This window comes from Astyanax mexicanus, chromosome 15 (assembly GCF_023375975.1).
Source record: "Astyanax mexicanus isolate ESR-SI-001 chromosome 15, AstMex3_surface, whole genome shotgun sequence".
In the NCBI taxonomy this organism is placed as follows: domain Eukaryota; kingdom Metazoa; phylum Chordata; class Actinopteri; order Characiformes; family Acestrorhamphidae; genus Astyanax; species Astyanax mexicanus.
In genome coordinates this window covers 40,064,164-40,136,252 of record NC_064422.1, presented here as the reverse complement: position 1 = coordinate 40,136,252, position 72,089 = coordinate 40,064,164, and the positions used below count along the sequence as shown (strand labels likewise).

The 72,089-nt window shown below is 36.1% G+C and overlaps 1 protein-coding gene and 1 long non-coding RNA gene across 3 annotated transcripts; both read right to left on the bottom strand.

Moving 5' to 3' along the window:
- Positions 1–1,546: 1,546 nt before the first annotated feature.
- Positions 1,547–7,175, bottom strand: LOC125781197 (uncharacterized). The gene is made up of 2 exons (XR_007424411.1): positions 3,281–7,175; positions 1,547–3,203 (listed from the first exon to the last, which is right to left on the bottom strand). It is a non-coding gene; the product is annotated as an uncharacterized LOC125781197 (long non-coding RNA).
- A 4,552-nt stretch (positions 7,176–11,727) lies between these two features.
- ppm1bb (protein phosphatase, Mg2+/Mn2+ dependent, 1Bb) lies at positions 11,728–59,050 on the bottom strand. 2 transcript variants are annotated; one of them, XM_007235649.4, is made up of 6 exons: positions 58,659–59,050; positions 30,572–31,417; positions 26,273–26,390; positions 24,013–24,124; positions 23,792–23,849; positions 11,728–14,118 (listed from the first exon to the last, which is right to left on the bottom strand). In XM_007235649.4, exons 2-6 carry the CDS (start codon positions 31,400–31,402, stop codon positions 14,089–14,091), a joined length of 1,149 nt encoding a protein of 382 aa, XP_007235711.2. In that variant the 5' UTR covers positions 31,403–31,417; positions 58,659–59,050; the 3' UTR covers positions 11,728–14,088. The 2 variants fall into 2 exon arrangements, with proteins under 2 accessions (XP_007235711.2, XP_007235710.3); XM_007235648.4 differs by lacking the exon at positions 11,728–14,118 and adding an exon at positions 15,829–21,373.
- Between the last annotated feature and the right edge of the window lie 13,039 nt (positions 59,051–72,089).

The following is a 72,089-nucleotide window of genomic DNA, read 5'->3' as shown; positions in this document are numbered from 1 at the left end:
AGTTCAAAATGTGAAACTCATATGTTATATAGTTGTATTACTCACACATAGTGACTCTATTTTAAGCGTTTATTTCTTTATTATTGATGATTATGGCTTACAGCCAATGAAAACCCAAAAATCAGCGTCTCAGAAAATTAGAATATTATATAAGACCAATTGGTACTTTTGGCAGTGTGCCAAGTCCTGCTGGAAAATGAAATCCACATCTCTATAAAAGTTGTCAGCAGAGGGAAACAGTTACATATTTCAGCAACTTATTCTCACCACACACCAGACTTACCAGAGTGTACAGTCCTGCACAGTCCTGTCTTTTGAATTGTTTCATGTCTGTTGTATTTATTGTATTGTTCTAGTTCTATATTGCAAATTCGTTGCACTGTGTACCTGTACTCCGATGCAATGACAATTAAACTTGACTAATGAAATGATGTTGACCACTACAATAAAAAAAAAAATCAAAATTAATATAACAGCATTTTCCATTCTATCTCAACTTTTTTCCGGATTTGTGGTTACATTCATAAAAAATACCAAAAATTTATTAATTTAACAACTGTGTGAATTAAGTAAATAAGTTATCCTTATTTCACTTATATAGCGCTTTCTAGACACCCAAGGATGCTTTACAGTCACATTTTACACACAATCATTCTAAACTCAGCACACAATCGAAACTCATCCACACACATACCGGTCAGAAGTGGCAGCCAATCACGCTCAGCGTACTCTCAACCGGAAACAACTGCCCACCTGGAGGACCGCATGGGGCACTACAGACAGGGTGCCAATCCATCTCTCATATCTGGACATTCAGTTATGCAAACACACACACACACACTCGCACACATATACAGCCCCGGAAAAAATTAACACACCACTTCAGTTTCTGAATCAGTTTCTCTGATTTTGCTATTTATAGATATATGTTTGAGTAGGAACATTGTTTTATTCTATAAACTACAGACAACATTTCTCCCAAATAAAAATATTGTCATTTAGAGCATTTATTTTCAGAAAATGAGAAATGGCTGAAATAACAAAAAAGATGCAGAGCTTTAAGACCTCAAATAATGCAAAGAAAACAAGTTCATATTCATAAAGTTTTAAGAGTTCATAAATCAATATTTGGTGGAATAACCCTGGTTTTTAATCACAGTTTTCATGCATCTTGGCATCATGTTCTCCTCCACCAGTCCTACACACTGCTTTTGGATAACTTTATATGTTTTAACACTCCTGGGGCAAAAATTCAAGCAGTTCAGTTTGGTTTGATGGCTTGTGATCATCCATCTTCCTCTTGATTATATTCCAGAGGTTTTCAAATTTGGTAAAATCAAAGAAACTCATAATTTTTAAGTGGTCTCATTTTTTTCCAGAGCTGTATATACACACTCGGCAATTTAGAGTATCCAATGTAGGATTCCCTGGGAGGGACCTTAACCCAAGTGTGCCACCCTTAAAGTTGCATTTGCTTGTGGATCCGGCCAAAACGTCCATTTCGGAACATTTTGCAAAAGAATGACGTCTACAAAAAAGCCAGTAGTGGTATTAACATCAACCTTTAGCAATCCTTTATTGATAACAGATCAGGTTCATCACTGTATGCTAATGAAACATCACAACATCATACTGGGGGCTATCGTTACAAGGATTTAATTAGAGAGAGAAGATCTGAGAGAGAGGAAATAGAGAGATAAAAAAAAGAATAAAAGAGAAAGATTTTGGAAAGTAGGGAGATCATAAAAAGGAAAAGAGAGAGACTGAAAGAGGGAGAGAGAAAGAACGAAGAGGTCAAGAGAGATTCATCTAAAACAGATTGGGCCAGCAGTGTCCCTCCCTCCCTCCCTCCCAGCTCCCGTCACAAGCCCCTCCCCCTCTCACATAGCACATCTCATAAAGCCAAATCTTCTGAATAAATAAAATATCTGTCACAAGAATCATTCTATTCATCAATAATTGTAGATGTACAAAAAACGCAGGTGCTTGCCCTTTGGCACCCACAGCACAAAATATATAATCTTTAAACATTTCAATTGCAAATCATTTAGTAAATTGAACTCCTATCCATAATAAAATTAAGCTTTTCCAGCATATGGCTACAGGTTTGTGTGTGTGTGTGTGTGTGTGTACCAGTGGGATAAACAACAAGAACAAAAAAGAAAAATAAAATAATACAACTGCAAAAATATATATACATACATAAACAAATAAACAATCAATCAATCAATCAATTAATCAATCATCTAATTCAATATTTCAATTCAATATTTAGTTAACAGGCATTTTTAAAGCTACACACCAAATCAGGTGAGGTCAATGAATAATCAGTAAGCGCCAAAAAACTAAATAAAATAAAATGAAATCAAATAAAAATAAAAATAAAATAAAAACTTGGCCTCCACAGCACTAGAGTTTCTGTAGAGAAAAAGGGGGGATGGGTTTTGTTAAAAAAAAAATCTATATTTAAAAAAAAAAGAAAAGAAAAAAAGTACACCTGAATGATGCATAAAACTAGAAGAGAGTGTGTTCGTCTCGTGAGTATGAAGAATAAAAAGAGAGCGAGAAAAGGAAGAATAAAAGAAATGCAGTACATGAGGGTGTGAGCGACACTCGTGTGTGTGTGTGTGTGTGTATATACAGATGTGTGTGCATGTATGAGCGAGTGTGTCTGAGCGAGTGTATGCGTAAACAAGGGTTACATTCATTCATCCGTAGCCATTCTCCTGCCTGCAATCAAACCCTTACTGCAATGGAGCGCCCGTTCATTCTCACAGGCACAGTTTAAAATCTGAAATCTGAAAACACTACTGTAAATACATACAAATCCCCCCCCCAAAAAAAAAAAATAAAACCCAACAAAGAAAAAAATAATAATAATAATAATTAATATATATATATATATATATATATATATATATATAAAAAACAGGATCACCAAATATTTCAAGTACCTATCGAACAAAACACACTTTTTTTTTTTTTTTCTGGCTGAACATATAAAATCATATACACATACACACAATATATACCAATCAAAAATAACATTGACCACCTCCTTATTAAAGCATATATGAGGAGCACCACTTTGTAGTTCTATAATAATAATAATAATAATAATAATAAATAATGATAATAATTACAGACCACAGAGAGCAGCTTCTGTATTACGTATTATTTAGATTATTTAGGTTGTAGTCATTCTCAGTAACACTGGCATGGTGGTGGTGTATGAGGTGTTCGTGTGTGTTTTGCTGGTATGAGTAAATAAATCAGTGACAGCAGTGCTGCTGGACAATAATGGAAAATAGTCCACCAACAGGGTCCTGTCGACAGCATCATCAGAGGAGCTGGGAAAAAGATTTAAAATAATATGGGTGTAGAAGCAAGAAGGTGGTCATAATGTTATGTTTGATTGGTGTATATCTTAGGCATGCACAGATTGGGGCACCCCTGGTCAAAAGTACAAAAGTATAAAAAAAAAGTGAGCTGATTTCCCTAAAAGTTAACATTCAAATTAAAGACGACACTTTTTTTTCCCCCTTCCAAACGTATTAAGCAAGATCATTGTATATACAGCTCTGGAAAAAAAAAAGAGATCACTTAAAAACGATGAGTTTCTTTATTGATTTTACCAAATTAAAAAACCTCTGGAATATAATCAAGAGGAAGATGGATGATCACAAGCCATCAAACCAAACTGAACTGCTTTAATTTTTGCACCAGGAGTAAAGGCTTAAAGTTATCCAAAAGCAGTGTGTAAGACTGGTGGAGGAGAACATGATGCCAAGATGCATGATGAAAACTGTGATTAAAAAACAGGGTTATTCCACCAAATATTGATTTCTGAACTCTTAAAACTTTGAATTTTAACTTGTTTTCTTTGCATTATTTGAGGTCTGAAAGCTCTGCATCTTTTTCAGACATTTTTTCAGCCATTTCTCATTTTCTGCAAATAATTGCTCTAAATGACAATATTTTTAATTAGTAATTTGGGACAATCAGATAATCTGATTCAGAAAATGAAATGATTGTTTCATTTTGTCCAGAGCTGTATATTCTTAATATATCATTGCCGTCCGATGAAAAACAAGTAATCTCCCTTTTTGTCGATTTTAGATTTACTACATAATTTGAACCGACAAACTGTCCCTTACACTGTGGCAAAATGTCTTTATGAATAGAGCAATAGAAATACTTAAAAATGACCTGAAATAAACTCTTTTTACATTGAGTTTCATTGAAAGTTTAGAAGGTTTTTCCTCTCTCCTGTAAAGTTGCTTTTTTGGAGATGGACAACTAAGTGCAATCCAAGTGATTTGAGCTTTCATGAATTCATTTTTGTAACAAATTAATAGGATTGTTCAAAATCATAGTTTAGATGATGCAAATTCTTTACAATACTTTACAATATAAGCGATGGGCTCCTCTAAGCACCTGCCTAGCACAGCTTTCTAAAAATCTAACTTCTAATTGATTTCTGCTACACGATATAAATGACATTGACATTTTTTCACTTTGAAATGTATTCAAGAAATGCTACTTTACAGGAATAGTTGAGGTCTATACATTAAAAATACAGATTTACAGCAGACTGTTTCATAGTGATGCACAGGCACTATTCTACTGTGCAGCAACACAATCCTCAGACTCAAATTCAGCCTCTGGAATCAGGTCCTGTGGACCGATGAAGTTGCAATAGAGGAGTTTTTTGGCCACAATGAGCCAAAGGTATGCTTGTGTGGAATTTGCTGAAAAGAACACCTCAAATTTAAGCATGTGGCTGAATCAATCAGACGCTGGCCTTGGAGTACAGTCAGCGGTAAATGGAAGAAAATATTTAATTAAGCACCAGCAAATTCTAGAGCATACATCACATCATTGAAAAAGAGCCAACGATATAAAAAGAGGATGACTCCCATTTGCAGGATATTTATCAATCCTAAACACACCTGCAAAAGATGAAAGTACTCTTAAATCCTAAAATATTTTAAAAACAGGTCATCATTTATTTACGCCTTTAAGAGAAGAGAAATCAGGTAATGGTCTTTAACCAATTTAGCTGTTACCTAAATACTTTAACACATCTTAACCAGAGGTGCCCAAACTTTACATGCATAAGTGTGTATTTGTGTGTGTAGTATTTTTTTATTTTTATATTACACATATATATGCAGTGTATGCCTTTGAATATTTGATTTACAGTTCATTCGACTTTTCTGTAATCAACTGTTACTGCAAACACCAGCAATTACTACACTATTAGATTGTTAAAAAAAACCCTTTGATTAAAAAAAGCTCTTAAAACATAAAAAATTAAGTTAAAATTTTAATGTTTTAAATTGTATATTTTCATTAAAAGAAAAACAAAAACAAACTCAAAAGGCAAAAGGCAATTTGATGGAGCAACCACAGTAATGGAGGAGCAGTAATGAAAAGAGAGCAAAGAGAAAACTGCAGGAGGAAGAGGAGGAACGGGATAAAAGCAAGAACGGGAGGAGCAGAAAGAAATGGATGCAGAGATTTTAAATGTAAAAGTAGATATTTTTAATCCAGTTCTTCAGTTCAAACTTTGTCTTTCTAAAAAAACTAAAAAAAGATTGATTAATCGAATGGTGTCAAGTTGTAAATTTCCTAAATGGAATTGAGGAAAAATGTAAATGCAAATATAAATAAAATAAATCTGTTTTAGAGACTGTTTACACCTGGTATTAAAATACGTTTTAAAGACCGGATCATTTTCAGATGATTTTACTTGCATTAATAAGAATAAATATAAAACGTATCTTGGGTTTTCTCCCTCTAGCCTCCTCACAGTGTGGGGGGTGTGTGTGTGTGTGTATGTATGTATGTATATGGGTGTGTGTGTGGTGTAAATGAGTGCTTATCAACAGATGAAAGCAGTAGAGAAAGTTCTCTTGTGATTTAAATACCAAGTCATAGAACCATAATAGAACCCCCACCGGTTCACACAGCAGGTGAAAAGGCTCTAAATCTGGTGAGATTTTCTTACCAAACCCAATGTTTCAGGCTGTTCACACTGTATAACTGGTGCTCAGCAGCGCTTCATGTGAAGTTTCGGTTTCATCCTTTAGCCTGAATCACTAAACAGCGTTCACACTATATGTAAAAGCCAATTTTTAGGGCCCGAGCACCGAAGGCGCAGGCGAAGCCTGCACCGGAGGTGCAAAGCCCTATTGTTTTTGGTCCGTTTATTATTATTAGGGCCCGAGCACCGAAGGCGCAGGCGAAGCCTGCACCGGAGGTGCAAAGCCCTATTGTTTTTGGTCCGTTTATTATTATTATTATTATTATTATTATTATTATTCTGCCTCTTTGCGTCCATTTTTGAGGCATTTCCGATACTCGAAAACTCACGCATTTTGGCACAGGCCTCAAACTCGGCGAAAATTGTAAAGTTCCATAGAGGCTGGACTTTGGCGTGGTTCAGGAGCTCTATAGCGCCACCAAACATCGGCATTGGCCGAGATGAAGTTTGTCCAACGTGCACCAACTTTGGTACGCTCATTGACCTCCTCATAAACAACAAGAATCACTTGGTTTTATTTGACTCCGCCCAACAGGAAGTCGGCCATTTTGACAGGAAGTTGCGAAATAAAAAGTTTCCCGCTGAGTTTCGGAGGGGTTAAGATGTTTGAAATCTCCTAAAATTTTACAGAGCTATTTGGCTTAGGCCAAACTTTGACCTTAAGTTGGAATTTCGTAAATTCGTGTTTCATCAGCTCTCTAGCGCCACCTATTTTATATCACATTTATAAAAAGCTCTCAGCCTCTTGATAATTGGCAGATTCAATAAGTCTTTGAAATGATTTAGAAATATTTTGTCGTTTTTCTCATGTGTAGCTAGATGACTCTACAGCGCCCCCTATTTTATTTAGGCCATTAAATTAGCTGTAGCTGTCTCAAAATTTCTCCAATATTCTCGATTTTTGGCAACAACATAGAAAGTATCATCCCGCACATATTACCCATTGACTGGTATTAGCTCCGCCCAACAGGAAGTCGGCCATTTTGAAATTTGTGGAATTTTTACACATTTTTCACGAACTCATTCAAACTCCTCCTAGAGTCTTTGTCAGATTATCTCTAAATTGGGCGTGGGTAGGCTCCAGACATACATGGTGATAAATTGCGAAGGAATAGTCGATAGCTGAAACGATGATGTAATGGCAGGCAATTAATTTAATGGAGACGCAACACTAAACAAAAGTGAAACCATGACACGGTCATAACACAGATGATTGAAAATTCATGAAACTTGGCAAAAACACAAGAGACATCATAAGACACGTTTTTAGTATTCGTAAGACTGAATCCGCCCAACAGGAAGTCGGCCATTTTGAAATAAGTGCATTTTACACACATTTTTTGCATACTTTGTCGAACTCCTCCTAGGGAATTTGTTGAATACTCTTGATATTTTTCAGTAATAAACTACTAACACACCTGATGATAAATTGCGAAGGAATAGTCGATATCTTAAACGGCGACGAAATGGCGGACAGTTGAGTTGCTGGAGATACCTCATTAAAACAGGAAGTGAATACATTCTGGTGTTGGTAGGTGTTTGAGGAGGTTAAAAAGGTTGAAAACTCTCGAAACTTTACAGGCCTGCTTGATTTAAGTGGTACTTGGATCAAAAATTAAAATTTCATATATACGTATTTCATTGGCTCTATAGCGCCACCTAGGTTTCAATGCATATTTGACATTACGGGAATGCTCAAAAACTCTTGAAAATTGTCAGATTCTATAAGACCTTAAAACAATTTACAAATATTGTGATAATTTTTTCATGTGTAGCTAGCAGACTCTACAGCGCCCCCTAATTCGTTTGTTTAATAAATTAGCTGTGGATGTGTCAAAATTTGTCTAATCTTCTCAAATTTTGGTAGGATCGTAGATAGTATGACCCTGCACATATTTGCAATTGGCTTGTATTAGCTCCGCCCAACAGGAAGTCGGCCATATTGGAATTTGTAATATTTTTACAAATTTTTCACAAACTAATTTAAACTGCTCCTAAAGTCTTTGTCAGATTACCTCTTATTTCGCTGTAAATGAACAACAGACATATTTGATGATAATTGCCAAAGGATTAGTTGATCGTTAAAACGGTGACCCAATGGCGAGCAATTGAGTCACTAGAGACGCAACACTAAACCAAAGTGAAACCATGACATGGTCAGAAAACAGATTATTGAAAATTCATGAAACTTGGCAAAAACACAAAAGACATCATTACACACATTTTCAGCATTGGTAGGACTGACTCCGCCCAACAGGAAGTCGGCCATTTTGAAATATCTGCATTTTACACACATTTTTTGTGTACATTGTCAAACTACTCCTAGCAAATTTGATGAATTCTCTTGGTATTTGGTAAAAATAAACATTTAACATATCTGATGATAAATTGTAAAGGAATAGTCGATATCTCAAACCAGGACGAAATGGCAGATGGTTGAATTTTTGAGATGCCACCTCGAAACAGGAAGTTGACACCTAGGTAATGCTAGTCGTTTTGAGGAGGTTATAACAGAGAAAAGCTAAGAAAATTTGACCGTCCTGCTTATCTGAGGCTGTTGTTTGATCTAGAATTAAAATTCCGAACACATGTGTTTTCACAACTCTATAGCGCCACCTATATTTTAAATGAATATTTTACATGTTTGGCAGGATAGAAAACTCTTAAAAATTGTCACACTCAATAAGCCCTCTAAATTATTTTCACCGGTTTCTCGGTTTGGCCCGGTACGATTTGCACTGGTGTGCGAGGGCCCTACGTCCCCCTGTGACAGGGGGACAACTCGTTATTATTATTATTATTCTGCCTCTTTGCGTCCGTTTTTGAGGCAGTTCCGATACTCGAAAACTCACGCATTTTGGCACAGACCTCAAGCTCGGCGAAAATTTTAAAGTTCCATAGAGGCTGGACTTTGCCGTTGTTCAGGAGCTCTATAGCGCCCCCAAACGTCGGCAGTGGCCGGGATGAAGTTTGTCCAACGTGCACCAACTTTGGTACGCTTATTGACCTCCTCATAAACAACAAGAATCACTAGGTTTTATTTGACTCCGCCAAACAGGAAGTCGGCCATTTTGACAGGAAGTTGCAAAATAAAAAGTTTCCCGCTGGGTTTCGGAGGGGTTAGGATGTTTGAAAACTCCTAAAATTTTACAGAGCTATATGGCTTAGGCCATACTTTGACCGTAAGTTGGAATTTCGTAAATTCGTCTTTCATCAGCTCTCTAGCGCCACCTATTTTATATCATATTTATGAAAAGCTCTCAGCCTCTTGATAATTGGCAGATTCAATAAGTCTTTGAAATGATTTAGGAATATTTTGTCGTTTTTCTCATGTGTAGCTAGAGGACTCTACAGCGCCCCCTATTTTGTTTAGGCCATTAAATTAGCTGTAGCTGTCTCAAAATTTCTCCAATATTCTCGATTTTTGGCGACAACATAGAAACTATCATTCCGCACATATTACCCATTGGCTTGTACTAGCTCTGCCCAACAGGAAGTCGGCCATTTTGAAATTTGTGGAATTTTTACACATTTTTCACGAACTCATTCAAACTCCTCCTAGAGTCTTTGTCATATTACCTCTAAATTTGGTGTGGATAGGCTCCAGACATACATGGTGATAAATTGCGAAGGAATAGTCGATAGCTGAAACGATGACGTAATGGCGGACAATTAATTTAATGGAGACGCAACACTAGACCAAAGTGAAACCATGACACGGTCATAAAACAGATGATTGAAAAATCATGAAACTTGGTAAAACCACAAGAGACATCATAAGACACGTTTTTAGTATTGGAATGATTGACTCCGCCCAACAGGAAGTCGGCCATTTTGAAATATGTGCATTTTACACACATTTTTTGCATACTTTGTCGAACTCCTCCTAGGGAATTTGTTGAATACTCTTGATATTTGTCAGCAAAAAACTACTACCATCCGTGATGATAAATTGCGAAGGAATAGTCGATATCTTAAAAGAGGACGAAATGGCGGACAGTTGAACTGCTTGAGATGCCCCATTAAAACAGGAAGTGAATACATTCTGGTGTTAGTAGGTGTTTGAGGAGGTTAAAAAGGTTGAAAACTCTCGAAAATTTACAGGCCTGCTTGAATTAAGCAGTACTTTCATCTGAAATTAAAATTTCTTGTATACGTATTTCATTGGCTCTATAGCGCCACCTAGGTTTCAATGCATATTTGACATTACGGGAATGCTCAAAAACTCTTGAAAATTGACAGATTGCATAAGACCTAAAAACACTTTACAAATATTGTGAAATATTTTTCATATGTAGCTAGTGGACTCTACAGCGCCCCCTAATTTGTTCAGTTAATAAATTAGCTCTGGATGTGTCAAAATTGATCTAATCTTCTCCAATTTTGGTAGGTGTGTAGATACTGTAACACTGCTCATATTTGCAATTGGCTTGTATTAGCTCCGCCCAACAGGAAGTCGGCCATATTGGATTATGTAATATTTTTACAAATTTTTCACAAACTAATTTAAACTGCTCCTAAAGTCTTTGTCAGATTACCTCTTATTTCGCTGTAAATGAACAACAGACATATTTGATGATAATTGCCAAAGGATTAGTTGATCGGTAAAACGGTGACCCAATGGCGAGCAATTGAGTCACTAGAGACGCAACACTAAACCAAAGTGAAACCATGACATGGTCAGAAAACAGATTATTGAAAATTCATGAAACTTGGCAAAAACACAAAAGACATCATTACACACATTTTCAGCATTGGTAGGACTGACTCCGCCCAACAGGAAGTCGGCCATTTTTAAATATCTGCATTTTACACACATTTTTTGTGTACATTGTCAAACTTCTCCTAGCAAATTTGATGAATTCTCTTGGTATTTGGTAAAAATAAACATTGAACATATCTGATGATAAATTGTGAAGGAATAGTCGATATCTCAAACGAGGACGAAATGGCAGATGGTTGAATTTTTGAGATCCCACATCAAAACAGGAGGTGAAAACTTAGGTAATGCCAGGTGTTTTGAGGAGGTTATAACGGAGAAAAACTCACAAAATTTGACCAGCCTGCTTATCTAAGGCTGTTGTTTGATGTAGAATTAGAATTTCAAATACATGTATTTTAACAGCGCCATAGCGCCACCTGTATTTTAAATGGATATTTCACATGTTTAACAGGATAGAAAACTCTTGAAAATTGGCACACTCAATAAGACCTCAAAATTACTTTTACCGGTTTCTCGGTTTGGCCCGGTACGATTTGCGCTGTTGTGCGAGGGCCCTACGTCCCCCTGTGACAGGGGGACAACTCGTTATTTTTGCATTTAATCTACACCATAGTCTACATTTACAAATACCCTGACACATCCTGACTCGCAGCTCTAAAGATGTAAATGTAACTACGTGACGCAGACAGCAGCAGCTGTGATTGGTCCACCAAGCCTTGTGTTCCCACCTACACATTCCCACCTTCATGGTTTAACTACACAGTATAAACACTAACAGTAGCGTAGGCCTTTTGTACAGCCTACGCTGTGTACAGACTCTGCTTTTGACTTGACGCAGAAGTATAAAACAGCTTTGAATTCTTCGAATTGTCTGATAGAGCTTGTGCAAGAACTTGTAAACTAGGGCTGCACGATATTGGACAATTTTGACATTGCAAATGATCTTTTGTCCCAAAAAAAAAAAAAAAAGGCTTTTTAAAAGGTAAATAAGATAAGTGTTTTTCTGGGATTTAAAGCGTGAATTCAGCTGTAACTGGAAATATCTGCACTGCAAAAAATCTGTTTTTCTCACCCAACCTAATGTTTGTTTTAGGCTGTTCACACCATTTTTTTTTTTTATGTGACGTGTGACATTTGCCTGACATTTACACGCCGTGTAACTAATGCTCATATGAACAGCAGCAGCGCTTCACGTGAAGTTTCGGTTTCATCCTTTAGCTCGAATCACTAAACAGCGTTTCCGCTCTGCGTAAAGGCCAATTTTTATTCCAGCATTAAATCTACCATAGACTTCACTTAGATGCATACCCTACATACCTAGCTTGTGCAGGAACTCGTAAACTAGGGCTGCTGAATGATATTGGAACATTTTTACATTGCAAATGTTCTTTTTTCCCCAAAAAAAGGCATTTAAATGGCTTTTTAATAGGTAAATAAGAGCGTTTGTTTTTCTGTAATTGGAAATATCTGCGCTGCAAAACTGTGCTGGACTGAGGTGCACAGCTTTCAACACGTGCTCACATTTACAAGCACGTGCCCAACCATGTGGATGGAGTTTCTCGTTGGAACAAAAGGAAAATTCACACCGTTTTCATTTCCGATGAAATATCTACGAGAGACAGATTATATCAGACAATTATAATTTCTTTTACTTTAATCTTTGATATAATAGTCATAATCTTGTATGCCAACAAGTTGGATCATTGACTTCTGTTAAAATCTGGTGAAATATCCTGTGATTTTAGATACATAATGCAATATTCTTTATACAACAGACCAAAAAACTACAGCAATGCTTTTTTTTTTTGGCCGTTATCGTCCAGACACAAAAAACGTATATTAAGGCCAGGTGTGTGAACAGACCCTGAGAGTCCTGAAGAACTGGAAACTTTACATTAAACTGTACTGTACTGTATTATATTGTACTGTATTATATTGTATTGTAGTGAATGCCTTAATAAGAAGTGAACAAGTGGGCGTCAGCACACAATGCCATCATCATCATCATCATCAGCTAACCCAAAAACCCAAAAGCTCACCATTATTATAATTATTATTATTATTATAATAAAAATAACAACAATCATAGAACACATCATTATTATTGTCATCATCATTTATCATTACCTTTTGTCCCCCCTGCCCCCCGCCCCCCCAAAATCTCCCTTCAGTAGTTGTCGTCTTTCATCTTTTTTCGATGAAAGCTGCTAAAGCTGCTTGGTGAGACATGTCCATATCCATGTCCATATCTATCGGACTCAATCAATGTCTTATTATATATACATGTTTTAATATGAGTGCTCTATTTTTATTTATATTTATTATATATTTGTTATTAGTTTGTTTGTTTGTTTGTTTGTTTTACTGAAAGCAAGCACCAAAAACAAAAAAAAAACAAAAAAAAAGAATTAGAAGAAGTAGCATGACACGGCTTTTAGCATTTTAACCCCAAACAGAACATAGCAAAACTCATAGCAAAAGGATACATAAGAGAACTCACAAGCAGCAGGACTGAGAACATGAGCGGATCTGAGAAAAGAGAGGAAATGTGGAGATTCGAGAGTCGAGTCAGGGTGTTCGGTGGTTCGTGTGGTTTATCTGGTCTGGTCTCTCAGAAGCTGCTGCTGCTGCTGCACATGCTTTGGGCTGGGGAGGAGAGCAGTGTCTGCTGAGATACAGGTGATTAATATACAGGCGGTGCAGAAGAATCTCCGTATCTCCGTTAGAGCTTTTCCTGCAACAGAACAGAACAAAGGTTCTAACTCCATTTCCCCCTCCATACGTCCACCTGCTTAGTTCCATCTCTCTTTCTCTCTCTCTCTTCTGCAGAGTCCCACAGCTCCTACAGCTTTTATATCTCTTACAGTGTCACGCCACCAATCCTCAAACAGACAGACATCATCACTCTCTCCGGGGAGGGGAAATAAATCTTCAGTCTTCTTGTCACTCTCAGTTAGTGGATAAGGAAATGATCGGGGGGGAAGAAAAATTTGAAAATCATCTCTCTTTCTACACCAAACAACGCAGCAGTCCTAAAAATCTCGCTGTCTCTGCAGATTCCTCCTCTTCCAAAGAAGTGTGTATTTGTGTGTGCAAGTGTGTGTTTTTCTGTATGTGTATGTGTGTGTGTGTGTGTGTGTCTGTGTTGGTTCGTGTTTGCTCTCCAGAATCTTTAAAACAGTTCCTATGAATCTCTTGGAATCAAAACCAAAAATACAAACAAAAAAAAAAGAAGTGTTAGTAAAGGATTTTCTTCTGTGTGAACTGCGGACATTCTCAGGTGAAGACCGGCGGAGTCGCGGGCGCTGGCTGGGGGTTACCAGGGGTCGTCCAGGTCGCCTCCGTTCTGCGACAGGGAGAAAAAACAAAGAGAGAGGGATAGAAATGAACGATCTAGGAGGAAAAAATAAAAAATAAAACAAAGAGGGGAAAAAAATGGATCAGAGAGAAAAAAAAAAAATTAAATAAATAAAACATAACCGAAGAGGCAGCAGCAAGGAAATATGCATGCCTACCCCTGCATTTAAAAAATAAATGAATAAATATATAAAATAAATATATAAATAAAATCTAATAAATAAATAAATAAATAAATAAATAAAAACACTACTAACGAACATCTTTGATTTAAAAGAAGTAAAATAAGAAGCAATAATTTGAAAGGCAGCAGCAAGGAAATATGCATGCCCACCCCTGCATAAAAAAATAAATATATTAATAAAATCAAATAAATAAAGAAATAAATAAAAACACTACTAAAATATTTGATTTAAACAAAAGTAAAAAAAAAAAAAAGTACAAAAAACTTATGAAAAAGGGGCAATAATTCCATAGGCAGCTGAAAGGAATTATGCATGCCCACCCCTGCAGTAAAAAAAATAAATAAATATATTAATAAAATTAAATAAGTAAAATAAGTAAATAAGTAAATAAATAAATAAATTAAAACACTACTAACATATTTGATTTTAAATAAGTTAAAACAGTCAAAAACAGTATATATATATAAAAAATAAAAGTAGCAATACTTCTAGAGGCGGCAGCAAGGAAATATGCATACCCACCCCTGCAGTAAAAAAAAAAATAATAATATATATATATATATATATATATATATATATATATATATATATATATATATATATATATATATATATATTTCTTTATTTTTTTATTTTATTTATATATATATATATATATATATAAAATAAAAAAATAAAGAATTACAAACACTACTATCTTACATCTTTGTTTTAAAAAAGTCAAAAAAAAAAAAAAAGCAACTACTTGAGGAGCAGCTGCAGAAAATAACGACTTAAAATCCTTTTGTCCTTTACTATGATGAAATTCACTCTGCTAACATCCGAAAACATTTCCTCCACAAAAAAAAAGAAGATTAAATTACAAAAAAAGTTAAAAATGTAAAAAAATATCTATGAAAAGAATAAAAGAAAAGAGGACCGGGGTATAAAAAAAAATATATATATATATATATCAGCTGCAACACAAAGAAATGCAAAGTGCCTGCAATATATATTGCAACCCTAATAAAAATTTAAATATTGCAGATAAAAGCAAATTTCCCACTTTCCAAAGCCACTGTAATTTTTCTGCATTATCTAATCTCAACACTGTTCAAAATGCACCTTACCTATACTTACCTGAACACATTAAACAAACAGTGATATCCTACAGCTATTCATGGATAAAAGCCACAATTATAAATTATAAACTATTATAATTATAACTATTATAAAATAAATAGTATGAAAATAGGCAGTCATTATTTTCATGGCCACCTACAAAATCTGAAGACATACAAAACACTTAAGGCCTAAAATGTTATATAATTACTACCAATGGTGCATGCAAGCAGATGTGGTGTCTACCAAGTGCATCAAAACCCAGGAACCCTTTAAAATACATATTTTAACAAGAGTCTGTGAGCTTTTAGCAGAAGGAAAATAATGTTTACGCTGATAAAGGAAACTATGCAATCAAAAAAAAAAACTTTTATGCAATAATTTCACAAAAGTAACAGCATACACAACTCATGAACTGTTCAATAAGATTTATTATTATTTTTTTATATCATCAAAACAAAAACAAATAAACCCATTAAAGAAGAATCAAAAACTGAACACACACAAACACTGTTCAGGATGGACATCAGAAGTCTGGCTAAGGCTCCAACCCAAACCATGAAATCATAAAAATAATAATGTATGGATTACTGAACTCTGTCTGACTTATGAATAACAGAACAAAATTAAGAAAGAAAATCGCAAAAAATATTTAAAGCAATACTAAGAGCTCAAAATCCCCCAAAACTCATTAAATCAATGGGGTTCTAAACAACCAAACATTAGCAAGCATTTTTTTAAACTCTCAAAACATGTGCACAAGCAGTTTAATGCTCAATTAATGCAAAATCGAATGTCAAAATCAGTTTTGCACAAACAATTTGCACAAAAATTTGCACTCTCTTCGTATGCTGATTAACATTTTAAATCAAACAAAAAAACAAAACAAAAGAAGAACAAGAACAAAAAGAAACATCAAAAACGAGAAGCTTCATTATCTTATCTTTGGGCATGACACTTTACCACTGTGGTCAGGACTACATACCATCCTGCATCCTGTTCACAAGCTGAGTGTTTCTGTGCAAAATCTGCAGAATACAGACATCCAAAGAGCCACCATATACCTAGAGCTGGGCAATAGGACCTTATTTTATTGTATCACGATGTGTAATTAGAGCTGTTTATTTGGATGATATGCTGTACACTATGCACGAGAGAGTATTTAAATTGTCTTTTTTTTTTTTTAAGAATCTGCCACTACTGATGCATTTTGTTCTGTGTTAAAACTAAGGCTGGATGATATTAGAATAAACTGACATTGCAATATTCTTTTTCTGCGATATATATTGTGATTTTTGGAATTTTGAATAGAAAAAAGTCCAATATTGGAATAAAATAAACAATTTCATTTAATTTTGTATTAAAACAGCAAAAAAATTATATCACGACCAGACGTTGAAAACTCTGTGATTTGACTATTTGAGCATTTTCACAAATTGCAATGGAGATTCTGGAACAGTATACAGATTGAATATCGTTAAAAAGTTACTTTATTTCAGTAATTCAGTTCAAAATGTGACACTCATTATATAGATGTATTACACACAGATTGACAAATTTTAAGAGTTTTTTTTATTTAATTGTTGATGATTATGGATTACAGCCAATGAAAACCCAAAAATCAGTATCTCAGAAAATGTTAATATTATATAAGACCAATGGGTACTTTGCGCAGTGTGCCAAATACTGCAGGAAAATGAAATCCACATCTCCAAAATGTGTTAGCAGAGGGAAGAATGAAGTGCTGTGGAAAAAAAAAACAGCACTGACTTTGGACTTAGTTTCAGTTTTAGATTCAGTTCAAGACGTGAAATTCATATATTATATAGATGTAAACACAGAGTGATCTATTTTAAGTGTCTCAGAAAATTTGAATATTATATAAGACCAATGGGTACTTTTTACCCAGTGTGAGCAGTGTGCCAAGTCCTGCTGGAAAATGAAATCCGCAAGATTTTCCAGGAAAACACAGTGGACCAACACCAGCAGATGACATGTCTCTCCAAACCATCATTGATCATCAGTAAATTTTTCATTTCATTTGTAAATCGAGGGAGCAGAGTCTGGAGGAAGAGTGGAGAGACGCACAGTCCAAACTGCTCGAGGTCTAGTGTGAAGTTTCCACCAATCAGTGATGGTTTGGAGAGACAGGACTTCTGCTGGTATTGATCCACTGTGTTTTCCCGGAAAATCTAGCAGATTTCATTTTCCAGCAGGACTTTGCATATTGCCCACACTGCAAAAAGAACCAATCGTTCATATATAATATTGTAATTTTCTGAGACACCTAAAATAGATCACTCTGTGTGTATACATCTATATAACATATATATAATTTCACATTTTGAACTGAAATAGTGGAATAAACTAACTTTTCAATGACATTCTACTTTTTGAGATGCACTATTGTATATTGCGTGTCATGAAAATATCTATAAAAATAAATACACATTCATTTTTAACATATCGCCCAGCCCTACATATATACTGGTGGTCCGTTAGCTAAACCTGAGGGTGGCAATTACAAAAAAAAAAAAGACATACACTCTGAGCTAAAGATCCATAAAGACCCACTATTATGAAATTTGGGCAGGAGAAACACACAGGAACAGGTCGACATTTCATTTTATATGAACATTGGAAGGACATTGGAAATAACAGGGAAATTACATAGTAAAATGTTACGCACTGTGTGGTGACATTTTTGTGCTTTCTCTTTTAGTGGCGCGTCTACCTTTAGCCATTTATATCGTTGATTAATCAGATTCTGACAGAGACACTGTTCAAAAACACGGTCTCATATTTGTGTCTTTATACATGAACACAGACACAGAGATACATACATAGTTCTAGCATCATTAAAGTGCCATACAATTCCAACCACACACACACACCCTCACATACACCCCAAAGACAACCCAAAACGCAAGGTACACATGCACTGCGTGACAAACAGCATGTGCTAGTGTTAATGCTAGTGCTAGCGTGTGCAGAACAAGAGCAAGAGCAAGATCAGTGATGTCTCTGGCAACCCCCAGATTGTCTATTTCAATAACATTGTTATAGCAGTGGTATATAATAGTGGTAATAGTATTTTTGTATTATATTTTTAAGCATTTTAGCTTTTTTTTAACGTTTTATTTAAGTAGATACTGATAAACCGGATTGAAACACTGTTTTTGAAACAATATTTTTGCACACTTATCAGGAAACCGCTGCTTCCAGGTTACCAATGAAATAAATCTATTTTTAAACAATATCCTCACCAGAAATCGAGCAGACTCCACGACTCCACAAGGTCTAGGTAGGTCAATACTAAGTGCTGTGCATCAGAAAAGCGCTGACTGCTGCAGACAGTGCTGGGATATGCCAAGGTTGACATCATTTACAGTTACAGGGCAGGTTTTCAGTTACAAGAGGTCTTGTTTTTTTTACTCTTTTTTTTATATTTGATATAATCGGCTGTGTTTAACAGTGTTTCACAGGAGTTTACCTGCAAAACAAGAGGTTTTGTGGACACTTTGTAGTTCTATATTAATTCCAGACTGTAGTCCTGTATCTGCTTCTATGCAAACTTTCTTTTTTTGCCTGTTCTTCAATACTCAGAACCTCACAGAACAGAGAAAACCACCACAGAGCAGCTATTAATAATATTATTTGGGTGGTGGGTCATTATTATTCTCAGCACTGAAGTAATTAATTAGCATTGATTAGCATGGTTGTGGTGGTGTATGAGGTGTTAGTGTATGTTGTGCTGCTGTTACAGTGAGTGGATCAGATATTGCAGCCGTGCTGCTGGAGTTTTTAAACACTGTGTTTAATCTCTTACTCACTGCTCCTCCACTTTATTTATTACACACTCCTACCTACAGCTGAAAAACCTTGTATTTAAAGTACAACACAGTCAGAGACAGAAGCTCTGAATCTGTTGCTGCACAGTTTACAGTGTTGCTCATCCTCTAGTAGGGCTGCACCGATTAGTCGATATAATCGACGATGTTTACTGTCGATTAATCGTTAATTTGCAGCACAACAATGGGAGTAAGTTAACACTTACCTCGGCCTGCATCTCCAAAAGTGCCCGAACCATAGGGCTGCGACTAACGATTATTTTGGTAGTCGACTAATCCGCTAAATATTTTTTCGGTTAGTTGATTAGTCAGCGATTATTTCGGCTATATTCTCCATCTTTAAAAACAAGAAACAACAAGTTTAGAAACAGCTGGACATAAAGGTTTAAAATGCATTTAAATGTCTTAATGTAGATGTGGTTTAAACGTGAAAAGTTCTGATATTTAGTGAGTAAATATGTAATCTGTTGTGTTGTTTGTGTACTTTTGGAGACTCACAGACTAAGTTAAGTGTACTTACTGTGTGAGTGAACCATTTACCTCCCATCTCCCAGTAGTTTCTGTCCCCAGTAGTTTGCTCAAAGCAGTATGGTTACAAATTAACGAGTAGTCGAGAATGAAAATTTTAATCAACGATTAGTCGATTATATCGACTAATCGTTGCAGCCCTTCTGAACACAACAGATCACACACTTACTTACTAAATATTAGCACTAGGGCTGCAATGATTAGTCGATATAATCAACAATGTCGATTAAATAAATTTGTCGATTATAAATTTAGTTGTCGACTAATCGTTAATTTGTAAGAGTCCTGCATTACACAAAGTGCTGGGAACAGAAGAGCAATGGAAGATGGCTCATTCACACAGTTTACACTCAACTCAACCGTAGTCTGTGTTTTCAAAAGTGCCTTTTAAATCTCATGTTCAGCTGTTTCTATTGTTTTTAGAGATGGAGGACATGGCAGAAATAATCGCTGACTAATCGACTAATCGAAAAAATAATCACCAGATCAGTCAATTACTAAAATAAGCATTAGTTGCAGCCCTAATCAGCACTTGTTCTGCACATTTGAAGGGATTTAAAACCTCATGTTCAGCTCTTTCTATTGTTTTTAGAGATGGAGGACACGGCAGAAATAATCGCTGACTAATCGACTTACTGATTAAATAATCTTCTGATTAGTCAATTAGTAAAATAATCATTAGTTGCAGCCCTAATCAGCACTTGTTCTGCACATTTAAATGGCATTTAAATCTCATGTTCAGCTGTTTATATTGTTGCAGTTGCAGTACCCATAGCAAGCAGAGGCAAAAGACATGACAGAGATAATCGTTGACTAATCGCAAAAATAATCACCAGATTAGTTGACTACCAGAACAATCAATCATTAGTTGCAGCCCTATACTCTAGTCTTTTATCCCACAGGATGCTGTTGGTAGACTATTCTCAGTACAGCAGCGACACTGAGGTGTTTAAAAAACTCCAGCAGCACTGCTGTATCAGATCCACTCTGATACACGACTACAGTCTGTAATTATAGATCTACAAAGAGTCCTATATGCTCAGTGCAGCAAAAAAAAAAAAAAAAGGACAATAAATGTAGAAACAAGAAAGTGGTCATATATAATATTTAATATAAACCTGCACCGTAACTGTTAACTGTGTTGGGAGGGAGCCGTGCCACATTCAGGGAGCTGACTAGTGCTGTGAGCGAGGGAGGGGGGGAAAAGAGAGGAAAGCTGGTGAGCTGGATATATAGAAGGGTTTAAAGGTATGGCGGTTACTAAAGAGGGCAAAGGTCATGCAACAGGGGGATCAGAGAGCTCGTCGATTGGCGGCGTGGCTGCCTCGTTGGCGCCCTCCTCAGAGTTGAGGGGCTCGGTGGCAGGGGACGGCGGGGGCGAGGCGGGTTCCTCTTGAGGGTTCGGTCGCGGGGCGCCGCCTGGCTCACAGGACAGCCGGTAGCCGGACAGCGCTTGCTCCAGCACGTGGCGATACTCGCCCCGGTTGCTGAGGCGGAATTGGCGCAGCGCCTCCAGCAGATGGGCGGCGGCACTGCCTTCTTCTTCTTCGCCCGCGGCGGCCGCGCCTCCCTGGTCGTCCTGGTGCAAGACGCCAGTGTCAGTGGACAGAGCAGGTTAAGAAACTGGACCTGATTAGCACAGGCCGCCTGCCCAAGATCTCACACTGCCCTCATCCTGGCTCATTAAGATCCTGGCACCATTAAAAAAGACTCACAACTCAATACAATGTAGGATGTAGACAAAGATGTCTGCCCCATATTATAGTAGCTGACAGCTGATAAATGTGTGATTTGTGAAGAACCTTAGCAAACGAAGGTAAAGGTGGTGGCATCTGCTCAACAACAAAAAGACATACTTTCCAATTCAAAATTTCTTGTATTTAGAGCTTAATAAAACAAATAACATCTGATTTAGTGCTGGGCGGTATGACCAAAAACATGCATATCAATGTATTTTTATTTTTTCAAGATTCTGACAGTATATCACGGTATATATATATATTTTTTTATATAGGTTTGTGACTTACTCAACTGCTAGGAGTACTTTCTCCAGTTAACAAATTAATTCAGCTCAGTGTATACTAAAATTATTTAAACATATTTAAAAGGGCAACTGTTAGTGCTCTTGAACTTTATTTGCACCTCGTATCCAGAGTTTTTTGAAGTTTTATCACTTGGACTAAAATGCTAAACAAATGATTCTGTGCCCAAGACCAGTTCTGGGCTCGTCTAAGGGATGAGAGGAACTTTTTTATTTATTTATTTATTTTTTTATTATTATTATTTTTTTTTTTTTACTGAGCTGAGGATTGATTGTGCATACGGTAAGGAACAGCAGCAGGAGCTCCTCAGATAAAGTGCTGTTCTCATTTCCCTCCATGCAGGGCATAACTTTTGACTTCACAGACCTCCTGTGTATTGTCATGCTTGTCATGCAAACTGGCTAATGTTAGCTAGCATGCTATATCTGCGGTTTTAATATTTCTCCTTTATACCTGATGAACCGGTATACCGCCCAGCACTAATCTGACTGAAACCTCACTCAACCCTCTTGAGTAAATGTCTGTGAAATAAATGTATGTATTTATGGAGGACCTCTCGTCCTGCACAAATACTAATAAATGTTTCCAGGCAACACAAAAACACAAGACTGAAACAAACAAGCCACACATAAAACGAACCAATCAATCAATAAATCAATCAATCAATCTCTATCATCCCCACGAAGCAATGATAATGAATTCAAGACAGCATTTTGAATTCAGGTGCTAGTAGTACCGGGTTTCAAGAGGACATGCACTCAATCAGTTTCCTCACATCACATCCTCAAGCACCACCCCAAACCTTAAGCTGCACAAGAAAAAGATCACATAACCAAAATATAATCATAATTAAAGAGATTGTAACGAAAACAGAACCTGCCTAACTGCCTAAAAAGTGTTCTGGCAAATTATCTCTAACCTTCCTCAGAATCCATCACATCTGCATTAGGTCATTACCTGACAGTGACATCTGAATTAGTTCAAACAGAAAGCAATATATGTTTAAGCAACAATACTTGAGCCCTTTCAATAAATAAACATATTAAATCAACCATATCTCCCTTTCGGGAAGAATCAGTTATTTTCTTTAATAATAATAATAATAATAATGATAATAATAATAATAATAATAATAATAATAATAATAATAATAATACATATATGTCTCACCTTTTATACATTAAAATTCAGCTAAAAGTTTTTACATACAAACAAAAAAAGCAGCAACATTTTTAATAAAATTAAAAGAAACAAGTAAATTAAAAGAATTAAAATTATGTAAATTAAGTGATTGACAACTAGGATACGACAATACAGACTAAAATAACAAAAAATAAAAAATAATAAATTATATAGAAATGTAATAAAAAAAATGCAAAAAGGGTAAAATAATATTATTAAAGGTTTTAGCTATAAAACATTAAAATAAACCTAAAATTAAAAGAGACAATAGGGCAAAATAAACTAATTAATTTTCAAAACAAAGTTTACAGAATATATATGTCTTCAGTAGCTTTCTAAAACTGTTTACTGATGCTGCTTGTCTAATCTTATTTGAAATTCTGTTCTATTTTGTTGGTGCATAAAAGCAAAAACTTTTTTGTTCTTTCGTAAACTTGAGATACTTTAAGCTTTAAAACCTGTAGGGCTTGATCTTACAGAACAACTTGGAACATATAGAGATAGACAATCTGTAATATATGATAGTTTTAAGCCATTTAATGGATTGGCACCATTGGCTTTAAAATGTCAGAACTAGTGTAAATTGTTTTTTCTTTTGTGAGGCTGTTAACTATAAATCAATACAAAGAAATATATGTCTCAATAAGCACATATTAGCTTTTTAATGTAAAATAACAAAGAATAACTAACTGCTCCTAAAAGGTAGAAATGGTTGATATGGTTTCATTTGTTGGAAGGGCTCATTAATATCAATCATGTGAAGGAAAACTCACCCCATCTTCTTCTCTATGTGGATTAAGCCTGTTGTACACTGCCTCCACAACGCTGCGCCTGAGATACAAGAAACAAGGTCAAAGACTCAGGTTTAACAATAGTAAAGACAATACTTGTAGCTTTTAGCTACACAGTTAATGTGATTACTGTAGTCAGACAACTGCAGCGTTCAGTTCTACAATACTGACTATAACTCTAAGGTGACAGGAAGTTCTCATACTTGCTGGCGAGGCCACCTCCTGGCGGTAAATTTGAGATGCTCTCAGCGGAGAGAGTACGCATGATGTAGGCCAGGTCGGGGATACCTTCCTCCCCGGACTTCTCCATGATCTCTGCAACGGAAGAAAGATAACACAACCATTACACAGAAGCAACAAAACTGACAAGCTGGGTCAGATCGAGACCAGATCATCTTCTCATCACAGGCGAACTGCTCCAGATTTAGTTTTTTTTTTTTTTTTTTTAACACCTGTAGTTTGTTTCTCTGGTCCGAATCAGTTGATGAGTTGGTTTATTTGGAGCGTTTTCTCCCTTTGTTTGGTTTGGTTTCACACAGACGTAAACGTACACGCACCAAAATGAGCACCAATGAACCATGCTAGCAGGCTGTGTCCTCTGATTGGTCAGAGAACAAACGTCTGTCTGGTGTGGGAGTAAATATACATAAATATACATATGAAAAATGTAAAAATAGCGAGATGATTTTGTGTTCCAGCGTGTATATCTGTGCTTTAACACAAAACTGAACGCTGAAACACTGCACTTTCAAACACAGTGTTTAGACACAGTGCAGCACAGATGTGCACATAGTAAACAGAGTCACGCGGCTGTGAGAAGTGAACGCAGCGCAGAACCGCGCCGTGCATGGACACAGCATTTATTCATAGCTGTGGTAATTAGTGTTATCTGGCTAATATATCAGATTAAACTGCATCTTATCAGCAGTTTAGCTCAAATAAATGGACTATATTCAATAGCTGGGTCGGATTAAGAGCGGATCACATTCTCACCACAAGCGAACCGCTCCAGAGTTCGTTTGGGACCGGAACTAAAACATTTCCTCTAGCTGGTCTCGGTCCGGTTCTTTTGATCTGCACCCGAGTGCGGTTCTGTTTTTACACCTGCTTAATCGAACTGCACTAAAGTTACAAACGAACCAGAGTTCGTTTTAACCGGACCAAATAGTGCTGGTGTAAAAACGTCCTTAGTTTGAAACCGGATCGAGACCACCTACTCTCAGGGCATTTTTACACCTGCACTATTTGGTTTGGTTAAAACGGATTTTGATTTGTTTGTATGCTAAGGTAACAGGTGCAAAACACAACAACCAGACTGAGACCACACCCATTAGTCCCAAACAAACTCTGAAACGATTTGTTTGTGGTGAGAATGTGATCTGGTCTTGATCCGACCCAGCTATCAAATATATTTATTTTATTTGAGCTAAACTACTGATATGGAACAGTTTAATTTGATATATTAGCACGATAATGCTAATTACCATAGCTATGAATAAACGCTCTCAAACACGTACGGTCTGTGCTACATTCACTACTCGTAGTCGCACAACTCCGTTTACTACAGGTACATCTGTGTTGCACGTCCAATTGAAAACACTGTGTTTAAAAGCAGAGCGGCAAATTTTCAGCGTTCTGTGTTAAAGCAGCTTCAGACTGTGCATATATATATATATATATATATGTATATATATATATACACGTATATATACATATATATACGTGTATACATATATACATATATATATATATATATATATATATACACATATATATACACATATATATACACATATATATACACGCACTGGAACACAGAATCTTCTCACTATATTTACTTTCTTGCTTACGCACCAGACAGCTCTGACCAATCAGAGGAGACTGTGTGCTTGCATGGTTTATTGGTGAGCATTTTGTTGCGTTTAGGTTTTTTAATGCCTGTGTGAAACCAAACCAAACAGAGGGAGAAACGCTCCAAATACACAAACTCATCAACTGGATCATAAACTGGATCACAGAAACCAACTACAGGTGTGCAAACGCCCACAAGGGTCTTGGTGTGGTTTGTTTTGGTCCGAACCAGAGTGCGATTACTGTTTTCACACCTGCTCAATCGAACCGCACTAAGAGTACAAATTAACCAGAGTCTGTTTTAGACAGACAGACAGACAGACAGACAGAATTGATGCTGAAGGAAATTTAGCAAAGATTTACAGGTCTGCTCCCTTCATTTTAACCATTCAAATGCTTTAATTAAAATTAATGTTTCATAATTTTTTGCTATGAAAATATATATTTTTTTAACATCTGGACTTCAACCTTAAACATTTACAGTTGTGTGCATTCTTATTACAATAAATAAGCTGGTAAATCAATTGAACTGATTCTAATTAGAAGTTTTTATTAACATTCAGAACTGGGTCTGGGCTCTTACGGGTTAAGACAGGGATGAGATTCTCTTACCTTCAACACGAGACTCTATGAACTTGTCCAACTCTGCCTCTTTCTTTACTGCTTCCTCTGATACTTTGGGTGCATTTGGGAAACACACCAACACAACACTCATGTTATCGCGACTGCCCTGGATGGAAAAAGAGAAAATATATTGAAGGAAGAAGGGAAAAAGTACTTGTTTTAGAAAAGACGAGAGGGGAAAAAGCTTCAGTGTTCGCATTTATAGTACCAGTGCTAATGTAAACTGTAATAAATCTGTGCTCCCTGTTCCATTTGCCAGTATTTACTTTGAATGGAAATTGTGACATCTTTTTGTTCTGATACAATAACCAGAACATCTCTAACAGCATGTTTCAAGACGAGGGGGAAACATTCTCTAAAGTATGGCAAGATTATAAATGACCATAAGGGAGTTCTATTTTCCTAACCCTGCAGACTAGCAGTAATGGGCAGGCTATTCCACAGAATTGTATAACTTAATATAGAATACTTAAATAGGATTTAAAAGAAACAAAGAAACAGTCATCTTGTTTAAATAAATTACATGGTTACTGTAAGCACTGGTTTCATTTACTGTATATCTACACATAAATACACTTACAGTACCTGTACACTCACTTATTCACTTAGGCATATACCAAATTAGACAATTATGTTGCACACAGTACAACATATAAAATTATGTATAGGTGCATCTCAAAAATGTAGAATATCATTGAAAAGTTACTTTATTTTTAATAATTCAGCTCAAAATGTGACGCTCATATTATATATTTGTGTTACACACAGTGATCAGTGTCTCAGAAAATTTTAACATTATATAAAACCTATTGGCACTTTTGGCCGTGTGGGCAGTGTGCCAAGTCCTGCTGGAAAATAAAATCCACACCTCCATAAAAGTTGTGGGAAGCATGGAGTGCTGTAAGATTTTGTGGGAAAACACAAACACTGCACTGACTTTAGACTTAATAATAAAACACAGTGGATCAACACCAGCAGATGACATGTCTCTCCAAACCATCACTGATCATCAGTACATTTTACATTTCATTTGTAAATCAAGGGAGCAGAGTCTGGAGGAAGAGTGGAGAGACACACAGTCCAAACTGCTCGAGGTCTAGTGTGAAGTTTCCACCAATCAGTGATGATTTGGAGAAAAATATGGTAAAAAGTTTTACAGAAATGCATTGTAAAACTGCAAGAAGGGCAAATAAAATAAACTTTAAAATAATATACGTCTTCAACTGCTTTTTTACTGATACTGCTTGTCTATTCTCAACTCTTTATTTTTTCTATCTGACAACACATCAGGTTTGTCCCAATTCTTATCAGGATGACACTCGAAAACAAGGGGTAGGGCTACATATACACCTCTGAAAAAAACATTAAGAGACCTTAATGTTTCTCTGATTTTGTTATGTATAGGTTTATGTTTAAGTAAAATGACCATTGTTGTTTTATTCTATAAACTACGGATAACATAAAATGACAAAAAAAAATTGTCATTTAGAGCATTTACTTGCAGAAAATGAGAAATGCCTGGAAAAAAACGCAAAAAAGATGTAGAGCTTTCAGACCTCAAATAATGCAAATGAAGCAAGTTCATATTCATAAAGTTTTAAGAGTTCAGAAATCAATATTTGGTGGAATAACCCTGGTTTTTAATCACAGTTTTCATGAATCTTGGCATCATGTTCTCCTCCACCAGTCTTACACACTGCTTTTGGATAACTTTATGCTGCTTTACTCCTGGTGCAAAAATTCAATCAGTTCAGTTTGGTGGTTTGATGGCTTGTGATCATCCATCTTCCTCTTGATTATATTCCAGAGGTTTTCAATTTATTAAAATCAAAGAAAATCATTTTTAAATGGTCTCTTTATTTTTTTCAAGAGCTGTATATAGGGCTACATATGGGATTGGGCCTTAGTGTGGTGTTCTATACAAGGTGCCCACTGAGTCCATATAAATAGCCTGCATGCTTTTGCACATCGCAAAATTCAAATTTCCAAAATAAATAAATAAATAATTAAATGTTATAGACGACTGCAGAAACACATCCATGCAAGATCTATCAATAAGGTCACTGTAACCAGGTGTATAAAAATGTAATTCTGACTATTTAACTCATTTTAAAATAATTGACTGCAGTAAAATTCCAGAAACAGAATGTTTTAAAATACTATTATCATTAGGGGTTGCGGAAATGTCAAACAAATAATTCTTATTATTGTTGTCCTTGTGTTATTATTAACAATATTATTATTTCAGGGAAAATTATTCAAATCTACTTGCACCTAAATATCATGTAAGCCACTGTGTGAATCCATTCCTGTGTGTATATAAAGCAACAAAAAGCCTATGAAAAATGTGTAACTTTCTACTATATGCTTTATGTGATACTTTTTTACACAAAGATCAAACACAGATCAGCCACAACATAAAAACCAGCTCTGTATATAAACACATTACACTGCTCAGCCATAATATTATAATCACCTCATTGATTCTGCCTTTTTTGTAGCTGGTTTTAATATTGTGGCTAAAACTTGCCTAACCATTACCCTAACAACATTAATCCTAGATTTTTGTATTAATACTTTGTTTCATTGAAATAACTATGGTTTTTTTCATAGAAAATAGCAATATTATCAAAGAGCCTATTACATATTAGGAATGTTTATGGATCATTACAGCTACTTCCCTGTAAAAGAACCACGTAGTCAAGCAATGATATCCTGTGAATCAAGTTGCATCGATAATCGTTTTATAAAAATCACATCACAGAAGATAACTGAATCGTAATCAAATCGTAAAATGCCTAGTAGTGCTGGGCGATTTTCGCTGTTAATTCGATTAATTTGAATTACAGTTTGAATGCGATTTTCAAAATGGTAATCGCAATTTTTTTTATCTTTACATTAGGGGTGGGCGATATGGCTCTAAAATAATATCACGATATTTCAGGGTATTTTTGCGATAACGATATACTTGGCGATATAGGAAAACTAAAATAATTAATTAATTTCAGGAATCGAGTATAATAGTATAAAAGAATAATCATAATGTGGCAAAATAAATAATATAACATAAATTAATAAAATGCAGCAAATAATGTTGCAGAATATTTAGTGCATGCATATAAACTGCAAACTAAAACAATTATACAATAAATACACCTAAAGCTTCACAGTAAATAATGGACCAAGCTCGTACCAAGCTCATAGTGAAAAACAGTGGACACTAGCAGTGTGGAATTCGTAATCCTACCGTTTCTAAGTGTCATCGCTGTATGGTCAGCATTTAAGAAATATTGTTAAACAATAATGCGCGCTGCTGTTTCTTTCACAATAACTTTCTGATCTTTATTTCAGTCAGAAACTCTGGTTCTGAAGTTTAATCCACTGTCTGAGTTTCTTTGCGGCTGAGTGTGAAATCAACGCATGAGCTTGTAAACGATGTTTCGAATCACTGATCACTGACTTATTTGAAGTCACGGGCCACACGGGACTCTGTAATAAAACACATTATGAAATATACCACTTTAAACAATACATTTTCCTGACTTTCATTTACACACCATTTTACTTGACTTACTATCTTTATCTATCTTTGACAGTGTTGTGTAAACTAAGATTTTTCGAATTGATGTTTCATTTCATGATGTCTCTTAATATTAAACTCCTTAATTACAGCAACTTTTAGACTCTTCTGCCCGTTTTTCTGCGCTAGAAATGCACACTCTCTCCGCTTTTAGACTCTTTGGCCCGTTTTTCTGCGCTACAACTGCGCACTCTCTCCGCTTATAGATTTTTTGGCCCGTTTTTCTGCGCTACAACTTCACTCTCTCCGCTTTTAGACTCTTTGCCCCGTTTTTCTGCGCCACAACTGCGCACTCTCTCTGCTTTTAGACTCTTTGGCCCGTTTTTCTGCTCTACAACTTCACTCTTGCCGCGTTTAGACTATTTGGCCCGTTTCTGACACCTAGCGTTCAAACTTTGAATCTCACATTATAAAAACCTGCTTAACAGCGGGCCAACTTTCATTCTATTTCTAAAATACCTCGCGGGCCGCTCCAAAAAAGGAAACGGGCCGCAAAAAGTAAACATAGTTTTGAACCATTTCTTCGTCATCTGTAGTTAGAATTTTAGTAGGAGGTAAAAAAATATATAATAATTTGAAAAATAATCGAGATTTTTTTTGTTGACGATTATAATCGCCCAGCTCTAGTGCCTAGAGATTCCCATCTCTAAATACCATGTATAAGTGAAAGCTATAATAGACATTAAAACTCCACCCTTCACACTGACCTTGTGTAGACACGTGTCCACCACAGAGTTGCAGACTTTCTCTAGGTCCTCCCACACCTCAAGCCGAGAGCGCACGAACTCGCACAGCTCCTCGTTGCTCATCACGTCCCAGATCCCGTCGCAGGCCAGAACCACAAACTCGTCTTCATCTGGAACTCTGGGGATCTCGTATACCTCCGGCTCGGGCGACACCAGCTGCTCTGTGGGTCCCTTTCCATCCACGCACTTGTAGTCGTAGTCGCCCAGGGCGCGCGACACGGCGAGAGATCCGTTTACCCTCTGGATCATTACCGAGCCTCCAGCGTTCTGGATTCGTTCCTTCTCGCGTGGGTTACAGGGCTTGTGGTCCTGCGTGGAGAAGCGCACCTGTGCGGCCCGGCTCAGCACGGCCCGGGAGTCCCCGCAGTTGATGAAGTAGAGGTGTTCCGGCGATAGCAGCACGCCGACTGCCGTGGAGCCACTGCGGTCCATGCCGTTCCGCAGGTCTGAGAAGTTGCGCATGTACTCGTCGATCTTCAGGAAGCCTGAGCGGATGCCACTTTTTACGCCCTCTACGGAGTCGGGACCGGGCTGGAAGTCCTCGCTGTTGGTGATGATGTGCTCTAGCAGGTGTTTAGAACAGTAGTTGGCGACCCGGGAGCCGGCGTGGCCGTCGTACACGGCGAAAAAGGACCAGTCGTCCAGGCCGTGAGGAAGCCCTACCACGGCTGTGTGTGCGTCCTCCATCTCCACCCGCCAACCCTGCATGCTGCTGAGGCCGAAGCGCAGGCCGTTTCCTGCACCGTGGGCATTGTGCTTCTCTGTCTTCGGTTTGTCCAGAAACGCCCCCATGTCTCAGGACACCGTCTACGTGAGAGTTAAGAGAGAGAACAGGAGAGAATGAGAAATTTAAAGCATTGTTTGCGGGTACTTTGTCACTTTTAATATTGATAACTTTTGTTACATTGCGAAGAGAAACACTATACCCAATCTAATACTAGAAAACTGTCCATCTGATAAGCAAGAGCCTATAAGTTGAATAAATAAGGCCCTATGAGCATAGTTTTATTGTTCCCCAAATTCTGTACTAGTCTTTTTTGTATTAATTTTTTTTTTCTTGGGACGATCGGTGGAAACGCAATCAAAAAGCACTGCGTATTCACCACTAAAAAAAATTCCACTACTATAAACACATTTTTTTTATTTCTTACTGTTTGTGTTATACTTTATGTCATAGTCAGATGTGATCTACACAGTTTGCTGGAGTTATGTGAATGTGTTATGTTATGTGAATAGTGAAGTTATCAGCTCCGCTGACAGACGTACTCTTGAGAGGGGTATCCGGATTAGGAATCTCACTGTTAAAAGCTTACCTCACAGGCATACTACAATTACACAGTTTTGCCAATGCATTTTATTTTTTTATTTTTGGACAGTATATGGTTTTAGAAATAGTTGTGATAAACTACATTTTCCATTTAATGCCACTGACACACTGAATATATAATAATAAAATAATATAAATAATAAATAAATAAATAAGTTACACCCAGGATATATAAATGGGATTATAAATGGGAATAAACACTTCTAAAATGTCCCAAATACATTGTTTACATAAGTTAAAAAAATCGAAATTTAAAAATATACATGTCAAAATACCAGCTCATTCAGATTAATGCTAAGAAAATTATAATGGACAATGTCAAAGTCTGCAAAAAAAAACAAAAATATTGTGATCCTGTCCAAATACTGTTCAATAATTCATTATATGTATGTATGTATGTATGTATGTATGTATGTATTATTATAGTTATTATAATTATCTTGACAGGCCTACACACAATCATAATACAGCTCTGGAAAAAAATTATCCACTTCAGTTTCTAAATCAGTTTTTCTGATTTCACTATATATAGGTATACTTTTGAGTAAAAATGAACAATGTTTTTTATTCTTTAAACTACAGACATTTTTTTTCCAAATTCCAAATAAAAATATTGTTATTTAGAGCATTTATTTGCAGAAAATGAGAAATGACTGAAATAACAAAAAAAGATGCAGAGCTTTCAGACCTCAAATAATAATGCAAAGAAAACAAGTTCATATTCATAAAGTTTCAGAGTTCTGAATCACAGTTTTCATGCATCTTGACATGTTCTCCTCCACCAGTCTTACACACTGCTTTTGGATAACTTTATGCTGCTTTACTCCTGGAGCAAAAATACAAGCAGGTCAGTTTGGTGGTTTGATGACATGTGATCATCCATCTTCCTCTTGATTATATTCCAGAGGTTTTCAATTTGGTAAAATCAAAGATTTTACTCATAATTATTAAGTGGTCTCTACAAAAAAAAAAATACATTCTTTTAAGCACCATGCAGCACTTAATACTACATCTCCGCTCTCCACTGTACTCAGCACTCCAAGTGTGGAGCAGCTTTAAGCTGCTTTGAGCAAACCTCAACCCTAAGATCATTACACGCCTCCAGAAATAGCCTCTGAAATGTATTACCACTCTAAATAAACCATTAGACAAATGGGATGCTACAGAAGATATGCTCTATACCCTGGGCTCTAACGGCCAGACAAACAATGGGGCTGGTTTTCCCACCAGCAAAGTTTTATCAACTGATCTAACTAGAGAGGTCACAGGATAGGTCAATCTGCCACCCACCCGGCCCACCTGACTCTCTAGATGCTTCACTATGAGCACTAGCCAGTGTGCGCTCTGTTGTTCCAGCCAGAAAATAACAGCAGTCAGCAGGACCCGGTTCCAGTGGAAGCTCCAGTATACAGGAGATCCTAGATCACATCAACCATCTACTGCCGCGCCTGTAGCCTCCGACAGCGGAGTACCAGCCCAGCCCACGCTGCTGCTGCCACTGCTCTCTACTCCACAAACGACAGGCATGGCAGGCATGTGCCCAAAAAAGGTGGTGGAGTGCCGTCGTCCACGGTGGGGGCAGTTTCTCTGAGTGGGGGGTAGAGGCTGTGGCTGTTATGCACCGTCATGCCTGGGTCTGCCAGCCTGTCTGCTTGACCACTCCACCCACTCTGAGCACCTCACTATTTATAACCCTCCACAAGCCCAGCTTAGGTTACAAACTGCTGCAAGCAGACAGGGAAGATGGCACACGCCTCTAAACCCATTCATGCATAGGAGATAAGCACTTGCACAAGCATTTAAAAAGAGTTTTATCATCAGAACAATGTGCACTTTAACCTTCAAAATCCTTTAAAACAATAATTAACATTTTTATTTATTTAAATTTTTATATCATACAGGATATACACACTAGAGGTGGGCGATATAGCCCTAAAATTATATCACAATATTTTATAGTATTTTTCGTGATAACGATACTCTAGGTGATATGAAAAAACACTAAATTTAAATGACTAAGACACTACTGCAACAAAATGAAAATGAAATATTATTGCATACGATTTGATACGGCACGCCCCTAACGGAGATAAAAAAAATAATAAATAAATAAATAAAAAATTTATCAGATTTGTAACTAAAGTCAATGATCCAGAATGTCATGGTACTAATAATACTAATAATGCACTCCAAACATCTCCATATATCCAGGATTAAAGTAAAATAAATGATACTGGACAGAAATAATTTGTCTTTTGTAGATATATAATGTGAAATGAGAAGAGTATCATCTTTTCCTTTGCTTAAAAGAGCAAAAAAGTAGTACCCTGATGTAGTAGTACCCAATATTTCAGGGTATAAAATTGTTCACCATGCATACGATACGATATGGCACACCCTTAATATAGACTTCAAACCACACAATTTGTTTTCATCTTAAATCTAGTTGTGTTAATCCATTAAAAAATTTAATTTGATTATTCACGACAATATTCTGTGATTAACTGCAATTAATCACACTTGTTCTTTTTAAGATGCAAGATGGTTTTTATAATGGACATTTAAATGTAAAAAGAAGAACGAATATAAGAAATATGAAATGACATTATATTTATAATGGTGGTGTCAATTAAAATACTATTATATACTTTTATGTTTGAGGGGATACGTTGCCCCGCTCTGTTTAACACACAGTCTTTGCTTTAAACACACGGTCAGAAGTTCCATCCGGTGTCCTTCTCTCGGTGCCATAAACAGACATTATAGCCCAGCCAACAGCAAGGAGGAGAGTTCTCAGAAGATAAATAATAATAAAAAAAAAGTTTAGTTTGATTGCGAGTGCGAGACTATTTTACAGTGGAGCACACAAAAAAAAAAAAAAAACATCTACAACTATACAAATATATCACAGAAATGCTCTGTTTTTACCCAGGAACACATGTAAAATTATTATATAAACCAGAATATGTTTTATACTTTAGACATTTATCATTCATCTTTAAGGACAGATCTGCACACTCCTGGTATTTTAATCTTAGGGTCTTCATGAGGGAGAGTCATCTAGTAAGGAGTTCCTGGAGGTGCTGAACAATAGATGCTGCTTTTCCCTCACGCTGTGAAGCTCCAGCTCATCCCAATGAAATCACCTCAAAATCACATTTTTTTTATGTTCATTTCATTAATACAGACTTCAACATTACTCTACAACGTAGGAAATAAATTAAATGTAGTTGATCAATTAATGGTCAGTATTAATCAGAATATCATAATTCCAAATTTGTTACCCAGCAGCAATTGCCATAGAAATAAAAACAAGCACCTGCATAACAAACCAGAAGTTCCATGAGGGATACAGGCTGTGATCAGCACTTCAGTTATTAAAGGGAACGGCATCAGGTATCAAGGCATGCAACTCTACCTGGGAAGGGCCAGCGTCTTTCACATTCACAGCAGTTTAACACACGCGATTCATTTGGAATCAGTATTGCTTTATTTGTTTTTAACTTAACTACTCATGCCACCAAATTAAATCTTAACTTCTGTTTTAATCTGCCCCGCCCCACTTTTTTTTTTTTTCTGGAGTGATTCGATTGTGGTGAGAACGTGATCTGATTTCGATCCGACCCAGCTATCAAATATACTTCTGTTTAATTGAGCTAAACTGCTGATAAGGCTCAGTTTAATTTGATAAATTAGCCAGATAATATACTGCTATGAACAAATGCTGTCTCTGCTGCTGCTCCATGCTGTTTACACACTAAGAGCACGGCCTGTGCTGCATTCACTGCTCGCAGCCGCACGACTCCCTTTATTACATCTGCACTTCATGTCCCATTAAAACACTGTGTTTCAAAGGTGCAGCTGCAAATTTTCAGCATTCAGAATCTTCTCAATCTATTTTCTTCCTTGCTCCCGTGCCAGACAGCGCTGACCAATCAGAGGAGACGATGTGCTCGCGTAGTTTATTGGTGTGTATTTTAGCGCATTCAGGTTTATGCCTGTGTGAAACCAAACCAAACAAATGGAGAAACGCTCCAAATAAACAAACTAATCTGATCTAAACCATTGAAACAAACTACAAGTGTAAAAACATCCTTTTATACTCGTCAAATTAAGTTCTAAATCAGAAATACTTTAACAACCTAAGATGTTTCCAATTAAATTAAAAACATTTCCTCTGTGCAATTTATCATGCATTCTTTATTCCAGCGCCCCACATTGGCTTTATGTCCCCTCAAACATACAAGTATACACTAGTATTTTAATTGACACCACTAATATTAAAATAATTGCATTTTATATATTATTATACTTGTGTCTTAAGAAGAACAAATGGGTAGGCCTGTTACGATAACACAATTTTTAGGACGATATATTGTCCCAAAAATTATTGCGATAAACGATAATATTGTCATTTTAAAGGGGAATTATAAAAAAATGCATTTACCTGCTTCTGGGCTCCCAAAGAAGCTTTTAAGACAGTGTGTTAAAGTAATAAAATACTAACATAATAATACTATTACACTATTTTACAGTTAAACTAACTTTTTATTACTAAGAACAGACACTGGGCTTCCAATATACAAATATTTTAATGTGCAAAATAACTTAAACAAATAAAGTACAAGCACTCTGGACTCTGAGAAAACTGCACTAAATATTAAACAACAAAAAGTAACAACATTTACATTAAATAATAAAAAAAAAAAAAACTCTGGACACAGCACAAAGGCACTTGCAGATTCTTTTTTTTAATTTTATATGTGTTTATAATGAAACACTCTCTGCCTGCCACTACATACATTTCCTAACCGATAGATGTCGCTGTCTGAGAGAGCCGCACAGCGCGACTCGTTCTCATGTAAACAAACTCACGCCCCCAATGGCTACTATCGACGTCAGCAAAACTTATCGTACGGTAAGTCGATAACATAGTTATCGCGACAGGCCTACAAGTGGGCTTAATCGCTGTTTATCATAGAATATTGTTGTAGGTAATCTGATTTATTATTATTTAATTTATATAATTGATTGACACCACTAATTTACACCATTAACCTCAGCGCTGATACAGTATAAAGTTTACACAATGGTTTCGCTATACATAGCAAAGCTGACCTCATGCCTCGGTTCTACTGGACAGAAAGTCCAGCATTCTTCAAGCACCACTGGTCATATATTCACCCCAGAAAAAACCTAAACAAAACATGAAGGGCAAGGCCACAAGGCCACAGAGAAGAACAGTTTGAACTCCACATTCTAGCCTACACAGAAGCTCTGAATGCCTGAGGGTCAAGTGAGCGTGAGAACAAGGGCTGAACATAGATTTAGACATGAAGAATGCAGAAGAGGTCCAGACAGATGACGTACAAAAAGGAACAGAATCACTGCACTACTTCACTGTGTATGACAGAATGCCACTAACAGATCATTTTACATATCTTCAAGGTCCTTTTTAGGCTTTTTTTAAGCTCTTTTTATTTTTACTTTTTAATAAAATCTGGTGTAATGGCTTCTTTTGGTTCTTTTCCCCTGTATGAGACACAGTATAAACCTCATGAACCGTAACCCTCGTCCTGATTAAGCACATTTGTGACTTCTACCCCTATTTTCCTTAATCTGGCTGGCTAGTAAGCCTGCACTCTATTCTAAAAATAAAGTAAACACTGCGGCGTCGCCAAGCAACTTCAAGTGCTACACACTAAACAGGGGACTTAGATTCATTCAGTGATCCAACTACAAGCGTAGTGTTATGGCACTTGTCCACCAGGCATTGCAGTACAGTGCGGTGCTGCTACCAATCTGAATCCACCAAGATGGAACTGTCTGTACCCTCAGCAAGTAACTGTGCCCCTTTTTCCTACTACTAACTCTGATTTAATAAAACACAGCTGTCCTTATTTAATTGAAATGTATCTAATTGATAGAGCTTCTAAAACACTTGGCTCTGCTGACACAGGAGTTTACAACAGATCCTGGATTAAAAGAAGTTCCTCTGTATTTAATCACTGATTTGTTTAAGAAGATACTGATCGAAGAACAGTAACCATACAGAAAAGGTAGCTGAATGACTTGTGTTGAAATATCTTGAGTCTAACCAATTAGCTGTTTAAAGCTCCACCCCTCCACGGCACTGGAGGAAGGTAAGCTTTATAAAGGGCTTTTTCATACCAACCACGATTACTTTGGGCAGTTATAAATATAAATATAGAGTTACAAATGATGGGGTACATAAGCAACAAAGGATATAAAAAATCCAATGCAAACAGTAAAATATTTAAAAGGGCCAAAGGAAGCCAAAATAATGGTAATACTAATATCTAATACTGGGAAAGATAAAGAAGTAGAGGAACAGGAAATCAATTTTAAAAGTAGTTTTAGTTTCTTAGAGGTATTGGAAAAGGAACTGTTCTTTGAAAAGCATCAAATTCTAGACACAATGTGAAAAAAATAAATAAATAAATGCCTTTTGTATTTTTTTATAAACGATGCAAGAGTCAAAATTTCTACTTTCTTTTTCTCTGCTTCCTGTCGGCTTTCTGGCGAAACTGCTTGTTAACAAGAGACATCAAAGGAAAATGTCTAGCAGGTTGGGAAACAATATCGATATGTAAGCAATACAACACTCAAGGGAGTGTGTTATCACGAATAACATCCCGGCTCTGATTTGGCTGTGATTTGGTCGTAGACAGGAGCCAAAGGCAAGTTCCACAACAACTGTATTAGAATTGAAACTTAACTTCAGAACGGCGTATGTTTTATACAGAATAACACCAGGAATGTTAGCTTGAAATCAAAATTGGGAATAAGTGAAGATGGTAAACTTCCTTAACCTAACAGGATATAGCACTGAATCAGAACACAAGTTAAAAATCGGTCTGGACTTTGGCCTGTCGAAATTTTCGCTAATTGGACCATACTGAACTCTAATTAAATACCCCTTAAATAATAAAAATTGATTATAGTAGGCCTGAAATAAATCTAAAAAAATTGCTGACACAATCTTTAATAATAAAATGTGTGCCAGATCCTAAGAGCTCCTTTGTGTAGGGCTAAACTTTTGAATGAACTCTGAGCTTAAAGTATGTGTTAGCTCAAAATAGTTGTATTTTTTCCATCAATAAACTGAAACACAAAGATTTGCAGACCTAATTTCCACGACTTGATTTTTTTCAAAACGTTCTGGGTATTTGTATTTTCCCCTAACTTTCCCTTCCCTATCTTTCAGGTTTTTCACAACAGTACGAACTAGGGGTGTGCCATATTGTATCGTACACGATAATATCGCCAACATTTTGGAATATCGTGAACGATATTATACCCTGAAATATCGTGCCATAACAATCACCCCTAATTATCACATCATGGCTGTTTTGAGCAAAAAAAGAAATTCACACTGTTCTCATTTCCTATTAAATATATACTGGAGACAGATTATTTTATTTTTCCAGTATCATTTATTTTACTTTAATCCTGGATATATGGAGATATATGGAGTGCATTATTATTATTAGTATCATGACATTCTGAATCATTGACTTCTGTTACAAATCTGCTAAAATCTGCTTGTTTTTTTTTTTAAATATCTTAGTTAGAGGTGTGCAATATCATATCGTATACAATTATAAAAAGTAAGTTTTGTTTTGTTGCAGTAGTGTATTTTAATTTTTTTTGTCATATCACCAAGAGTATTGTTATCATGATAATATCATGAAATATCGTGATATTATTTTAGGGCCATATCGCCCACCCCTAGCACGAACACTGAACACACAAGAACGCTGATATAATCTGTCAAATCCTTTAATAACATCTAGCTTGTGGATACCAAAGATCCAATGAACAGTTTCAAGTCAAGCTGAAGAAACTGTGCATCTCTTTTGTATCCACAGTCCAAGATGACCAAGAGGTTTAGTAATGGAGAAAGAAAATGTTTGATTGGCGTGCTTTGAGCTTGTTAATTAAAAGAAGGGTAGATTGTGACTAGAGGTGGAAATCACAGAAATCACATCACAGTATTTGTGTAACTTGGGAGGATAACATACTTCTACATTTAAAAATTGATAGATTTTTGTTGGTGTCAGTTTCACAGAAATTACCAACCAATATTCTTTACTGCAGTCTTACCCTATTCATTTGATTAAAGCGCCACCACATACAATAAATATATTAATATCTAAATATATGATGCCACGTATTAAAGTATTGCAAGAGAAAGCTTGGCAATATATTGCAATATCAGTATTTTGTCCGACCTCTATTTGTGACCTTCCTAGTACTGTGTATTAACATACTTCCAGCATGGTAATGAAACATCACAAAGCAAACTTGTTTAATATGTGTGAATATGACAATAAAGATTAATGTTCTTCAGTGGTCTTTCCGGTCACTGAACCTGCATTTAACAGAACTTCTTTAGGATGTGGAAGAACAGGAGATCCGCAGCATGAGGCTTCATGAAAGTGCTATTGAAAAATCTATGCTATTGAATCCATATTCAAACCACCATTTCATAAAAGGGAAGCTCCACTTTGACAGCTCGACTGGATAAACACCTGTTCACCATACTCTGCACCACTTAAGCCAGAATGTGAAGTTCACTGCCCTTTCTCACTGCTCCAGGACACTCCCTCCATCTAACACAGGACGTGTTGCATCACCTAGGCATCAAAACAAAAGATGAGCAACAAGACCCTTTATGGAGAGAGGCTATATCTGTCCAGCTCCACTCAGCTGAGTAAACACGGCTCTCCGAAAGGCACGGCCCACCTTTTACACTCCTACCAGACGAGCATTAGGACTACACTTCCATTCCACGCTGAAACACAGAGTGCAGGGGAGTTCTCACTTCACTAACGTAACTCCCGCCCCCATTTATCACGGCCGAAACCACAAACTCTCGACCTCTCGCCCCCCGAAACTGTTGTGGCGACATTCCTGTCAGAAACCACAGAGTGAAACCTGAAACACAGGCTTCCCCTGTAAAAATGCTGCCAAGAAATACAACATCAATGAAAAAAGGAACTACAGTTCATCAGGCTTACACAAACACAGCACAAATGAGTGCTTACAGACTGTAGACAAAAACCAGAACCGTTTTTTGGTTAACAATCAATTTAAACCCTTCAATAACTAAAGCAGATACAGATTAGTGTCAAACTCTAGAGCATCTAAAGCAAATCTAGAGCAGCACTGGAAAAGACTTTTATTAAAGATATTTTGTTGTTCAAGTAGCAGCAAAAGAAAAAAGAAAGACATTACACACATTCTAGCATATACAGGTGCATGTACAATTAATACAACCCAAAAATCTCTCTTTCAGAAAATATGAATATTATAGAAGACCAATTGGTGCTTTTGGCAGTGTGGGCAGCGTGACAAGTGCCGCTGGAAAATGAAATCCACATCTCCATAAAAGTTGTTCTCAGCAGAGGGAAGCGCAGTAAGTGAAGTGCTGTAAGATTTTGCAGGAAAAAAAACGCACTGACTTTGGACTTGATAATAAAACACAGTGGATCAACACCAGCAGATGATTAGCACGACTTTCCAAACCATCACTGATTGGTGGAAACTTCACACTGGACCTCAAGCAGCTTGGACTGTGTGTCTCTCCACTCTTCCTCCAGACTCTGTTACCTTGATTTACAAATAAAATGTAAAATTTACTGATGATCAGTGATGGTTTGGAGAGACATGTCATCTGCTGGTGTTGATCCACTGTGTTTTATTATCAAGTCTAAAGTCAGTGCAGTTTTGTTTTCCCACAAAATTTTACAGCACATCATGCTTCCCTCTGCTACTGACAACTTTTATGAAGATGCGGATTCATTTTCCAGCAGGACTTGGCACACTGCCCACACTGCCAAAAGTACCAATTGGTCTTATATAATATTCAAATTTTCTGAGACACTGATTTTTGGGTTTTCATTGGCTGTAAGCCATAATAAATCAACAACAAGAAATAAACGCTTAAAATAGATCACTCTGTTTGTAATACATCTATTTAATAAAGGAGTTTCACATTTTCAGCTGAATTACTAAAATAAAGTAACTTTTCAATAATTGTAATTTTTTTTGGGATTCACCTGTATGTAATCTGTTTTGTTTGAATACATTTGGAGACACATAGACCAGGTTGAGTGTAGACTGTTTTATTGAGCGCACAACCCTTCTCCCATTGTGTTTCTGTCCCCAGTACTTTGTAAATTATTAGCACTACAAAATTAATTGACAATGAACATTTGGAGTACACAAATTTTTATAACTAACATTGTTGAATATATGGAGAAACAATTGCAGCCCCAATACACTTTTAATTACAAAACATGTACCACTGTAATTAAGCTATTAATTTGTGTTTTTTACCAGTAGTTACACTTTATTACATGGATTATTAATGTGTAAGTGCAGTTATTAGTAGGGCTGCCACAAACGATTATTTTTATAGTCGACTAATCACCGATTATTTTTTATGATTAGTCGACTAATCGGATCATACGTTAATTGAATATAAAACACAGTTTATCACAATAGAATGCAGCTGCTATTATACAACCAACATTAGATTTCAGCTATATGCTAACTAAAAATAAAAACAATTAAAATCATAGTTCATTAAACCTTTAATGAAATATGCAGCTTGTTGTAACAGACAATTATTTTACTGTTTAGCATAAAGTGTAAACAACTGTGTAAAATAAGGATAAGGCACTGGCATTTATGAAACATCTCAACCGTGAGGTTGTTTGAACTATTATGAAAAAAAAGTATATTAATAAAAAATGCCTCTCTGTCCAGATATTGTGTACATTACCGTACACAGGGCAGCGGTCTGCACAGATCTGATTGGCAGAGGAGAGCGTTTGGTGATTTTACACCACACATGACTGATCTGTGAGTTTACTGCACCGAAAAGCACTGAAAACAGAAGCCACTGTCAGAATGAAATCCTTCTCTGTAGTTTATCGGTTTGGGACGGCATTTGTGACAACGTCTGGGTCCGGATCCGGATCGTGGTCCGCCTATTAGTGACCTCTGTTTTAAAGCTATCAAGATGAGTAAGTTAAGTACTAAGTTAACGCTCTGTTTACGCTAATTTTAGCAGCTAAATAGCAATTTAGCTTCTTCGTCATTTAATCAGCCACAACATGCCTCCTTTTCAGGTGCTCGTGCATCGCGGTTGTGCTGCCGAGGAAGGCAAGTTCTTCATTGCAGATATTGCATTGCACGCGTTTCACTTTTATTTTCTTGGTGATCCCACACTTTTGAGTTCTGTAGCGGGGTAGCCATGAAACCAGAGCCTGTCTGTATAATGTCCTGAGATGTCGTCCACTACCTACCCCGGTTTCCACTACTGCGCATGTGCGTCCAGGACAGAAAGGCAGTCGCAGCAGTTTGGAGAGAAAAACAAAGAAAAAAAAAAAAACGACTAATCGACTATTAAATTAGTCGTCGACTATTTTAATAGTCGACATAATCGTGACTAGTCGACTAATCGTGGCAGCCCTAGTTATTAGAGATACTTATTATAAAGTTGGATCAAAATATATTGTCAGCAAGGTCTGAACATTCAAGCCTACTACTTATCAAAAGGGTGTAACTATACCATCATATCAGTGACATAACATTATCCCATAATGACATCATAATGATAATATCATTTATCACAATTATTTCTGAGATATGTAGTGTCCAATAAAAAAAAATAGCTATTGGGCAGGCCTACTGACCAGTATACATAACCATACAAAAAATATAAACATATTTGCCCAATTGTTTGTCTATGACTTAAATCGCAATAGAAAATGTTAATTAATATTTAAAATGCAAATATTTTCAATACAAATATTTTCAGATTTTTTAATAAACATAATTTGCAGCAACTGTCACTGACTGATGTTTATTGCAGGGTGCATTCAATGAATTGGGAAATAAATTTTTCAGAACTTTAAGGTGCAGGAATCCATTGTGAGCACTCTATGCTCTAGCTCTTTTGTCTGTAGCTATAGATGTTGAATAGGGGTGTGTCATTTTGTATCGTACACAATAATAACACCAACATTTTTGAATATCGTGAACGATATTATACCCTGAAATATGGTGCCATATCACCCACCTCTAATTATCATATCAGGATACTACTTTTTTGCTGTTTTTAGCAAAAGAAAACTTCACACTGTTCTCATTTCCCGTTATATATTTACTGGAGAGACAGAATATATATGTCCAGTATCATTTAATTTACTTTAATCAATTCTGGAAAAAGGGAGATATTTGGAGTGCATTATTAATTTCAATACATTTTGGCTCATTGACTTCTGTTCATTGACTTCTGTTACAAATCTGATAAAATTCTTGTATTCATTAATATCTCAGTTATTAAAGGGGTATGTCCTATCATATTATATGTAATGATAAAATTACATTTTTAATTTGTTGCAGTAGTGTATTCTTGAAATAAATGTTTAATTCAGTGTTAATTCAGTCAAATCGCCAAGAGTATCGTTATCGCTAAAATACCATGAAATATCGTGATATTATTTTAGGGCCATATCGCCCACCCCTAATGTTGAAATTACACTGTATCAACTGAAATAAAGAAAGATATTGTGATATTAATTTTGACCATAGTATGATATTACAAGCCCTACTAAAGAACTAGCGTGTGTCTTACACATTACCATCTTCATACATTAACACCTCCCTCTCCACACCTCCTTCTGAACGTTTCTCAGTAGCTCTGCTGAAGCGTTCTCTCACACAGTGCTAATCACACGTGGGGAAGTGGAAGCTAAAGAGTTAACCCTGAGTCATGCTGGCCAACACCCAGTCAAGCCCATAAAGCATACAACCACACAGCTTGCATGTACTCATTCTATACAGTGCATATGTTACTGTGCGCATATTTCTACTGTACTCCCTGTTGCTTTTACAGAGCTACGGTGTTTCAGTCACTGCCACTGTTTTCCTACCTGCTCTGCAGAAAGGCTGCAAATGAATCAATGTGATCATTAATCACGTCATTTAAATGTACAATGTGTTAAACAGCTGTCAAGAGCTAAACGTACAATTCTTTTAATCAACTGTGATAAACTTATTAAAAATTTAAATGATTTATTGCACAGATCCGTTTGCCAAAGACTCTAAAATCTATCTCTGAATAATACAAAAAGAGACAAAATTCAAATGAATTTCATTTATAAGCACCTATAAGTATGCCACAGCCTTTCAATTTCTCACAATGATCTTTATTAGAGATGAACTCAAATAAATAAATCTGGATTAAACCAAACATAACAAAAAACAGATAAAAAGTCTGACCAAAGTCTGAACACAGACATATTTTTCATAAAAAGGTTAAGTGCATTTGTCTTGCTGTTTAAAGAAAAAATATGATTACAAAATTCCTATTTAAAAATATTTGTTGAACACTTAAGCTTTTTAATACACCAGCAAACATACCAACATAGCAGCAGTGCTATTTTAATCATGAATTTACCCAAAAAGTGCTTATTTAGTTGTAGATTTTCCGCAGTGGAGCTATTCTAATCATACATTTGCTTCAGTAGTGCTTTTCTCATCATGAAATTACCTTAGCAGTGCTGTTCTAATTATACATTAACTTCAGTAGTGCTATTATAGATCATGACTTTACCTCAGCAGTGCTATTCTAATTATACATTTACTTCAGTAGTGTTATTCTAATCATGGATTTACCCAAAAACTGCTCATTTAGTTGTAGATTTTCCTCAGCAGTGCTATTCTAATCAGACATTTGCTTCAGTAGTGCTTTTCTCATCATGGAATTACCTTAGCAGTGCTGTCCTAATTATACATTAACTTCAGTTGTGCTGTTCTAGATCATGACTTTACCTCAGCAGTGCTATTCTAATATTACATTTACTTCAGTAGTGCTATTCTTTTCATGAATTTACCCAAAAAGTGTTTATTTTGTTGTAGATTTTCCTCACCAGTGCTATTCTAATCAGAAATTTGCTTCAGTAGGGCTTTTCTCATCATGGAATTACTTTAGCAGTGCTGTTCTATTTTTAAAAAAAATCACTCCAGTAGTGCCATTATTTTCATGAATGTACTTCAGTAATCATTGAATCATAGATTTACCTCAAAAATGCTATTTTTCAATCATTAAATTTACCTCAGTAACACTACTAAGATCATAAATTCACTCCAGCAGTGCTATTCTAAATTACAAATTTAAAAAAACAGTGCTATTCTTAGCAAGAATTTACCTCAGAGGTGCACTTAATAGATTTACATCAGTAGTGCTATTCTAATCATGAATTCACTTCAGCAGTGCTTCTCTAGCCACACATTTACATCAGTAGTGCCATTTCAATCAGGTCACTTCAACAATGCTATCCTAATCAAAAATTTACTTCAGTTATCAATAATTTACATCAGCAGTGCAAGTCTAGCCACACACTTATTTCAGAAGTGCTATTCCAACCATAAACTTACTTCAGCAGTGCTATTCTAACCACAAATTTACTTCAGTTGTGCTTTCCTTATCAATAATGTACCTCAGCAGTGCACATTTATAGATTTATCTTATCAGTGCTATTCTAATCATGAGTCTCGTGCAAGTCTGATGCTGCAACTTTTGCATTTTCGGCCAAATAAGTTTCATTGCCTAAAATTCTGTGCATCCCTTGTCTTTTTAATGCTGCACCTTAAATTAGAACGACTTGCAACTTAATTAATTTTACCCTGATTGCTCAGTTTTTTTTTGCTCAAACACAAAGACAGGGCAAAAACACGTGGACTGTCTGGAGGTCCATGAGAACTGGTCAGAGATCCAGAGAGTTAAGGATGGTAGTGCAGGTTGTGCCTTTTTAGCCACACAGTTAAGCGGTTCACTCTTTCCACAGTACAGCAGTGCAGAGCTGGCTCTGGGAAGCACGTACTGTTTCGTAATGTTACGCTCCATTAATGTACTGACGTCAAGCTAGTGCTGCACATGTAATGTAAGTAGATCTGTGCATTCATTGCAGTCCTTAAGGATGTGTCCATCAAGAACAGCCGTGCTGCAATAAAAATATGATTTATTAGCAGACCTAATGGTCAACCACACATGGCTTGGACAAATCCCATAAACACAATGTTTAAATGCACGTACTTAGTACTGCGTTCAGCAGCCCTCGCCCATGGCATCTCCAGCTTACATGAGATCACTGCAGGAATACAGCTCCTCGACAATTCCAGTCTCCTCACTTTCCCAAATAAAACCTCAAGTTAGGGGAAGTGGAGAGAGAACGACATAAGAAAAATAACTAACTATCTGATAATTGAACACTTTTGCAAAAAAAAAAAAAAAAAGGAATTCAGTACACATCAATAGAGCTTCTAGAACCTGTAGTATCCAGGGGCAGTGATTCACTGGAACAGGAGAACTCTTCCTAGGCCTATTTATCAGACATCACACAAGGTGCCAAAAAAGACCAGTAAAACCATCCATAGATACTCTAGTCTTCAGCCAGATCCCTAACCCTTTACAGTAACTACTGACCATCGCTACTATAGTGTTAGCACTCCGACTACGAGTCTGGTCCAACAGCGCTACCACAGTATTAGCACTAGGGCTGCACGATATATTGTTTAAGCATAGTCATCATGATGTGCACATACTCAATAGTCACATACAGTTACCTTACAGTTCTAGTTCTTTTTAAAGCATTTAGTGCCAAACTACATCCTTCCAACCAAGAACCGATCAGCCCAATAATTGTCAAATTAGTTGGAACACAAATGATTCTTTACTCGGTAAAATTAATTGTTGCCTAAACTTAAAGAACAGGAAAAAAAAAATCCACTATTTTGAAAAAAAAAAAAAAAAAAAAAAAAAAAAAAAATAATAATAATAATAATAATAATAATATATATATATATATATATATATATATATATATATATATATATATATATATATATATATATATATATATATATTACTTAAAATACTCAGATCTATAGAAACTTATCAAGTCAGAATTGCTCACACTTGTAGTAACAGGAAACAGATGTCTGAAGATTAACACCTTTCAAAGCAACATCAAAGAAAACGTCATTCTGACTGTTACACTAAACAGTTGGATGGTTTTACAACAGTCTTGTGATGACGCCGTTAAAAAAGGCCATTCATTGAGAAGCACATGAAGGACACTAAATTATTCATATTTTTCTATCAACCAAAATGTAAAAAAAAAAAAAAAACACAAAAAAAAAAAAATAAAACACAAACTCAGGACACCCAAGAACGTTTATGCTACTTCCTCACAATCAAGATCATTGTGTCTCTTAAACGATTGAATTGTCAAAAATGTATGGTGGTATGAGCACATCAGCCAGTTCAAAGCTGCAGTTTTCTATAACTAAAGCCAGAGCAGCCATCGTCATGCTGCCAGGGTTCAGGTCAATTCTAAAAGCCAGTGATTTTAAACAGTAGTTAATAATCGAGTTCAGCTTACAAAGCAGAATATTCTACTTATATATATATATATATATATATATATATAAGTATATATATATAGCTAATTCAGCTAATTCAAACATACAGAAGGTCAACTGCTAAGCGGTCATCTGAATCACAGTGCAGCTAACAAACCTACACTTTGCACAAGATTTGCACACAGACACTACTTAAAAACTTAATTTAATTAAAAGTAAAGCCTTTTAAGAGGTGATTAAATCATAGATAATGCCATTTATCACAGTGATAAGATAAGATTTTACCTCTCCAGCAAAAAAAAAAAAAAAAAAAACAGAACACCAGACTGGAGTGGGGCAGCAGTCCAAGTACTGACCTGATCACTGTTATATTGCAGTTTAACCCAAGAAATTCTAAAGCTAAGTTAAAAGCTCAGTTAAATGTTATTATCCCAGCCCTGTACAGCTCATTTATTTCAGCTGGAAAACAGACAATCTGAAGAGGAAGTGATGTAAATGTGTGGCTAGAGAAGTGAACTGGGTAAACTGATACTAAGCCTGACAAGTGATGCTTAATGCTTTATATAATTAAAATTTATGCAAGTAGAGCATAAAAATGAACTTAAACCTGACATTTATCAGCTGTCTCTCACAGTACTATTGACGATCATCTGCAGGGGAGGACACACTAGAGGTGGGCGATATGGCCCTAAAATAATATCACGATATTTCATGGTATTTTCGCAATAACAATATTCTTGGCGATATGACAAAACACTTTAGCAAAATTTTTTTTTTTAAGAATACACTACTGCAACAAAATAAAAATATGAAAAACGAATTTTATTTTTGCTTACGATATGATATGGCACACCGCTAAATAAGGTATTAAAAAAAAAAAAAAAAAAGATTCAATATTTGTAATAGAAGCCAATGATCCAGAATGTTGTGATACTAATACTACACTTTAAATATCTCCATATATCCAGGATTAAAGTAAAATATATGACAAATATATACTGGACAGATATATTCTGTCTCTAGTAGATATATAATGGGAAATGAGAACAGTGTGAATTATTCTTTTGCTAAAAACAGTAAAAAATGTAGTACCCTGATGTGATAATTAGGGGTGGATGATATGGCACGATATTTCAGGGTATGATATCGTTCACAATATTCAAAAATGTTGGCGATATTATCACGTCTGATATGATATGGCACACCCCTAGGACACACTGCTCCTTAACTTATGTGATGTCCAGAGTTGTAACAAGAACAGAAATTTATCAATTTACACAACAGATTTAAAAACCGAGGCAGTAAAACAAAAACTAAAAGAAAGCCCACCCATTACAGACTCACAAGGAATCCAGTGTGAATTTCCCCTTTTAAAAGTGAAAGATTGTACTTTATGATCTTAAGCAATGATCTTTCTCATTAATAAAAGTTTCCTTTAAATTTCCATTTGAGTACAGACAAATATCCAATCAAAATAGAAAAACCTTTAAGTTTCACAAGCAATTATTTAATTCATCATCATTAACTTTTACTTAAGAGAAACAGGTTGGTCAATTTAACCATAGGTCCAAGAAACTGAAGGTAGCTACATTTATTAAGGTAGTACTTTATAAGGCAGTGTAGAAATGAAATAGGTTGAAACCCAATCAATTGCAAAAAAAAAAAAAAAAAAAAAAAAAAAATCAGGTGTACCATTATAGCCAGGGCTCTTTAAAAAAATTTATATTTTGATATGGTTTAAAAAAATAAAAAAATAAATAAATAAAAAATAAAAAAAAGCACATTGCCAATATGATAAGAAAATCTATATCTACATATGCAGGCCTGTCATGATAATGATGGTTATTTTAATACCAATATATGCCACATATGCAATTTTTTTTTTTTTTAAACAGCAACACAGTCCTTAGAATTTTCAGACTAGGAATTGAAATTGAAACATAATAGGGGTATCCCATATGGTGTAAAATAGGATTATTATGTAATGATTGTGACTAATCTATGTCTTAAAAAGTCGACATACCAGCTCACTCACATTAGCAGCCTCTCCTCAATAAGTGAAATCATGGAGGTTGTATTTGTATATTGTACATACTTTGAAAATGTAAAGTAATTATCATAACAGGCTCAGGGTGCCAAGTTTTATATTATGTGTTGGAGAAAAATGAAGTGTAATATAAAGCAAAAGATAGTTTGATAGGCAGTTTGGTAGTTTAGCCAGCATGATCACCAGTAGGGCTATAAATACACCGCTAGTCAAGTAATCTAACAGTTATTTTTCTGATTAGCAAAGTACTGTATTGTTTGCACTATAAGGCGCACTTATAATCTGGTGCTTCTTATAAATGAACTCTACAAGTCAGGTTGTAAGGAGCAATAAAGCCACTCTGCTTAAGGGCAGCGTTATAAAGGAGTTTCAGTGAAGTTTCTCCAGCACCAAGGCTAGAGCAGTATTAGCATTAGACACTAACTGTGCTAAGCGCTAGCTCTTTCACCTTTCAGAGGTGAGTATTATTGGCCTGTAGCCAAATGACATTCAGCTGCAGTTTATCAAGCTTAAATGCAAACTATTTATTCCACTACAAACGTTTTTTGATCTCATCAGATGTAGGCCAGTGAGTTTTTTTGGCTTTCTCGGTCATCACGTTCAGTATCTCCTCCATTTTCACTGTTGTGTTTTACGTGGATCTCTGGAAACGCACGTCCAGAGCGTAATTACGGTGTGTGGCAGTGGACAAATAGCTATTTTTAATAGCTAGATTAAACTCAGAGATGTTGATCCGGACGGGATTAAAATTACCGGAGGACCACGGAGTTCAGCGAAAACAACAGGTAATTCAGCCTGTAATTTTCTCAGAGGACGTCTGAGAAAAACACATACATGGTCGTTCCGGACAGGAATAAAATCACAGAGGACCCTCAATAAAAGAGAAAATTACCCCAGGACCCCCTGAGAAACTAATGCCGTCCAGATAGGGCTTTATTGTCATTACTGCATCTGTAAACTTCTGTATTTTGCACATTTGCATTTCTCACTGTTGTAGAAACCTGACACTTCAGCAGCCCCCATGCACTGCCCTGCAGCATCAGATGCACATAGGCTGCATGGTCAGCACTCTCTGGAGCATTGCCGCTGCTGCCTGGGTCAAAGTTTCATAGATTAGTCAGTGACAGACATGATAATGACAGTGAGGCTTACACCAAGCCTACGTGCTCATCCACCTGCTGCTTCATCAATCTTCTGAATCAGATCCTTCTTTATGCATGTACACTAACCATTTATACAATCATTACAAGCATGGCTTTTTAGCAGGCTATAAAAAGTGTATAAACTATACAAATTTAGCCCTATTTGGATTGGATTAGTTTATCGGGGAGATATCTAATAAAAACATTTACATGGCTCCTCATGGACAAAACTCCAAAGGGCATCCGGATGATGCTAATATTAGCAAAAGAGAAGCTATCCTCTATAGTCTAATTTTTGTTAAAATGTAGTTCATGTAATCTACTGGTACAGATGCATACAGATTGAGGATTTAATTTTTTTAGAATTATTTTTTTAGAATTAAACTGATCTCTTTTTCTGTGAAAAGATCTAAAAAATCTATTAAAAAAAGTATAAATAAATAAATTAAAAACACACAGGAACCCCTGTGAGAGTAAATTACCTCAGATCCACCCAAGCAGGGAAGACTGTATTAAAAATTGCCTTTACAGATTAATTTACCGTATTTTTGGGCGTACCGGATAATAGGGTGCCTTATCAATAATAATTAAAAAAAAAACGAGCACAGGTTGTTAATCTACACGTATTTCTCTCGAACATTTTCTCCCCATTTATTTGGGTGAGTAAAGCACTTCCTTTTACTTACAGTAAGCTTAGATTTCCAATATGTTGTCTAATGGTGAGTTTTCAATGAAGTTTCCATAGCTCTAAGGCTGGGTGCAGCAGCATTAGCATTAGCCACTAGCTACAGCGCTAGTGGGATGTAAATGAGGCGCGATAGCGTTAAACTGAGGAAACCTCAGTATTTTGGTAAGCCAGGGAGCTATCAGCTAGGTTGTTGTAACACAGTAAACATGCAAGACATTCCAACATACTCACCTCTATATGGCGAAAGAGCTAGCACTTTAGTTAGCGGCTAATGCTAATACTGCTGCACCCAGCCTTGGTGCTGGAGAAACTTCAATTAAAACACTTATAACGCTGTACTTCAGCGGAGTGGTTAAAACCTGACTGGTAGAATTCATACATAATGTGCAGTGGATCATAATTCGCACTGTCGATTTTTGGGAAAATGAAAGGATGAGGATAAGTGTGCATTACAGTCCAAAAAATAAAGTAATAAATTATATATTACATGATTGAGATATTATACAGTTTTGGAGATACCACTTCAGTTTCTCTCATTTTGCTATTTATAGTTTTATGTTTGAGTAAAATGAACATTGTTGTTTTATTCTATAAACTACGGACATTTCTTTCAAATTCCAAATACAAATATTGTTATTTAGAGCATTTATTTGCAGAAAATGAGAAATGGCTGAAATAACAAAAAAAAATGCAGAGCTTTCAGACCTTAAATAATGCAAAGAAAACAAGTTCATATAAAATTATATAAAGTCCATAAAGTTTTAAGAGTTCAGAAATCAATATTTGGTGGAATAACCCTGGTTTTTGATTACAGTTTTCATGCATCTTGGCATCATGTTCTCCTCCACCAGTCTTACACACTGCTTTTGGATAACGTTATGCCTTTACTTCTAGTGCAAAAATCAGTTCAGCTTGGTTTGATGGCTTGTGATCATCCATCTTTCTCTTGATTATATTCTAGAGGTTTTCAATTTGGTAAAATCAAAGAAATTCACAATTTTTAAGTGGTCTTTTATTTTTTTCCCCAGAGCTGTATTATCAACATATTATTAGCACAAAATGTTCTTAAAAATGTATTACACCTGTTTATTGCCATTATTTCTGGGACAGTATCTATGGTATACAAAAGAAACTGTAAATATTCAATAGTTTTTTTTTTTACAATAAAACAGACACAGCTAAACTAAATAAAATCTAACAGCCCATCCACCTTGAGATATTCCAGGCATAAAACTAGAGGTTAGATAATATTGTACCATCACATTATGAACATTACGCTTTTCTGAATATACTTTTGATATTATCAGCGCTTGAATACCACATGAAAACATTATTTGACCTGTTTAACCTATATAACTGAATGCACTGCATTTTAAATAAGATTACGAATAAAAAACATTAAACTAAACGTTTCTGTTAGCAATTTGTAAAACATGGCCCAACAACTGTATTTTATCTGTGCTGATAAACAAAGCGCCCACACAGAAGAAACTTCCAAGCACATTGGTTGGTACCCAGGAGGCCTTCAAAGACCCAGATCTTTGTATGGATTGGAGTATAAACCATCCTTTTGTGTAAACTGATCAAAGCACTAGCTGATTATGTAGTGGCAGACAAACCACCACAATCCTACCTTTCACACCCAGGTATTTATTGTATTTCACATTCATATAATGTGTTTAATTGACCTTCAAAACTTCATACTTCAGTAAGACCTGCAGTAGATGAACCCACATTCTTCCAACTTTGCTAGACACGTTCCAGCCTGAATCCATTCTCAAAACCAGTGAAACAACAAGTCAGGAAGAGGCTCTGTAGAGGTTAAAAGCATGCGTACAATAACATAAATGTATCTAGTATTATTTAAAAAGTTATAATGGCCGCCTATTTAACGCAACTTTAATGCCACTAACAGAACAAGTGTATAGCCTACATTCTGGTCAAACTATAAAAAAAATAACCAAGCTGAAAAAGTGGAGACAAAGGTCACCAACGGACTGACGGCTAAAATCACATCAATTTAAGATAAGAAAACGCTGGGGACGTAAAAACATAGGTCAAACCAAACAGGTAAAGATAGGACTCAGAATAGCAAGGTTATGTCTTAAACCTTAACTCTAAATACAGTAGAACAGATTTAAAAACCTATAAAAGACTCATGTTAAACACAATATAGCTTGCAAGCTTGGCATTATACCAAGTATCCAGTTGCTTATGGCTGGGAGCGTCAAGTATCTAGTTATCTATCTATCTGCATGCAGGCCGCAGACGTCTCCCACCCTGATCAAGCTCTTAGACATACACCCTCCACCGCAACGAGACGTTTTCGAGAAGTTCAGGTCAAAAACCACAAGGACAGCAGAGCACAGCAAAGCAATGCAAAAGTAACCAACTAAACACAAGAAGCTCAAGTAGTGCAAGACAATTTAACCTAAAATAAAACCCTTTTTTGCTTAAAAAAAAAAAAAAAGGATCTCTATTAGGCACTCTAATAATAACTCTCATTTAGATGTAATAACATCAAATCTAAAGACATTCTAACAACTTGTATTGCCATGTTGACATATCCTTGTTGTAATTCTGTCGAGTCACGTTACCATTGATTAACATAGAATTTCACTCTCTCTTATCTATAATCACATTATTTTCTAGTAAAAACTCCAGTTACAGATATCCAAGCCTGTATTGATATTATACTGTTTACTTATTGTGCAATATAACCTCAACATTTTTTTTTGTTTGTTTGCATACACTCTACCATTGTCTAAATATGGTGTCACTGCATTATTATGCCAATATGTTACCCTTATATGAGTGGCATATAATTCTCTTTGATACATGATAATATCATTCTGGGACAATACATTGTCCAAAAAATGTTTATTGTGACAGGCCTGCAGATATCTACAATTGCATAATATAATTATTTTTCACTAGTAGAAATTGTAGTACAAAGTTGTGGTGTTCCATATCATATCGTACCCAGTAATATCGCCATTTTCCTATTATTAGTATGATGACATGTTGGAAGATTGACTTTAACTGTTACAATCTGGTGAAAATCATGATTGAGGGGTTTCATATTACATCATATGCAATAATATTAGCAAATATGCAATAATATTAGCAAAATTTTGATTTTGTTTGCCAAAATCCATATTGTCCAGCCCTATTACAAAAACATCATTATAAATCTGATTAAAAGACCAGTTGTAGAGATCAATAACAGTATTATTTCTAGACAAAACTCTGACTGTAGAGATCTAACATATTATAGACTCCACCACGTGCACATAAATATAAATATCTAAGTTAGACAAGCTGGCTAAAAAGTTTAGCTTGTAAGCTAGCTTTATACACAACTTCTGGTTTTTACCATCACATTATGGACAGTATGCTTTTCTGAACATACGTTTGATATCAGTGCTCACAAACACAAATAAGAATAGTATAACCTATATAACTTGAAAAAAAAGTTATAAAATAAGTTTGACAGCAATTTTTAAAACATGGTACAACAACTGAATAAGCTAAGACCAACATACACACAAACACACAGGTATACACTCACTTAATCAAGGTGTGTGTGCTTGTTTAATATCAGTGATCAAACACTAAGTAGTTTATGCATAAAACATGGTTTAACAAGTGGTACATAGTGCATGTATGGGTTAACATGTCCACACACACACACACACACACACACACACACACACACACACACACACACACACACACACACACACACACACGTATAAACCCACTCATTCAACGTGTGTGTGGGTGATATCAGTGCTCAAACACTAAAACAGTATACACATAAAAAAACATGGTTTAACAACTGGTACATTTATGAGTTACACACACACACTCTCTCTCTCTCACTTAACGTGTTTGGGTGACTGACTAGCTCAGTAGCTAGTTAGCTAACCTTGCTAGCCAGAAGAGAAGCTGATGTGTGTGAGCGTGTGTGTACCACCTGTGTGTGTGCGTGTGTGTATATATAGAGACGTGTTAGCTCATTAGCTAAGCACCTAGCAGGCTAACCTGTTTAGCCAGCTTAGCGTTGTAGCGTTAGATAGGGGTAACACCACCCCCTCCCCTGAAAACCGAACCGAGGCCGTGTTAGCAAGCTAATGCTAATAACGAGCTACATAGCTAGCTGGGTAGCTAACAAGCTACCTGAGAGTATCAATACAGATAGCCAGGCTTTTAGCTGGGTCAGCTAACCATCGAGGTAATGAACAACACATATACAGATAACTATCTTTATTGAGAAAGTAAACGCTTAGACGCATTAGCTCATTAGCTAAGTAGCTAGCAGGCCAACCTGTTTAGCCAGCTTAGCTAGCTTAGCTTGGTAGGCAGGGTAACACCACCCCCTGAAAACAGAGGCCGTGTTAGCTAATGCTAGCTATCCAATGCTAGTGACCTACCTAGCCAACGTGCTAGCTAGCTGACAAGCTAGGTATGTCTATCTGACAGCCCCAGTGCAGATAAGCTAAGGTAAATTAACTTTTTGGAGATTATAATGTGGAACTAAGGGTAATTTTTTTTACTTAGAGAAAGGCATTTTTTCTTGCTAGTTTAACCAGTTTAGTTATAACCTATATCTTATAGCACTTAAAGCAAAATAAACACCACATAAGTTATTGTTAGAATATTTAGCCACCTAACCTACATAGCAAGGGAATTACTGTCCATAGAAATTATTATTATAATTAAAATGAACTTTCTTCTGGTATTTATGTGATGGCAAATGTAATCATCATCATTATTGACACATATAGCCAGATATATATCCAGATCCTACCAAATTTAGCTTGTGTATTAATAGTCCAATTTAACATACATTAAAATATGACTCCCTTTATTTTTTTACATTAACTAAATTAACAAATTAATTCATTAATTATTCATATATATTACCTTTCTTATAATATCTCTGTGACGGTAAATCTAATCAGTCACTATGGGTAAACATCATATCCACATCTGTAACTTTCTTTAAGAATTACATTTTTATTTATTTCACCTTTATTTCACCAGGCTAGTCATTAAGAACAAGTTCTTATTTACAATAACGGCCTGACATGTTGCTACTAACCCATGTTTAATATACGTAAATAAGAATATTTTAAAAAATCCGTAAAGATTCTTAAAATAGCCTGTGTATTAATTCATTCATTTAATGGCAAAACTAATCCGTATTATGGTAAATATCATTATATACACATATGTAAGTTTCTTTCTGTAATTATGATTTTTTTACTCTAAATGTTCTATAGTTTGTAAATTGTACAAAGTTTGTAGATTGTTTAAATAAGATCAAAAAAATTAAATCACTGTTTAAAAATATGTATACATTTTTTAGAAATGTAGCCAGGGTATTGCTAGTTCAATTTAGTGGTAAGCTAAGTAATCATCATTATGGGTAGCTATTAGGGGCGGGCAATATTATACTGTATACAATATATCGTGACACAGAAATATCATGATATTAAAAATCCATATCGTGATAATAGGGCTGTTCTGTCTTAAAAGTAGTCTATTATTATTTACTGTGAAGCTTTAGGTTTATTTATTGTATAAATTGTTTTAGTTTGCAGTTTATATGCATGAAAATATTCTGCAATATTTTTTGCTGCATTATATTATTTTATGCTATATTATTTATTTTGCCACATTATGATTATACGGTTATACTATTATACTATATTCCTGAAATTAATGAATTATTTTTCTGTTTTCCTATATCGCCAAGTATATTGTCATAATATCGTGATGTGATTTCATTTTAGAGCCATATCGCCCACCCCTAGTAGCTATAAATCATAATATCCACATCTGTAAGTTTAAGAGCATCCTTTCTTCTTGTGCTTTCTTTAAGAATGACATGTTGCTAAGATATATTATTTATGACTCATTTAAAAAAAGGAAAATAAGTTGATAATTAGTTTAAAACATCTGCCAAAATTGCTAGAAATGTAACCTGTGTATTAAGTCCAATTTAACTTTTTTTAAAGACATATATTGTCCCCCTTTTCATTGCTTTAATTTTATTTGTATTTTTTTTTTTTTTGGGGGGGGGGGGTAAAATATTTAGTTACATAGCTAATTGCCTTAGTTTCTCGTGTGTGTTGCACTTGTCTAACGTGCTGTGTCTATATTTGTGCTGTTATTTCATAACTACAAAACGTAAAATAAAACAAATAACCCAACAAATGCAGCTAGCCTACCCAGCCTACCTTCTGGACAGCTAACCTAGCTATCAGCTAACTAGCATGCTAACGAGCTAGCTAATGAGTCACACACACACAGACACACACATTATAGCTAGGTTATATAGCTTTAGCGAGCTAGCTAAGCTAGCCACTTACCTTTTTAAGATATACCACGAATGTCAGAGCTGCTCAGTTCTAAATTCTGTGTCTTTTCGCTGTTTATTTTCCCCAGAAGCTGCTTATCTTCTAATGATTTCCCTTCTTAAAAAAACAAACAAACAAAACGGAGAGATAGGACTTCACATCAGAGCCGATAATTCCGATCTCGGGCTTTCACTGCTCAGATAGCGCGAATTCTTGGGCATTTTTAAAGCCGAATCAACCCCCCGAACTCTCTCACCAGCAGCACAATAACGGAGTGACAGCCCACTGTCAAAACAGAACCATAGTCCGAAAAATCCGCTTCTACAGATCCTAAAATACAGATAAATTTCTTCCACACAGAGGCCAAGATCTTCTTCGGGTCAGAGTCTTGATGAAGGGGAGGGCCGCTTCGCTCCAAAGTGCGCTGATTGGCCAAACCCCTCTGAAACGCGCTCGCTAATTGGATTATAACGCTGACAAACACCGCCGCCAACGGCCGACCCTGCGATTCCATTGGTTGTCGGCACGTCACTCAACCCGGTCACTGAAATTAATTCTATTACGTGCACAGTGTAATAATAAATAATGAATAATAATAAATAAAACTTATATACAAACAATTTAATAATTTGAATATCACCATTCAAATTCACACTTTACATAATGCCAGTCATGCCAGTACAAGTAACTGAACTAAACTAAACAAAAAACATACTATAAAATAAATAACAATATATTTTAATAAATAACTGAAGAAAAAAAAATGGGCACCCTATGTGAATTCAAATACACAAAAGTAAAAAATATCAAAGGTTAGGACTATAAAACAAAATCATTTTAAAATAATAAAAAAATTATATTAATACAAGTAATAAGTATAAATTTAAGTAATATCTAAAAGAAGTTCATAGAAATCTGAAAAAATAATTAACTAAACAAAAATAAAAAAAAGTTTTGACAAGATTAAAATAAACTGAATAACTTAACAAATATAAATAAAAAGAAACAATACAACAACTCTAATACAATACAATACAAAAACTATAATATTATTAATACCAGACCAGATAAAAAAAAATCTGTTACTAATAACAATATGAAAAAAACTAAATACAAACTAAAAAAAAACATACCATACCATAAAAAGAAAAATGACCAATACAAATTAGTAATTCAAATAAGACAATAATTAAATATAATAAAAAATATTCTCAGCCACCATCACGACTGCTAAAGCTGAATTTTATCACAATAAATTCAGCTCCCTCACAGACTCCCGGAAAATATTTGCTACTTTCAAATCACTACTGAACCCTCCTCCTCCTCCTCCAGCTACATGCCTTACTGCTGAAACACTTGCATCATTCTTTACTGGAAAAGTGGCAGCTATCAGCAACCAGTTTACTGATGTAACATGTAGCAGTCCTACTACATGCTCTGCAGCCCGGTGTCCCTCCACCGAAGGCGTTGCGCTCTCCTCGTTCACTTCTCTCACTGAGAACGAGACACTGGCTCTCCTAACACGTAGCCGTCCTACTACGTGTCCGCTTGACCCAATTCCCTCAAACTTACTACAAACCATCGCACCTGCAATCATTCCGGCTATCACTCACACCATCAATGCCTCTTTAACTTCTGGTGTTTTCCCAACTGCTTTCAAACAAGCACATGTGACACCACTGCTTAAAAAGCCTTCTCTCAACCCCGCCCAGGTTGATAACTACAGACCGGTCTCACTACTACCCTTTCTCCCTAAAACACTCGAGAGAGCAGTTTTAAATCAGGTCTCTGGCTTCCTCTCCCAGAATGACCTCCTGGACCAGAACCAATCTGGATTCAAAAAAGGACACTCTACCGAGACGGCTCTGTTGTCTGTGACTGAAGCGTTGAAAACTGCTAGAGCTGCAGGCCAGTCCTCAGTGCTCATTCTGCTGGACCTCTCGGCCGCCTTCGACACGGTCAACCACGACTTCCTCCTAACTATACTTTCAAACATGGGGATCTCAGACAATGTGCTGTCATGGTTTAGATCATACCTCACTGGGCGCTCGTTCAAGGTGTCGTGGCAAGGACAGCTGTCCTCAGCCCACTCCTTATCCACTGGGGTTCCCCAGGGTTCGGTACTGGGGCCCCTTCTCTTCTCCATATACACCACCTCTCTTGGTCAGGTTATCCGCTCACACGGATTTTCCTACCATTGCTTTGCTGATGACACCCAGCTATACCTGTCATTCTCACCTGAAAGATAACTCAATCTCTGCACGGATATCGTCGTGTCTCTCTGACATATCCTCATGGATGAAGGAACATCACCTCCAACTAAACCTCTCAAAGACTGAACTTCTGGTCATACCAGCAAAACCATCTTTTCAACACAACCTCTCTATAAGCATCGACTCTCTCTCTCTCTCTCACCGACAAAGGTTGCTAGGAACCTGGGTGTTATGGTTGATGACCAGCTCTCCTTGTGGCCTCAGTTGCTCGATCCTGCCGCTTCGCGCTTTATAACATCAGGAAAATTAGACAGTTTCTGACGCAACAGGCCACCCAACTCCTGGTACAAGCAGTCGTCATCTCACGCCTCGACTACTGCAATGCCCTGCTAACTGGCCTCCCGGCCTGCGTAGTAAAACCACTCCAAATGATCCAGAATGCAGCAGCACGTCTGGTCTTCAACCAACCAAAACGGGCACATGTCACCCCGCTGCTCATTGAGCTCCACTGGCTACCAGTTGATGCTCGCATCAAATTCAAAGCTCTTACTATCGCCTACAAGGTGATGACAGAACAGGCTCCTTCCTACCTGCACTCACTCCTGAAGGCTAACGCTACCTCCCGGCCTCTGCGCTCCTCCAATGAACGTCGCCTCGCTTTGCCAAACACTCACACAAAGCAATCCAGACTGTTCTCATACAGAGTTCCCCAATGGTGGAACAAACTACCTTCCACTACCAGATCAGGAGAATCTCTCACTATCTTTAATAAACTCCTGAAGACAGAGCTCTTCAAAGAGCACTTACTCTCCTAACACCTCTAACACACTAACTACTTCTAACCTCATTTCCTTCTTCCCCTCCTTCACTTCTCTATCCCTTTATTTCCCTTCGACCTCCTTTAAGCCCTATCTAAAAATGGGTTATCTAAATTCCTATTACTTTGTACTTCATTATTGTAAGTCGCTTTGGACAAAAGCGTCTGCCAAATGAAATGTAATGTAATGTAATGTAATGATGATTAAAACAAAGTAAAAAAAAACAACAACATTTTTTTAGCAAGATATGAACACTAAATAAACTATAAAATAAATATAACAAAATATAGATGTGAAATACTAACATAATTTATTCAATAGTAATAAAAAAATAAAGTAACATATAAGTAAGTCCTCAAATACTTTGCCTCTTTCCCGAGTCTTAACGAGCTTCGCTCTCAAGTGCGCTGATTGGTCAAGCCCCTCTGAATCACGCTCGCTGATTGGATTATAGTGCTGACAAGCACCGTCGTCAACGGCCAAAACGCCGATTCTATTGGTTGTCGGCACGTCACTCATTTCGGTCACTGAAACGATTTCTATTACGTGCACATTGTAATAATAAACAATAAACAAAACTTCTATACAAATAATCTTCATTTGAATGTCACATTCCTCACATAAATGCAGCTAAACAAAAAAATTACTATACAAAACATTATAACAATAAAATAACAAAATAATAGTTATCCAAATAAGTAAGCCCAGTATGTCTCTCTCCAAAGTGCACTGATTGGCCAAGCCCTGCAGAAACACGCTTGTTAATTGGATCATAGTGCTGATAACAATGCCCTCAATGGCCAAACCTGTGATACTATTACAGTTTTTTATATTTGTTTTAAAGGTTTTTTAAAAAACAATTTAAATTATTCATTTTTCATAAATATTAGGCTATTTCAAAGGTCAAAAATGTTTTTATCAAATGTGAATATTCACTTACAGTGGTCCACCCAGTCGTGCAGCTTGCCATGACAGGGTGGATGCATGCATGACAGGAAATATGAAGTTAGAATAAAAGTAAAAAAAAATTTATAAAATATGATTTCTGTGTAAATGAGTGAAGTGATCCAGACTATGAAGGAACACATAATGAATCATGTAGTAACTTAAAAGTGTTAAACAAACTAAAATACAGCATTTAGGTGCTCTTATATGGGGAGCTGTTAAATTGTGGTTTCTGGGGCTGGTAACTCTGATGAACTTATCCTGTACAACTTCCAGTCTGAGCGGATGACTGCCAGTCTCATTATAGCATTTTTGATGTTTTTTTTTTTTGCAACTGCACTTGAGGATATTTTAATTTTTTTTTTGGATTGACTGACCTTTATTACTAAAAGTTCTTCTCATAATCTGGATTAGAACATTATTCAAATAGAGCTATTCACTCTATACCAACTCTACCTCTTCACAACTTTACAACTGATGCTCTCAAACACATTAAGAGGCAAGACATTCAAGTAATTAACTCTTGATGAGTTCAGCACAGCTGTTAACTGAAAGCCAGGTGAATTCCAGGTGACTCTACCTCATAAAGCTGACTGAGAAAATCCAGCCAAGATGTGCAAAACTGTTGTCTAAGTAAGAGGTGCTACTTTCAAAAATCGAAAATGTAAAATATATTCTGGTTTAACACTTTAGTATTCATCTACAATGCAGATAATGTTTTAATAGATTTTTTTCCAATATTGTGCAGCCCTAACACAAATATGACCAATATATTGTATGTGGTAACTATAGGACACTTTATAGGTCTTTAGGTTATAAAGGTAACATCAGGCCCTGAGACATCTCCAGCTCATTTAGTATGCACTTATAAATAAAGCCAGAGTTAAAAGGCATTTGTTTTATATATCTGAGAGGGTAAATCTAAATTATTGAATAATTCTGACTCTTATTAAGAGTTCTGTATAATAATAACAAGAGGTGGAATATGATTTACTGTTCAGATGTTCTGAGGAGACAATTGGCTGCTTGACAGCACCATCATGTGGCCACCATCAGCTAAGAGCATTTATATATCTCTGACTCTTCAAATCTATGTGAATATATCCAGCATATTCACAGTGAGCTGATACAGTTATTTCATTGCTAATTAACTGGTATTGATCATGTGTGTGTGTTTAGTTGTGTGTATTAATACTATTTATTATATATTTTTTATTTTTTATTTTTATAATAATGGTACATCAAGTTATTTATTATTATGTATTAGCAGTCTAATTTTAACATACAGTACCACTTAAAAGTTTGGTTACACCTTCTCATTAAATATGTTTTTTTAATTTCTTTATTTAATTTATTTTCTACATTGTAGATTAATATTAAAGACATGAAAACAATTAAAGGACACATATGGAATTACTGTATATAGTAAACAGTAAAAAGAAATAGTGTTTGTCCTCTACCTGACCAATCCCCTGATCTAAACCTGATGAACTGAGATGGTGATTTGAGGTGATTTAATTGGGATGAGCTGGAGCTTCACAACGTGAAGGAAAAGCAGCAGCTATTGTTCAGCACCACCAGGAACTCCTTCCTTCAAGACGCTGAGAAAACTATTCCAGGTGAATCTCCCTCATGAAGACACTGAGATTAAAATACCAAGAGTGTGCAGATCTGTCCTCAAAGATAAATGTGATACTTATTTAGAATAATCTAAAGTATAATTCTAACATATTCTGGTTTGTTTAACACTTTTTGTATAATAGATAATTCTACATGTTCCTGTATAGATTGGATATATAGTATAACCAATATGTGGTTGATTAACTGGAGCACAGTATATAGCATAGGTGCATAGGTGGACCAACACCAGCAGATGGCATGTCTCTCTAAACCATCACTGATTGGTGGAAACTTCACACTTCTCTCCACTCTTCCTCCAGACTCTGCTCCCTTGATTTACAAATGAAATGTAAAATTTACTGATGATCAGTGATGGTTTGGAGAGACATGTCATCTGCTGGTGTTGATCCACTGTGTTTTATTATCAAGTCTAAAGTCAGTGCAGTTTTGTTTTCCCACAAAATCTTACAGCACTTCATGCTTCCCTCTGCTACTGACAACTTTTATGGAGATGCAGATTTCATTTTCCAGCAGGACTTGGCACACTGCCTACACTGCCAAAAGTATCAATTGGTCTTATATAATATTCAAATTTTCTGAGACACTGATTTTAGTTTTTTTATTGCCTGTAACTATCCTCATAATCATCAACAATAAAATTAATAAACACTTAAAATAGATCACTCTCTGTGTAATACTATAATATATGAATAATATATGAATTTCACATTTTTACTTGAATTACTTTTCAATGATATTAAAAAATTTTTTTGAGATGCACCTATATTAAGCCAGGCGGACACTGTGCGATTTTAGCCCGATTTTAAGCCCGATCTGGTCGGATGCGACTGAATTTCATGATCGGGCCGAATTTTAGCTTGATCGTGCGTCGTTTGTCGTGCAGTGTGAGAGGGGAAGCGATGTCCGATTAATTGCCCATAGGAGCTGCGAATGAGCAGTCGGACGCGACCAGGGATTTCTGACATGCCAGAAATTTTGGTCGCTTGTCTCACAGTGTGAGCTGTTTTGCGGGCCGATTTCTTAACGTCACGACCTGTTTTCCCAAAAATCTGCACAGTAACTATAAATAATTATTAGTCATATTTATTTCTGTCAGTTATAAGGATTTATATTTATGTTCGGTACACAGACTTATAGCTTAATATAGCAGACACAGGCATTCTGCTGTTTAAGAATTTCAACAGATGCTTATTCTCAGTCAATAGCTGGAGTTTTTGAAAAGAAAAATTAAAAGAGAAAATATCTTTGACAAACATAAATTTATTTTATTTCACTTTGCTATTATATCTGAAAAATAAAGCACATTGTCAGCCTCTGGTGCTGCCCGTCAATTATATAAAACTTAAAACATGCACAGAAATATAAAGCTATATTTTATAATTCGTTTCTTTTCGCCAGGGCAAATTTATTAAAATTATAAATATGTTAATTTATTAATTAAAATCTCGTCCAGTGCTCCAGAATATTAGCCACGCAAAGCCAGCTTAGCGCAGCGCGTGGCATTGCGCGCGGCATTGCCCGCATAATAACCTCTGTCTTCTAAAATAATCGTTTTAATAAATAAGGTCGGAGAAGTGTAGTAAAATTAGTGCTATTAAACTTACTAAAGCTAATAAATGTACTGATAATTAATCAAGATAAATCAGACAAAATGCGCTGCGCCGCTCTCTCGCTCTCTTTCGCAGCGCGGAGCTGAATTCAGCGCGAGGCTACAGGAACTCAGTTCAGTTGAATAAAAATAAGTAAGGGCCTGTAAGTACAAGCAAAGGACCTGTAAGTAAATATAGTCAAATATAAAGTATAGTTTGAGGTTTTGGTGAGCTGTTTTCATGATTTGAAACTGAAACTAACTGAAACTTTGATTATTCTGCAGAAAGCCTGGGTTATTTTAAACGAATTTTTAATGAGTTTATATTTTATATTTTTTATTTATTCATTTAAATTATTTTTCTTCTTTTATTAATCAAATCATTAAATATATATCTTCATAAGATATAATTTTTTTCCCTTTTATGTCAATTTTTATGATCTTTGTTTAAGGTCCTATTTTTCCTTTTTTACGTATATATTTTATTCGTCTATAATAAATGTCAGTTTTTATTCCTATTTTTTATATATATTATTAATCCCTTTTAAACTGTTAATGCTCAGCGGCACTGTAAATGAGGGTCCCTATCCAGTGTGAATAACCGATTGCTTGCTTAATATTCAGTGTTGCAAAACCAGTTTTTACATAAACAATAAACAGAATAAAAAATAAAATTATTTTATTTTATTTAAGCTGCTGGTGTTTCTTTCGCAGCCTGACGCGCAGTCATTTTTCTATGCGCTCTCCTTCTGTAAAACGGACAACCCGTAGAGTCCACGTCGCCTCAGCCACCTGCGAGTCCATGTACGTCTCTTCCGTGGACTTTCAGCGCACAACAGGGCACAAATAAGCAAAGCTAAGCGCTTTCTTTTGCAAGGCGTTGTGTTGAAGCGAGAGTTTGTACGCAAAGAAAGCTCCGCCTACGGGCTGCGTTTAGACGTGCAGTGTAAGCTCCCCCGTCGCAGCAGGTCAGTCGGACCGTACAGTGTGTGCAGATGAATCGCAGGCGTTGTTCATACACGACAAACGATTCAAACGTGCTGTTTGAGCTCTCCAGAACGCATCCGATTAAAAAAATCGCACAGTGTCCGCCTGGCTTTATGATGTTAAGAAATGTCAGGTGAAAAGTTTAGGTGTGAACTCAATAATAACAGGCCTAGTTAAACTGCAGACTAGAGAATCAGAGACAGTTTCACAGTCTGGACGATTACAGACTCAGAAAGGCCGTTAAGTGTCTAATTTTACGCAGATGATGCAACCCTGTGAAAACACACATATTCACCCATGCAGATTAACCAAGCGTGCTGTATGGATTTATGCAGGGATTCACGAATATTTCAGGCTGATGCTCGGGGGTAAAGTGGGCCAGTCAGCAGCAGCTGTGGAGTGTCACCAGTAATAATGATCTCACTGTGCCCAGGAGCAGATCTTCATACGGAACGGGCATGACTGGAACTGAAGTGTGCACAACCGTTTACAGAAAACTTGTTTTTACACTGACTTTGATGATATACAGTAAATGGTTGATATTAGTTTTGGGATTCATTTTCTATTCTTAATTTGACGAAATCAATGCATAAAACAAAAAATGTTTTAATTTCAATGTCTGTTTTATTAAGGAATATATCAATATTTTACACAATTTTTTGTGGTAATAATGTTGAAGTCTCTATGACATTCCGTTTTATAATCTTTCTCAACATGTTTCTTCACTTTAGGCCCTAATTTACAACACTACAACACTTATTATACTTGTATAATACTAATATAACATTATAATAATGACAGATCTGCTGATAATTCATCAAATAAACAAAAAAAAAATAGCAAATAAACTTCGCTAACATGTTTTTTTTATTTGATCATAGTTACTACAGAGAATAAAGGGTAAATTTAAGGATAGTAGGGGGTTAAAGTAAAACAGTAAAAAGCAATAATATGATGAGTGAATAAAAAAGTTTAATCATGTTAATTACGTTTTATCCAAAACAACTTACAAATAATGGGGTATGGTAAAGTAAAAAAAGAATTTGCCCATATAGATTTTTTTTCTTTTCCATTTGTCATACTTACATTTTCCAGATTACCAAACAAACTTTAATATCAGACAAATGCAACCTGAGTATTTTCAATTGATGATTTAATTTATCAAACTTAAAATATAAAATATCCAAAAAATGTGAACTGTGATCACACTTTTTGGAAAGCTGAGTTCCATTTAACTACTAACCACAACCAATGCTACCGGACCTGTAGAATCAAGAAATCACTTAAATAGAACCTGTCTGACAACATGAAGCAGATAAAAGATCTCAAAAAGCAGCACATTATACCCTAAACCTGAAATTCAAAAACAGATGAGAAAACTGGAAAGGTCTGGAAAAGGTTATAAAGTCATTTCTAAGGCTGGAGAAAAGGATGGAGAAAACATGGAACACTAGTGGCCCTTTTCTGATCAAAATTACTCCAAAAGGGCATGGACAACCCATCCAGGAGGTCACAAAAGAACCCAGAACAACATTTAAAGAACTTGATTGCAGTTGTTGTCGCCAATGGTGGCCCAACCAATATATCCAATATATTAGGTTTAGGGGGCAATTTTTTCTCACACAGAGCCAGAATGGTTTGTATTTTTTTCCTTTTTTCCTTTAATAAATAAAATTATCAAAAAAGTTCTTTTTATATTTACTCAGGTTATCTTTGCGTGATATTAAAGTGTGTTTGATGATTGGAAAAAAAATTCAGTATGACAAAAAAGCAAAAACAATCTGTAGAGAATACTTTTTCACGCCACTGTATATATTTGTTTCTTTGTTTTGTTTGCTTGTTTTCCCTTTTTTCTCTCCCCTTGCACCTTCTCCTGCATCTCATCCCCCTTGACCAGTGACTTTTTGAGCTTATTTTTAGTTCAAATTACTTAAAATAAGGTGAAAAGTCTAAACAACACTGATTAAAATAGGACCATCGTTAATAAAATAAGCAAAATAATCTTAAAATAATAATAATCTTAAATTTACGCACTATTTTTACCAGTTAAAAATACAAAGGTTTTCTCTCCATCCCATTCTATCTATTCTATCTTTCTCTTTCTCTCTCCGCTCTGCTGTGATGGATAAGGAGTGACGTAATGCCATGTAAATGTGAGCGCTTTGAGGGGATTCACTTCAAATCAAGCACGCTGGCGTACACCGCATTAAATATTGAGTGGTGGGGCCGTTTTGTTTTGATAATTTCTCCCCCCACAGGTGGTGTTGGCAGCCAGAGCGTGGCGGCTCCGGCAGGAAGCTGCATTTTGATGAGGTTTGGAATGAGTGAGCAGAGCGGACTGGAGGCTCTTCACTGCAGCATCCTGTTAGGCTACTGGTTTGTTTTATAGCTTGTGACACGGAGCAAGCACAAAGACACACCACGCGACCGGGCCTGGCTTTCGCTAGAACCGTATCTGGATGTTCCGTGAAGAAGACACCGGTGGGAGGATGTCATCTTCCAGGTGTTTTTTCTTGCCTATCTTCACTGAAGCCTCTTTTATCAGCATGGCTCAATTCAAAGCCAATTGTGCTCTCTCAGGGTGCTGATAGCTGATGGCAAGCTACATGAACGGGATTCAAACCAGCTATCTCCCGATCATAGTCCGCTGCACCACCAGGAGCTGCACCCTGAGTGCTTTATCTTTGAGTCTGTGCACTTCAGATAATTAATTTGACTTAAAGTTCTGGGTCTAGATCACCATTACCCTAGGAGTGATGATGGGAAGGAGTGCCATCTACATACCCAGAGAGAACAAAGCCAATTGTGCCCTCTTAGGGCTCCGGTAGCTGATGGCAAGCTACATGAACAATATTTGGACCAGCTATCTACCGATCATAGTCTGCTGCACCACCAGGAGCTCCCTGAGTGCTTTAACATTGAATGAGTCGGTGCACCTCAGATTATTCATTTGACTTACATTTCTAGGTCTAGATCACCTTATTACTAATCTTACTAACATAAATAGCTATAAAAAAGTGCCTTTTAGCAATCTTTAGGCCAGGCATCAATCACGTACCGTGATGGAAGGTGCACCTGATTTAGGGCATGTCAATGTGTCTTTGCTATTGTAACGACGGGAAAAGTATAACTCGAAGGTACTCGAAACATGCTAAAAGCATGGACTAATTCTCGTAATTAATCCTGGGTGTGTTTTGGGCTTAACCTGAAATAAACCCATCAGTATGGAAAAAGAATCCTATTTAGGATTTAGACTCATAAAAGATAAGAAAATCTAAGGATTATCAAATAATATAAGTGAAGTGTTAAAATTATTTATTATCAATCTTTATTTGGTTTTGCATTAACCAGATTTTTGGAGTGTTATAGAACCAGCAAATCAAACCATTATCAAATGACACCATTAAATAATTCCTATACTATTAATGACAGAAGTATCAAGTGATTTTACTGTAGAATTCTAAAGTATTTTTAGGTCAAACTTAGGAAAAACTGATTTTTGGAGTGATATAAAACCAGCAAATCAAATTTATCTTTTATCAAATTACACCATTATATTTTTGAAGAAGCCTTTCTATACTATTAATGACAGAAGTATCAAGTGATTTTACGGTAGCATTTAGGAGTAATTTGAGGTCAAACAAAAGAAAAATGTCTATTCGGTTTTGCATAAATCAGATTTTGGAGTCCTATAAAACCAGAAAATCAAAATGTTATCAAATGACCCCATTACATTTTTTGAAGAAGCATTTCTATACTATTAATGACAGAAGTATCAAATGATTTTACTGTAGAATTTTTGAGTAATTTGAGGTCAAACAAGAGAAAAATGTCTATTTAGTTTTGTATAAACCATAATTTGACTTACTGAATTATTGTGCATTTTAGCTTGACCACCAAAATTCTTTTTTACACCAGAACTATCAATCACAGAAACACCTTCTCTTCCTCACACTGTTAGAGCTGGCAGGCTTGAATCTTAATTGGTCTGTCTGAAGTCACGCGTGAAACATATTTAACATATAAGCCCCGGGGTGGGAGGAGTCAGCTCAGAGGCTGAGGAGTGAGATCAGCCATGCTCTTATTAGAACTCTCGCTCACTGATTCACTCCATTAAACCTGGTCTGTCTCCACGGGCACTCTCAGCACTGGGGTCTCACCTGAAGCCCAGCCCCAGCTCAGGCCCTGGAGCTTGGACGCTGGAGCACCGGCCGCCGGCTCCTCCAGTAGATAGAACTTATATACATATAATACATATGGAGCAGGGGCCACAGGGGCCCCTACTATTACTACTTACAGTAGATCTCAAAATCTACCCTATTAAAAGCAAAAATGTATTAAATATATAAAGATTACTCTCCTCACAAATTCCATCACACCTGCACACGTCATTCCCAAACACATAAAGTCATATGAAAAAAGTTTGGGCACCCCTATTAATCTTAATTATTTTTAGTTCTAAATATTTGGGTGTTTGCAACAGCCATTCCAGTTTGATATATCTAATAACTGATGGACACAGTAATATTTCAGGATTGAAATGAGGTTTATTGTACTAACAGAAAATGTACAATATGCATTAAACCAAAATTTGACCGGTGCAAAAGTATGGGCACCCTTATCATTTTATTGATTTGAATACTCCTAACTACTTTTTACTGACTTACTGAAGCACAAAATTGGTTTGGTAACCTCATTGAGCTTTTAACTTCATAGTCAGGTGTATCCAATCATGAGAAAAGGTATTTAAGGTGGCCAATTGCAAGTTGTTCTCCTATTTAAATCTCCTCTGAAGAGTGGCATCATGGGCTCATCAAAACAACTCTCAAATGATCTAAAAACAAAGACTGTTCAACATAGTTGTTCAGGGGAAGGATAGAAAAAGTTGTCTCAGAGATTGAACCTGTCAGTTTCCACTGTGAGGAACATAGTAAGGAAATGGAAGACCACAGGGACAGTTCTTGTTAAGCCCAGAAGTGGCAGGCCAAGAAAAATATCAGAAAGGCAGAGAAGAAGAATGGTGAGAACAGTCAAGGACAATCCACAGACCACCTCCAAAGAGCTGCAGCATCATCTTGCTGCAGATGGAGTCACTGTGCATCGGTCAACAATACAGCGCACTTTGCACAAGGAGAAGCTGTATGGGAGAGTGATGCGAAAGAAGCCATTTCTGCAAGCACGCCACAAACAGAGTCACCTGAGATATACAAAAGCAAAAACACACCTCAGGCGACTCTGTTTGTGGCGCGCT

Excerpts from the sequence above, each read along its gene's own strand:
- ppm1bb (XM_007235648.4), bottom strand. The coding sequence starts at position 31,402 with ATGGGGGCGTTTCTGGACAAACCGAAGACAGAGAAGCACAATGCCCAC. Across the intron at positions 26,391-30,571 it reads TGGACACGTGTCTACACAAG|GGCAGTCGCGATAACATGAG; the intron begins GTCAGTGTGAAG and ends TTTTCCATCCAG. Across the intron at positions 24,125-26,272 it reads CATAGAGTCTCGTGTTGAAG|AGATCATGGAGAAGTCCGGG; the intron begins GTAAGAGAATCT and ends CTTCCGTTGCAG.